This window comes from Oryza sativa, chromosome 11 (genome assembly GCF_034140825.1).
Source record: "Oryza sativa Japonica Group chromosome 11, ASM3414082v1".
NCBI lineage: Eukaryota > Viridiplantae > Streptophyta > Magnoliopsida > Poales > Poaceae > Oryza > Oryza sativa.
In genome coordinates, this window is record NC_089045.1 from 21,348,518 (window position 1) to 21,418,909 (window position 70,392).

At 41.8% G+C, this 70,392-nt stretch overlaps 6 protein-coding genes and 1 pseudogene across 62 annotated transcripts; 3 read left to right on the forward strand and 4 right to left on the reverse strand.

The window, feature by feature from the left end:
• The first annotated feature begins 2,171 nt into the window (after positions 1-2,171).
• Positions 2,172-8,829, forward strand: LOC136354200 (serine/threonine-protein phosphatase 7 long form homolog; annotated as a pseudogene).
• Positions 8,830-11,114: 2,285 nt separating this feature from the next.
• LOC9266548 (uncharacterized) lies at positions 11,115-19,274 on the forward strand. 26 transcript variants are annotated; one of them, XM_066305696.1, is made up of 8 exons: positions 11,115-13,903; positions 16,090-16,169; positions 17,324-17,379; positions 17,609-17,657; positions 18,462-18,511; positions 18,595-18,639; positions 18,728-18,818; positions 18,916-19,274. In XM_066305696.1, the coding sequence occupies exons 1-7, from the start codon at positions 13,681-13,683 to the stop codon at positions 18,732-18,734; spliced, it is 510 nt and encodes a 169-aa protein (XP_066161793.1). In that variant the 5' UTR covers positions 11,115-13,680; the 3' UTR covers positions 18,735-18,818; positions 18,916-19,274. The 26 variants fall into 26 exon arrangements, with proteins under 26 accessions (XP_066161793.1, XP_066161795.1, XP_066161791.1 ...); XM_066305698.1 differs by having other exon boundaries at positions 15,050-16,169; positions 18,595-18,818; XM_066305694.1 differs by having other exon boundaries at positions 18,595-18,818.
• Positions 19,275-20,265: 991 nt separating this feature from the next.
• On the reverse strand, positions 20,266-28,403 carry LOC4350646 (ATP-dependent DNA helicase At3g02060, chloroplastic). Its single transcript, XM_015762534.3, has 15 exons — positions 27,744-28,403; positions 27,235-27,460; positions 26,774-27,019; positions 26,034-26,168; positions 25,533-25,657; positions 25,001-25,140; positions 24,650-24,720; positions 24,054-24,215; positions 23,506-23,592; positions 22,792-22,965; positions 22,044-22,088; positions 21,758-21,928; positions 21,474-21,659; positions 20,811-21,095; positions 20,266-20,716 (listed from the first exon to the last, which is right to left on the reverse strand). Exons 1-14 carry the CDS (start codon positions 28,370-28,372, stop codon positions 20,994-20,996), a joined length of 2,499 nt encoding a protein of 832 aa, XP_015618020.1. The 5' UTR covers positions 28,373-28,403; the 3' UTR covers positions 20,266-20,716; positions 20,811-20,993.
• Positions 28,404-29,152: 749 nt separating this feature from the next.
• LOC9270608 (uncharacterized) lies at positions 29,153-29,940 on the reverse strand. The gene has a single exon (NM_001423412.1). It carries the CDS (start codon positions 29,858-29,860, stop codon positions 29,357-29,359), a length of 504 nt encoding a protein of 167 aa, NP_001410341.1. The 5' UTR covers positions 29,861-29,940; the 3' UTR covers positions 29,153-29,356.
• A 2,295-nt stretch (positions 29,941-32,235) lies between these two features.
• LOC4350648 (retinoblastoma-related protein 2-like) lies at positions 32,236-38,685 on the forward strand. Its single transcript, NM_001423411.1, has 18 exons — positions 32,236-32,460; positions 32,547-32,645; positions 32,723-32,844; positions 32,954-33,050; positions 33,155-33,201; positions 33,397-33,580; positions 33,726-33,792; positions 33,892-34,071; positions 34,172-34,362; positions 34,449-35,316; positions 36,243-36,399; positions 36,511-36,583; positions 36,669-36,842; positions 37,257-37,370; positions 37,487-37,613; positions 37,708-37,820; positions 37,991-38,106; positions 38,224-38,685. The coding sequence occupies exons 1-18, from the start codon at positions 32,407-32,409 to the stop codon at positions 38,375-38,377; spliced, it is 2,937 nt and encodes a 978-aa protein (NP_001410340.1). The 5' UTR covers positions 32,236-32,406; the 3' UTR covers positions 38,378-38,685.
• Positions 38,686-38,920: 235 nt separating this feature from the next.
• On the reverse strand, positions 38,921-41,552 carry LOC4350649 (uncharacterized). Its single transcript, XM_015762061.3, has 2 exons — positions 41,425-41,552; positions 38,921-40,230 (listed from the first exon to the last, which is right to left on the reverse strand). The coding sequence occupies exon 2, from the start codon at positions 39,757-39,759 to the stop codon at positions 39,229-39,231; it is 531 nt and encodes a 176-aa protein (XP_015617547.1). The 5' UTR covers positions 39,760-40,230; positions 41,425-41,552; the 3' UTR covers positions 38,921-39,228.
• A 6,341-nt stretch (positions 41,553-47,893) lies between these two features.
• On the reverse strand, positions 47,894-52,613 carry LOC4350650 (F-box/FBD/LRR-repeat protein At1g13570). 32 transcript variants are annotated; one of them, XM_066305283.1, is made up of 9 exons: positions 52,457-52,613; positions 52,103-52,359; positions 51,884-51,984; positions 51,489-51,801; positions 51,254-51,357; positions 50,837-51,093; positions 50,230-50,722; positions 50,011-50,160; positions 47,894-48,361 (listed from the first exon to the last, which is right to left on the reverse strand). In XM_066305283.1, exons 5-9 carry the CDS (start codon positions 51,335-51,337, stop codon positions 48,035-48,037), a joined length of 1,311 nt encoding a protein of 436 aa, XP_066161380.1. In that variant the 5' UTR covers positions 51,338-51,357; positions 51,489-51,801; positions 51,884-51,984; positions 52,103-52,359; positions 52,457-52,613; the 3' UTR covers positions 47,894-48,034. The 32 variants fall into 32 exon arrangements, with proteins under 32 accessions (XP_066161380.1, XP_066161381.1, XP_066161378.1 ...); XM_066305284.1 differs by having other exon boundaries at positions 51,884-51,976; positions 52,083-52,359; XM_066305281.1 differs by having other exon boundaries at positions 52,103-52,362.
• Between the last annotated feature and the right edge of the window lie 17,779 nt (positions 52,614-70,392).

Here is a 70,392-nt window from a genome sequence, read left to right on the forward strand (position 1 = left end):
AGATCTCTCAGGCCAGTGTATGTTTTTCGCATCAACAGCGATGAACAGTACTTTTTAGGAATTTTGCATATTTGGCTAAAAGAGAAGAATTTATCTAGGCTCTTTGGACAAGCTTTGCTAAGTTTATACTAGGGCATAGTTTCACTAATAGAAGGGTAAATAGGGAAATTTTCTAAATTTCAAATTTTGAAAGAATTTTGCTAGAAACACTAAGATTTAGGTAGGATAATTATTCTAGGGTTTTAGAAGTGAAATAAATTAGAAGGATTCTAGGAGTAATTCTTGAACCAAAATTAAGAATAAAAGGGGGATTTTTAATGAAGATTTTGAATTGCTAAATCAAGATTAACTCAAGTCAAAAGCCAGCATGATGTAGTCAAATTTTAGTTTAAAATTTGAGGATGTTACAGATGTACTATTAAACTAAAATTGCGATTATCTGCAAAAAGTTATGGTAGAGCATGTTATGAGTGTCTACGCGGTGGACTTGATTTTACCAAAGATGATGAAAACGTAAACTCACAACCATTTATGCGTTGGAGGGACTGTTTTGTCTTTTGTGCCGAAGCTATTTATAAATCACAGGCTAGAACTGGTGAAATTAAGGGGCATTACTTGAAAGCGACTGCAGGTGCATGCGAAGAAATGATTAAAAGAGTTGTATTTGCAGGGAAATTAGGGGTTCCTATTGTAATGCATGACTACTTAACCAGGGGATTTACCGCAAATACTAGTTTGGCTCATTATTGCTGCAACAACGGCCTACTTCTTCACATTCACCAAGCAGTGCATCCAGCTATTGATAGATAGAAAAATCATGGTATGCATTTCCGTGTATTAGCTAAAGCATTGCGGGTGTTTGGGGGAGATCATATCCACACTGGTACAGTAATAGGTAAGTTAGAAGGGGAACGCGGAATGACTTTAGGTTTTGTTGATTTATTGCGCGATGATTTTATTGAAAAAGATCGTGTTCGCAATATCTTTTTCACTGACTGGGTATCCATGCCAGGTGTTATACCGGTGGCTTCAAGGGGTGTTCATGTTTAGCATATGCCAGCTCTGACCAAAATCTTTATTCTGTATTGCAATTTGGTGGAGGAACTTTAGGACATCCTTGGGGTTATGCACCTCGTGCAGCAGCTAATCGGGTGGCTTTAGAAGCCTGTGTACAAGCTCGTAACAAAGGGCGCGATCTTGCTCGTGAAGGTAATGAAATTATCCGATCAGCTTGCAAATGGAGTCCTGAACTAGCCGCAGCTTGTGAAGTATGGAAAGCGATCAAATTCGAGTTCGAGCCGGTAGATAAACTAGATAGCTAGACTAAGTAGATAAAATTAGATAGAAAAAAGGTCAAAATAAAAAAGAAACGAAATAGAAAGATCAAAATTAGTTACGAAAATACAGTAATTCTTGTTTTTTCTTCTAATTAATTGCAATTAAACTCGGCTCAATCTGTTTTCAAATTGAGCCGAGTTTAAATAGATTTTGATATGATCATGAGACTTGACAAATTGGGATTCCTCTATTCTATATATTTATAAGATATAAAGGTATAATACAAATTAAATAAATACAAATATAGTATTATCATATGATAATGGAATCAAATACGCAGTATTTACAGAAAAAGTTTTCATTTATTGGGAAAGAATCAATGACATACAATGCATTACAAAATATATGATCATTACACTTCAACCGGGTTATTCTATTCCACTTATAGATAGAGAAAATAACTAAAGGAGAATGAAAGAAAAAAAAAACAGAGTTTGGAAGTTAGACCCTTTTATAATACTCTTTCAAAAAAGATGGCATTTTGAAACTTTTAACAAGCACAATCGTGAGTCAACAAGTGACTCGAAATGCCCGTAAGGAAAGAGAATTTATTTTCAAAATGGTAGAACTAGATGACGAAGTTTTCTATAACCTTGATGAAGAGGTAGTTTTACTTTACGACTCCGATCAAGAGCGAGAAGTCCGACATCGGTACCAGTGCCGCCGGCCTCACTGTGGCATCCCTGCATATATTGAGCTTAGGTCCAGCACCGATGCTAGCACCACCAACCTCGTCCTAGGCGCAATGCATGAGGCGAAGGGAGAACACGGTTGTGTGATGGCTCGATACAAAAGGGGAACAAGGAGGAGGGAGTTTGGGAGTATCGAAGGCAATGGAGGCACCAGGGATGTGGGGTGCTGTGGTGAAGGATGGTGATGAGGGTTTCGTCAATGTGCCACTTGTGGGCTTCAACGTGGTGAGGGGTCCATTGTTGGCGTAAGCAGTGAGGCGGAGCGGCGAGCGGCATTGCCTGCCCGTTTATCGGAAGGGAGGCAACAACTGACTCTGTCATCAGGTCCGACTCCCCTCCTCTCACATGTTCTGCCTACCTCCACAATGTGTGTGTTGCCCCACTAATACCCTACTACCCCTCTACAGTCGCCCACTACTGGAGAAAGGGAGCGAGAAGGAGGTAGAAAGGGATTATGACAATGGCGGCTGACATGGACCTGGAGTCCTGCCTTTATGGCCGATGCATGTGTTGTCCTGCCACTTCCTTGCTGCCTTTCCTCAACCTCGCGCCGCTTTGCTTTCGCCGGGATAGGGATAGAGAGAGGGCCAGAGGGGGTAGGGAAGAAAGGGGTGAGAGAGGATGACGTGTGACCTGGTCATATTTTTGTTAAGAGTAAAATGCATTGGTGATACACGGACTTATCAAGTGGATGCAATTTAGTAAATGAACTTATAAAATACTTATTTTCGTACATGTACTTGTCCGGTGCGTGTGAACCAAAATGACACTACATGGCTAATCTTGATGATTTAGGTGTTGATTAGGATGCTACGTAAACATATACATGAAAAGGTTGCTACTTAGATATACATTGGTTCAATAAAAATAAAGAATGAGACGTAGTGATGGTAAAAAAAAAAACCAAGCAATGATACAAGGGTTAGAAATATATGAAATTCATCATTTTAATGATGAAGGATAAATTAGTGACCAAATTTATAATAGATATAGCATGTCTTATGCATACTCACTACGTATATGCATGTCACCTCCTAATCAAATTACACAAGTTCGTACACTAAAACGAGTACTTTACAAGTTCACGTACTAAATTATACCTACTTAACAAGTTTGCGTACCTTCAATGCAATTTACTTTTTTTTAAAATTTCTATGTTGACTGGGCTACTAAGCGGGCACCACTTCAATGAAAACCACTGTTAATACTGTCGAGGGAGCCATTTTACATGGTTTGAATTGAAATCACATCTATGCCCCTAATTATTTTGGTGGTTAGTGATAATCTGATTATTGAGGACTGATGTTTGTAGTTGAGAATGTATGAAAGAATATTAGTCCGGCATGAGTCGATGTTCGATGCAATATCGTTATATATGGGAGTTTTGATGAAAATGGGCAAAGAACCTATATTGATAAACTGTAGAGAGTGAGAGGAGTCGTTATACCGGTTTTGTAGTTGAGTGTTATCCGACCCATATTTGAGGGATGCAAACTGGACTTTCCTTTGACCGTACATATGCAGTAGAATTTTAGAAATTTTTTCATTTTTAGATTTTTTTTAAATATTTACAGAAATAATCTATCAGCCAAAAAAATTACAAAAATTGACCCTGCCGCCCACCTCCAGGGCGGCAAGCTGACGTGGCAAACGGGGAAGGGACGGGCGGTGACGGAGGGAGGTTTTTTTTGCAGGAAAACCCTTGCCGCCCTCTGTTGGGGCTGTAAGGGGCCCCAATGCAAAAAAGCCAGCCGGGGCCGGCCATTTTGCAAGCGGCCCCTTGCCGCCCTCTGGCCGGGCGGCAGGCCTCGTTGCCTATAAAAGGCCTGCCGCCCAGCCCCCAGCCCTCATTCCACCCCCCACAAATCCAGTAAAAAAAAAAGAAGAAAGGGGAGGAGAAGAGAAGAAGGGGCGAAGCCCTGCCGGATTTAGACGCCGATTACAGGTAATATTCATAGATCCTATATGTGTTTATTGAGTTAAATACTGTGTATTTTTTAAAAACTTTGTTTGAATAAATGCATTATATTTTTAGGGTTTTAGTTGTACTAATCTAGAAGTGCGTATTGTAGATATCGGTAACTACGTAGATCTGCTAGTTTGGAATCAATACTTTACCGTTGCATTGGCATACACAAGAAGATATTACGTTGTAGATGTTTATTGCATGAAAGAGTAATATGATCTAGTTATTTCATTGACAGATATGTCGAACAAACAAATATTTCAAGTTTACCATGGCCCAGAAAACGTCCGTTACGGGCCAACTGGGGTAGATCTATTAGAATTTATTGTATCAAAAAGGGGAATTGATAAACTGGCTGAGAGGAGTGTACCTTCTATAAAAGGATGGTTAATGAGGGGCTTGAGAGTTGATCCACAGACAAGTGACATAACAATCAATGTTATAGTAAGTCGGGCAACTGAGGGTTTTTATTGGGAACTAATGCCAGTTCAAAACTCTCGAGTGTGGAGATGGTATGTGGAAAATGCATTGCAACGCGGGTAGCCTCTAGCTATGGTTCCGTTTGTTCACCCGAAGGATCCAGGTGTGCAGATGAACATGGATGATGGCGAGGGACCAAGTGCTGAAGTAAATGAGACTTCTGTGGAAGAGGTCAACGCACGAGAGGACGGGGGCGTAGTAGCTCCAGTGGGCATTCAACTAGGTGGAGTGGCCGACGAGGGGGAGACTGTCGGTGCCATTGTGGATGAAATGGAGAGGGAGGATTCTGACAACGAGCGTGTAGAGAAAGGTGATTCGTCAGATGATGAGACGGATATTAATCCAGCAGAATGGGCTAGTGAGGATTTTTCTAGTCTGGTCGTCTCTGAAGAGGATAGTGTGAGATGGGAGTACAAAGAAAATGAGGTTATTCAGGGAGCGATTTATACTAGAGCAGAAGATATGAAGGAGGCGGTAAAACATTTTGCAGTGTCACTTCATAGAGAGTTTTGGGTTGCCAAGTTCAACCGGTCGCAATATGAAGTTCGGTGTGCTAAGGAAAAAGATGGTTGTCCCTGGAGAGTGCACGCTTATAAGGGAAAATGGAAAGATTATTGGACAGTGTCAGTCGTTACCAAGCATACATGTTTTCTACCTGGTGTTTAAAAATACCACAGGAACATTACATGTGCATTTGTTGCATCTGAGATGTATGCGCATGTCATCGATAATCTCACATATGAACCAAGGTCAATAATCCAACAAATCGAAGAGACATACAAGTATACTATTAGCTATGCCAAGGCGTATAGGGCCAAACAGAAAATAATAGAGATGAGATTTGCAACTTACGAAGCCTCGTATGACAATTTGCCACGCCTGCTTGGTGTTATCGAAGAAAGAAACCCTGGGAGCTCTTACACAGTGAAGAAATTCCCCTCAATTGAACATCCTAGCAAGAGTGTGCTGCAAAGGGCGTTCTTAGCTCTACATGCATGCAAGATGGCACTCGTGAACTGTCGTCCTGTTCTCTGCATTGATGGGACATTCTTGACTGGAAAGTATCGGGGCTAGATACTAACAGCAATAGGGGTAGATGGGAACAATCAGGTATTGCTCTTGGCATTTGCTTTTGTTGAGAGTAAGAATACCGACAGCTGGTACTGGTTCCTGAAATTGGTTAAAACAAAAGTTGTTGGTATGAGGCCAAATGTGTGCCTGATACATGACAGGCACGCTTGCATTCTGCGAGCGATAGAAGAGTTGCAGTTTTGGAGTATGGAATGAGGATAACCTGGTGAGTGGGAAGATGTACAAAGTAGGTGGTGCATGCGTCATATGGGAGCTAATTTCTTCAAGCAATTCAAGAACAAGGAGCTCATGAACATGTTCAAGAGGCTATGCAATCAAAACCAGGAGAAAAAATTCAATGAGCTTTGGAAGAGATTAGATGAGTTGACAGCCAAATGTAGTGATCAGCGTGCAGCAGCTCCATCGACCGCCGTTGCTGACCCTCCTCAAGCTCTTGGACCTCTCCCAACGGATAGTCCAACATTGGTTAGAAGAACTGGAGTGGAGATTCGGAAATTTTCTCAGTGGATTCTACATGAACCAAAAGAGAAATGGGCCAAGGCGTATGACACAGGTGGTGCTAGATATAGAATAATAACAACAAATTTGGCAGAAGTTTACAACTAGGTGATGCGCGGTGTCCGTGGAGTTCATTTTACATGGGACATGCAGGTATTTTAGGGATCGGTTCCAAGCAGTTCTTCCCTCTATGCCGAACAACAGCATTTTATTCAGAACTTTCATGCAGAAAAAGCTAGAGGAGTTGCGTAAAAAGGCCATGAAACATCGAGCTCTAGTGCAAGGTACCCAACAGCACAAGTTTGAGATACTATGTCAAGATAAGGCAGGCAGGGGTATCTACCGCAAGAGAGTGAAGCAGGAGTGTGTTCTCAAAGCCGACGGCACATGTCATTGCTCTTGTGCAAAGCCGAAGCTGCTCCACAGGCCATGCACCCATGTCATTGCTGCCGCAGCGGAGTGTGGCATACCAGATGCAGTATATGTGTCACGGTACTTCAGTAAGCAAGCAGTATATCATACATGGAGCGGCGAGATTTATGGGTTCGGCATAGCTGGGGAGTTCACAGAGACTAACGATGAAGTACTCAATATTCCTGACCAATCGAAGCTTTGAGGCAAGGCTGGAAGGAGGAAGACTCATCGCATCCGCAACGATATGGATGAGTCGGAGGCTGGCAGGGTGAAGCGTTGCAGCAAATGCGATGAACGTGGGCACACCTACAAGCATTGTCCTAAAGACAAGGAGAAACCAAGTGCGGAGGAGGCAGGACTATCAGGATCAGCAGCAGATGGAGCTCGCCCTACGGGTGAAGGCACTACCTCCACTCGACCACGTCCTAGGCGTCGTCGTGCCACGTCTAGCTATGTGGTGTAGTTCTTCTGTTCTATGTTGGCATGTGGTTTTGCTTGTAATTTGTTTCGAACTTATCGATGTGTTTATGTTTCGTCGTGTAATGTCAGACTTCGGCATGTCATGTCTTTAGGTCTCGTTATGTAACGTCAGACTTAGGCACCCGTGTCTTTAGGTATGCTGATGTAATGTCGGACTTCGGCATGTAATGTTATGTTTTGTTATGTTATATTATCGAACTCTACATATATGTTAAATTGCACGTCATCGTTATGTACCCTTAGTAACGTTTGCTATATTTAAATAGTCTGTACTCTTGTTGTACATAATAATTCTTATGATTTTATTACTTTTTCATAATTTTACAAGTTATCTTTTGTTCTACATTACTAATTTTTGAATTGTTCTAACATGAAACACTATATTTTTCAGAGATGGCACGTCAGGATACACCTGAGTTGTTGGACCCGGCGATAGATCACCGACACCGGTCTCACCTTACTATGGTGCAGGGGGCTCAGCTTGGGACGTTCCGGGCACGGACGTGCGGTGAGCTACATACAGTTCACGACTCCTTTGTCGAGAGGTACGAACAGTGTATTACTATAAATTAGTTGCGCTGTAATAATTTTTATAATGACATATTAATTTGTTATTGCAGATTGCGTGAGGCCGGCCTCCTACCGATGTGTCGGCTGGTGGAGGCTGCCGCCGGCGACGCAGACCCGGCCAGACGCTGGAATGTGGACCGGTCCCTCCTAGCAGCTTTGGTCGACCGATGGAGGCCAGAGGCGCACACTTTTCACTTGCCATGCGGTGAGGTAGCCCCTACCCTACAGGACGTATCGTACTTGTTGAGGCTACCGCTCGCGGGAGACGCTATTGGGCCAGTGACCACGTGTGTGGACTGGAAGGACGATCTGACGGCACGTTTCGCACCAGTACAGCGCGCACCACATCTCCCGCTCCAGCCGTTGGCACACCACCGCAACACCGGACCTACGAGGAGGTGGCTGCTTCAGTTCACCGTGAGTGTTTTTGTACCGAAATGACAAGCGTACTACATATTTAGTCGTAAGGTAAGGTGCCTAACATTTTATCGAACGCTTGCAGGTCGAGCAGCTATAGGCGGAGGCCGACGAGTACTCCTACAGCCGCTGTTTGGAGGCGTGCTTGCTCTAGCTTTTTGGCTGGGTGATGTTCTGTGGCGGTCACGGGCACGCGGTCGACAAGGGACTCGTGCACTACGCCAGGAGCATCGCCGACACCGCGGTAGGCGAGGTGCCTCAGTGGAGCTGGGGTTCCGCGTTGTTGGCGGCTCTGTACCGTGGCCTTTGTGAGGCTTGCACGAAGACGGATCCCAGCGCGACCTTTGGTGGGTGCCCTCTCTTTCTTTCTATCTGGGTAGCTGAGAGGATTGCGATCGGCTGCCCTGAGGTGGACCAACACGCATACGGGGAGTCACTGTACGTGGAGCGACCGGAGGTCGACTACCCTACGATGGGTACTCTGTGGTGCCGTCGTCAGGTACGTTGCATCGATCTTCTCTTATTGTTAAGTTCATTGCTAAGTTCATTGTACATCACATCGATCGTCTCGTATTGCAGCGCTGATGGGCTCACGTCCAGGTTAGGCGGTCGTATCCTGAGTTTGTTATGGAGTTCGACCGCCTTCTGCCGACTAACGTCGTGTGGGAGCCCTACAGTGCCGCGGCTACCCAGGCTCGTGCGCCGTTGGGTCTGTCCACACTCTGCACAAGGGACCAGGCGTACTGGATGACTACGGTTCCGATGGTCTTCGACATCTGCGTTGAGCCTCACGCCCCTTTCCGTGTGATGTGGCAGTTTGGCTTCCGTCAGCTCTTTCCAGTACCGTTTCCGATGACCGTCCCAGCTGCTGTTCACCGGTAAGATCTTTCACTACGCTTTGATTTGTTGCATTAAAATCTACCTGTCCACAATAATTTGCAACATCTGTCGATTCACATAGCTGGGAGGCGCACCGCCGGTGCAGACGCAGGACTAGGCGCAGGCCACTCCGCCGCCAGACACACGTGCTACCCGTGCTGTGCCACCGGATCGTTTCACCTACTCCCAGAACTATGTGCGAGCACAGGCCTGGAGGACCAAGCGTGGTCGCGGCGCGGGGCAGGGCCAGTAGAGCAGACTTCTCTTTGTTTATTTGCTTCACATGCTAGTACTGTATGCTTGTGTAATGAATACGTTGTTGTTATATGTGCACGATACCTTTCGGCGCATGCACGATACCTTTCGGCGCATGCATGACTACTTTTTGCCGCACAGATGCAGCCTCCTTTATTCGCGTGTGATACGAGTATTTGCCCGCCATTTGCCGCATACGACCAATGTAACTTTCGGCGCCAATCAGGCATGTAACTTTCGGCGCCAATCAGGCATACCCACCATGCCCCGCCACGTTCACATGTCAGGGATATCACTCAATTTTTGGTGCCTATATAAGTCGCCTTAACGAGCGAGGCCTCACAATCTTTCAGAATCAGTCACATTCAGTACTCTCTTCCCCACTTGCTTCATTACAAATCCTACCGGCTTTCGTCAATGGCTAGACGCCTGGGCGTTGAGGATCCGAACTGGCGTAGCGATCCTTGTGTATACCTACTACCACCTTGGTGCCAGCGTCCTCTCTGCCTATGTGGTGATCGATGCCAACTAATGGCTTTGATGAATCCTGATATTCGAGGAAGGAGCTTTTTTAGGTGTCCTAACTATGACCGTGAGGTATTTTACTATCTGCATATGCTTATTCATTCCATATGGGCAATCGTTTTATTCTTCGTAACACTACTCTACTCGGCAGACCCGCACTACGGCTTGCGCATACATCGAGTGGGTCGATACAGAAAATCCTGTTCTCGACCTAACCACTTGTTTACAAGAAGGTCGCTGGTATTTCGCATCGAAAGTACTGAGCAATACTTACATAGAAAAGCGGCTTACGAACGACAATGTCGTGAACAACAGTGCGACTGGCGGGTGCTAACTACGGCACTCTCTCCATGGGAAGCCTGTCCAAGATGCAGGTGTGGTGATCGTTGTCAGGTTCTTCGTTCCATAAAGCCTAGAACATTGGGTCGAAGGTTCTTTATTTGTCCAAATATTCTTGACGACGATTTCATGGTAAGAATATTTTGATTACATGAATCCTTATTTTCTCACAACATTTACTAACTTTGCTCGCTTCACATCTATTATTTCCTCCTAGGAACCACCAAGGAGATGTCAATACAGAGAATGGATAGACACCAGAAGGGTTCTAACTCTACCTAGCCATGTTGTGCAACTTGAACTACCAGAGCAATACAGGGTTACTAAAGCGCGGTTTGAGAGAGGAGAGGGATCCTCACGTAGGGGTTAGCTATTATCGGACAACTTGGCAAATTGAAATTTCTACTGTCATGCTTCCTTGTCCCATTACTACATCGTCGTTGTGTTCAACTATTGCACTACCTCCCTGCTAGTTCGAATCTAATATCATCTATGTAACCGCAAAGGAAATAGTTGTATCATGTTCAAATTGTACTACTATTTCTTTATGTTACATAATTCTCCTTGTTTAAGTCCATATAATGTTTCTACAACCGAGACTGCGATAGGCCTATATCAATTATCCGAGTACTAATACGTCGAAAAAGTTACAAAATAATACCTTACTTAACATATGAAATTGCGAAACAACCAACTTCAATACATTTTTATAACAATATTAACAAGTTTTACCAATAAATACTTCTTTAATTATTATTAATATAATATAGAAAAATCATTTGGGGGTACTTTTTGCATCTGGGTCCCTTGCCGCCCTCTAGTGGGGTGGCAAGGGGCCCAAATGCAAAAAGTACAAACCCCAAGCTCTTTATGGGCTGCCGAGGGGCTAAATGCAATTTTGGCCGACGGCGGCAGACGGTGCGGTCGACCCGCCGTCTGCCACGTCAGCTTGCCGCCCCAGAGTGGGCGGCAGGGTCTATTTTTATAATTTTTTTGGCCGATAGATTATTTCTGTAAATATTTTTTAAAAAAATCTAAAAATGAAAAAAAATCTAGAATTTTAGGTCCGATACAAACTGACGAATTTGCAGTCCCGGCCCGGCCCAGCCCAGCCCGCTCTTCGTTTCCTCTCTAGTGACTTTAACAGTTGACACAGGGAGCGGAGGGGCAGCTTGGTCATTCCACGTGGGAAGACTCGCCCGCCTCGCCTCGCCTCGCTCTCGCGCTTCGAATCCCCACGCGACGCGACGCGCCCAACCGCGCCCTCGCCTCGCCGCCATGGACGCCCCCGCGTTACCTCCTCCCCCTCGCCTGGTCGACTATATCTCCAGCCTCCAAGGCCTGGTGCGCCTGGGGGACCTCGCCGATCTCGAGCCGGACAAGTCCGTGGTAGTTGTTGTCTCCGGCTGTTACCCGCTCGAGGACGCACCTATACTGTTCGATGATTTGTCTGCGAGGGAGACCTGGTGCGTGATCGGGATGCCGGAGCTTTGTATCCTCCGGGCGCGTGCCATCAGTCTTTTGCAGCGGCGGGAAGATCTCAGAGCTCTCGTCCGGGACATGGGACATGACTTGCTGGTCTGCGGGACGGAGTCAGGCAAGGTCGAGGGAGTTCTCGCGAGGGCACTGAAGCTTCCAGCAGGCATGGATGCACCGCCCGGGATCAGCCTCGATCTGGTGGGAGACGCTGACGAGGGACGGCGCTTCCTCCGCCGCGACATTGCCCGCGCGCGTCTGCAGCTCGCCGCGCTCGCGGGCCACACCGAGCGGCACATCCTGAGGCGGCTCGGGAGGGAGCTCGCACTGCGGGCGAGCACCGGAGTCGTGGCTCCGCAGGAGCTGTGGCCAGACATCCAGGAGCAGAGGCTTCGCCACGCGCCACCTGACTCCACATCTGATGCGGCGTTGTATGCAGAGGCTGCAGAGGAAGCTGCTTGGGTCGCTCCTGCGGGCACTCCTCCCGACAGCGATGCCTAGGCGACGCCGGTGACAGGACGGTGTCCGCCATCTCTGACTAAACTCCGGCCTTATAACCACTGCGAATTGAGTACATAAACGTTGCGTTCCTTACTTACATTGAGCTGCTTACATCGTTACTCTAGTTAGAAACAGGTAGCCTTTTTTGGTTCAGGTGCACATGACCCAAATGGTGAACTTGTGGATTTGAGCAATTTTTTGTTCACCAAATAGGTCATGTGGTCCTGATATGTTTCCGATGATGATCGATCAGCACTGAAGTTTGTTTTTTGTTCTTGCTATCCCTTTTTGAAAATGATTGAATATGTGCCTTGCCTGGCTTTTGAACTTTTGATAGATAATATGTTGATGCTCTTGGAGCTAGGCTTGAAGGGACAGAAGCACTTGACATCGGAGTTGCATTTTGTGATGATATTGCTATACATATGATTTTTGTTTCTGATGTTCTAGTTTAGTTTCATCATTGCTACAGGTACTGATATTTTTGATATTGCTATATGGGTGTTGCTGAATCAGTCTTAAACTCAAAATAAGCTCTATATGGGGATTTTGTTGCTGAACAGTCATAAGGCATGATGGATAAACAATTTTTTCCTGCTTAGCAGCTTGTGGTACGGCTATCTCATAAGTCCTATCTTAAGCTAGAGAGTTCCTCATTTAGCTGTTGCGTAGATTCTGCTGGTTGATTTTAATTAGCTGTGCTTTGCAAGATACATGCGTATCAGCAGGTTTGAGCTGATCAGCTGAAACAAAAGGCCAGTTTCTTTATGCTCCAATTTGCTCCAGGATATCAACGGCACTAATATTTTTGCACGACATAATTCTCTCGTAAAGTTAAAGAAAGAGTTACATAGGATTTTGATTAGAACTGGCTTTGTTTTGACTTAGATGACAATGAGTTTACTGTTCTGATTTCTAAACCATGATGAGTAGAAATTTTTTTCCCACTGAAGTGCTTGCTATATCTTTACTGCAATGTGTGTTTGCATAACAGATGAGTTAATTATGGTTGTGAAACCTTATTGATTGTGCTCCATTGAGCTTCATCATGATGTGCTACGCGTGTTGCTGAATAAGTCGAAAAGTCGAAAGGAGCTGGGTTAGTGGGTTCTGTTAATAAGACATGATGTGCAGTCATTTTTTGCTGCTTAGCATCGTGTGGTAAATGATATCTTAACTAGAGAGCTTCACATTTCGCTGTTGCGTAGATTCTGGATAATTTAAGAATTCTGTAAAATAAATCGTGGTATCCATAGGTTGTGAAGAAACTTTAATTAGCTATGCTTTGCAAGATACATGAAAAATATCAGTAGGTTTTTCAATGGCTCTGTCACATGTATGGTTCCAAGTTCACTGCAACTGCAAGTGATTTGATCTGTGCAGCTATCAAATGTTTCTTAAGCATGATTTCTCTTTTTTGTTGACTTTGTTTAGCTAGAGAGTTCCTCATTTAGCTGTTGCATAGATTCTGCTGGTTGATTATAAGGTCAGGGTATAAGGCATGATGGATAAAATGAGCTAGGGATTTTGTTGCTGAACAGTCATAAGACATGATGGATAAACATTTTTTGCTGGTTAGCAGCTTGTGATACTGTTATCTCATAAGTCATATCTTAACTAGTGAGTTTCACATTTCGCTGTTGTGTAGATTCTGGATAGACTAAGATTCTGTTAAATAAATCTGGGTATTTATTGGTTGTGAAGCAACTTTTACGTTTTGTACGATACATTAGTAGGTTTTTAGCTGAAACAAAAGGCATGTTTATTTATGCTCCAATACGGCGTCCAGTCCCCCGCCGCCACCGCCTCCGTCGAACCGTCGCTGGCACAGGGAGGACTCCGCGGCGGACTCCGAGAACGCCGCTGCCTTCTCCCTCCCTCGTGCAGTTCTTGCCGTCCCCACCGATTCGCCACCGCGACGCAGTCCACTCCGCTGGTCACGATCTCCGTTGCCGTCGCGATGCAAGTCTCCCCTCTAAAGGTACACATGATCCACTCCAGCGCCACTCCTCAATCAGTCGCCCTGCTGCCAAAAACATTTAGCTGCTATTCAGTTTCACAACAGAAAATGTTCACCTCTTTATTAATACATTTAGTTGTTTTTTGGGATCAAACTAAAAAATTACTCCGTGGCATGAGGCATCTCGAGGCTTCAATAGTTTACTTACCATGTGTTTTGACAAGCAATGGAGGTTTTTCGTCTAGCAAACCTTGAAAATTTGGGTTTCAAGGTGGGTAGAATTATGCATAAGCTTTCTGGCCAGTGTTACATATGATGGTGGAAACTCAACAAATTCTGGTGCGCTGAAGAAAGAACTATACTGTACAACATCCGTTGAGGATGACCAAATTATTGAGAAACTAATTACTTTTGTTTCTGTCATTTAAAGCTACCTGAAAGAAACAGAACATTACGCTTCATACACTGCAAGAAATCATGTAGTACATGGAGCAGATGTTCTTGGGTAATATATGTGTTCATGGCTTTCAGGGTAAAGTATTTTTTTTCTAAAATTAACTACACTGCTGTGCTGCACATACATCAATTACTGAAATGGGATTGAACATCTTAAATTTTTATGTGTTACATGTAAACATGCCATTACATAATCTGGTGGCTGCCACTGCCCTTTAGCTACAACATATATTTGGACCATTCATACATTTTATTTCTGAAAGTGGTCCAGGTCCTCAAGGTTGTCTAAAGATATCGAAACTAATTCGCAGACTAATTCAAAGCCAATATTATTTTCTTAAGATCATAGATTTAGACTGCATATATGTGAATTGACGGCAACCATTGAATAAATATGGTCAAATATCTCATGAACCCGCCCTTTTTCAGAAGGCAAAATTTGCTACAGGACACTCAAAAAACGTGTAATTAGCTGTGAGACACCACAAAAACGTGTATTTGCTATAGGACACCACAAAAACTGGTAATTAGCTGTTGGACACCCGCGAGATTATTTTATTATATCCGAAGAAATTGGAGAGAGAAACAACTGTGTAAGTACGGTTCTACCCTTCGATTTTTTTTCTTTTTGTTTTTCTCAATCCTTCTCTACTCCTTTTTATTTTTCTTTCTCTTCTTCCTCCCGTCATCTACTTCTCTGCCTCTTTCCAGGGAACCGAGAGGAGGTAGAGAATGGCGCCGGTGCTCCGGTGGCTGGGAGACGACGACGCCGGCGGCGGAGTATGTTCCCGAGTGCGGCGCAACAAGGGAGGGTGGTAGTAGGTCGAGGGAGTGAGGGAAATGGCCGGAACGGCGAGTGCAAGGCCGTTAACCGGGAGGAGAGAGAGGTTGGGGGATGGTTCAAAGTGGTGGAAAAGTGAAAGGGGAAATGGATGAAATGGGTTCTCCTCGGCGAGGCAAGGCTAATGGTGAGAGGTTATGGCCAGCGGGGCTCTGAGGAATGAGATCGACCGGTGGCTGGCTTGACACGGCATGAGGAGAGAGAGAGAGAGAGCTTGGTTTTGTGTGGAGAAAAGTGGAGCTCTATCCATGGATTGGTCGATGACGGCGGCGCTCACACGTGGTGGCCGTGGTATGGTTGGGCGGCGGAGGAGGAACGGCACGGCAAGGCATCGACGCTTTGGACTGCGGCGACGGCGGCTCAAACCACGGCGACGATAGTGGCCGCCTCCTGCTCGCGCTCCACGCCGCCGGCCTCGCGTTCCCTCCCCGACCGCGTCCGCCTCCGCGCCGTCGGCCGCTCTTGGCGCGCGGTCGCCAACCTCGCCGTCGACAACCTCGGCGGCGTCTGCTCCCTGCTTTTTTTTTGTGTGTGTGATTTCAGGTGGAGGAAGATGGAGCCAGGGGCAATCTTGCCATTTCGAAAAAATTCTTGCCTCTTTTGATCCGGATATTATAAAATATTGTCTCCGGTGTCCTATAGCCAATTACATAATTTTTGTAGTGTTCATTAGCCGTGTCTCGTTTTTACAGTGTCTCACGGCTAATTACATGTTTTTTAAGTGTCCTGTAGCAAATTTTGCCCTTTCAGAATCCCTTTTTGTGAAAAATTGAAACCAGCTCATTATGGTAGTGCCCGAGTTGTGAAGATACTGATGAAAACATTCAAACTGAATTTGGTTGTTGCATTTAGGATGTCATCGGTATTTTCTTTTCAATCTCTCTCGCTGATTTGGTTTCATTTCATTTAGGTAGATATTGTGCTAAATTTATTCCAAATCAAAATTATCCCTTCCCCATCAGGATTGTCATGCTATCTGCTCTCTCCAAGGTGAGTATTGGAAACCTTCTCTTGTGACAATTTCATTCAGTTATGTATTTCATTCAGCTGATGAATTATCCTTTGATCATGGCCATTATAATGAAATATAAACTGAATTGCACTATCTGCATGATATAACTTCTACAATTGGATTATGTTTTTCTGAATTTGGCTTATATTGTATATGAATTTCATATACTTGGACAACCGTGTTTCTGGTTTTCTTTTTTTTTTTTGGGGGGGGGCATGCTTCTGAAATTTACCATCAGGGAAAAAAATTCTGACATATACTCCCTCCGTTTCACAATGTAAGACTTTCTAGCATTGCCCACATACATATAGATGTTAATGAATCTAAACACGCACATATGTTTAGATTCATTAACATCTAAATGAATATAGGAAATGCTAGAAAGTCTTACATTGTGAAACGGAGGAAGTAGTATACTAAGATTTTCCACAAAAATACTTACGTATTTGCAGCCTTTTAGCACATGAGTTTGGATGCTTGTTATTGCCTGACATAATGATAGCTTGCAATATTAAATCAGAATACAAACAGTGAGTATAAAAACAAGAAGACTTTTGTATAAATGGAACCGTTTGTGTTATTAGAGTGAGGTTTACATTTGGTCAATATTATATTCCCGTTTATAGGGGTGGGCAGAAAAAGACCGAACCGAAAAGACCGAGACCGAGAAATTCGGTCATCAATTCGGTCCTAGGTAGTGAAAGACCGAATTTTGTTCGGTCAATTCGGTTAGTCTCCTCGGTTAACCGAAAAGACCGAATTATAAAAAAACGTCTAAATGCAACCTACAATCCACTATGTTTAATAGGATTGAACTCTAATTTTCACATCCCTACTTCTTCTAGGCATGCAACCTAACAAGAGTCTTTACTCATAAGTGCTTACGAAATTTTTTTGTGATTTTTGTGTTGAAAATTTCCATTATTTCTTTGCATATATGAAAATATTGTTGAATTTCGGTTAGGACCGAGACCGAATTTGTCGGTCCTAACATTTTTGCGCTGAAATTCGGTCTTCACTTTTCAAAGACCGAAAAGACTGAAAGACCGAGACCGAGACCAAAATTTTCGGTTAGACCAAATGCCCACCCCTACCCGTTTATGCTCATGAAATTCATCTTATTGCTGTTCAGTGCAGCCCAATCCAACTATCGACGCAGGCCAATATCAACAAGGTCCTTACATGCAAGTAATATGCGCTCACATCCCTGCAAGTTTATTCTGTTCATTTATACTCAAATTATGTAATAATCGAGTCCATATGCCTATGAGAAATATAATTTCCTTACTGAAATTGATGACTGGGTGTACAAAACATGACTCACATTTTGGGATTTGAACATATATTTCCTATATATATTAAGAAATTGTGTATTCTTACTTAGGGATTTGATCTGTTGGTTTGTTTAACATTGCAGTACTCCCTTATTGATTCCTTCCTCGCTTCTGAACAAAAAGGACTCAGAGGTGATACATTGAGTGCGGCAAATTTGGTTCTCTATGTGTCTATTCATTTTCTAAGTAAGCTGTAAGTACTACCAGCATTACTATGTAGTCATGCTACGCATCATCTGCACTACTGACCTCTAGGTGCTTGTTCAGGTGTTTGCATATTGTTTTATAATGCCAACTGAACCTATCTGAAATCGGTTCCTCTAGGTGCTTGTATGCCCGTGCGTTCATTGCACTATTGTGCAGTTTGCTACCAAATCAATCTCAGATTTTTCTAGCGAGCCCGGTTAATGAATTTGTCTATGATCAAGTGTAGCTTTAATTTGTCAGATATGGTGACCTTTAATTTGGATTTATTTATGATATTTCCTTGACAACCTTTATAAAGTTTATCTACTTTCTTTTTATCTATCTGCAAAGTTAAACAGATGGTTCCTTAATTTGTAGTGAATTCGGTTCCCCATCTCTGGTCCTATGGTCCAGAGATTGACATTTCTCTGTTTTATGAGGAATTCAAAAAATGTTTTTGCTAAATGCATACTAGAACAGTACAACCATATAAAGGGGGATCTGTGGTCGGCCTGGTGAGTGTGTACCTCGCGGCCAGGTACTATCGCTATCTACAATTGCACATACGTGTATTATCCGGATTTTTTTTCTTCTCCAAAACCAACACAATGCCCTTAGATATTAGTTCTCCAGATCCAACAAATTTGTGCTGCTCTTGTATAGCTGGATTTGGGACTTCATTTGATTTGGGGTTGATATGCGGTTATGTTTTTTAAATTTGAGTGGGAATTTTTGTTTTGGTTTAATCAGAGGATGGAGGATAATATGATGTACCCAATCAAGGACCAAGAAACCATGCTGTGAGTTGGCCAATCTCTGTTCTCCTGCAATTACATTTTCCTTTTTGCAGTAGATCTTGCTTCCAATTGATTTTGCAGGGCAGTACCAATGGACATGAACAGGCAGCAGCAGGATACAGTTTGCTCCAAGGAAATTTTGCAGCACCAAATCAGTATTATACTGGCTAGCATCTCTTGTTTATTTGCATTCTGATGTTTTTTTTTATCCTGTGGGACAGATTGATCTGGGCTACGATCGAATGCCACAATATATGTCAGGCATGTAACACAGGGGAGTGCAGAAATCCTGTTATTTTCACTCAATCTGGTAATCTGCTCTAATTCTTTTGCTATTCTTTGCCTTGGCCATGTACTGGATTGAAATTGAAGATATTTATTTGAGCATATATATTATTTTTGTTCAGGGTTACAGGATTGAAATTCAAGTATACAAGATTGCATATAACTGAAGGATTGGAGTGGTCAATGTCTAGCATTCAAGCGTGCAAGACCTACTGAGCTGTGTCACCATTGCATTGCATCTGATCTAAGTTGGCGCTCTTGGTTTAAATTGTTGAGTGGTGTCAATGCTAAACTTTTATGCCGAATAAGAGTTAAGAATCTTTTACCAACTTTTTACGCTGGGGCACTTCTTGGATGCCCTAATCTTATATTCGTTTAGTGCCTTGAATGAAAACTAGAGCAATGCTAGGCTTAGTTTGTTGCGTGATGTAGTAGATGGAGATGTGTTTATAGCACGGAAATAATAAAATCATTTTCCATATGTTCTCTATTAAGGAAATATTAATTCTACTATTTATATATTTTGCCTATATTTATATTCCTGAATATATAATTTATAATTTAAGGGCAATGGTAAGTTATATATGATATATGTATCTCTATACCACCCATCAGTCATCATGTATACTTAGATACACATATTTGATCCGCATTACTAACCATTACCGTAGCGTTAGCACGGGCAAATTACTTGTTAAATAAGACAAGTCTATGTTGATCCAACTAGTGGAAATCAAACATGCAAACCTTTGCACTCCTCTCATCCTGGAACACTAACCGTACTTATTTTCCTGATGCAACTAATTGCAATTATAAGTTATATATAACCCACGAATTACATTGCTACCGGCACGATGGCTGAATATTGTTGCAAGTTTGCAACCACAGAGCAAAGATCCCCAAGCAAACAAATCCAAATCCGACGAACTACTCGAGCACGATATGAAAGCCTTTTGGCTGTCCAAGCGGGGTTACGGAGGACGGCGAGCGGCGCTGGGCGGAGGAAAAGGGAGAGAGATAGTTGCAGTGGCGTCGCCGGCGGTGGGTCGGGAGGAAGAGAAAGGCGAGGCCGGTGTTGGGGGGGCGGGGGGGGGGTGACGAAACGGGTTTGGCACCGGCACTGTGCGGGTTGATTTTGTTTTGAATATTAATGACTTTAGGATCCATACTTATTATAAATTATCTAGTTCTAAAATAAATGTTTGAAATTCATTTTTAATAGTTAATTTATAGTTAATTCATTCGTTTGCATCTTCGAATAGTTTTTTCGCGAACGCATCTTCCAATAGTTATTACAAATTCACTTAGCAAATAAATAAATAAATAAATAAACAGACTACACAGATGAATAATATAAGTAGTTAGCAGACGATATATGCCCTTCCCTCTACTTCTCTCTTCCACATTGAATCTTACATGGTGTTCACAAGAGGTCAGTACAGTTCGCAATTTTACCATGCAAATTTGTACAGTTTAACAAAAACAAGACTTCATCTTCATTCTTATAAATGCATATCCAGTTTATCTGCATTATGGTACAGGAATCCCACTTTGTTGCACTAAACTAAACTATCATCATCATCTGGTTGGACAAAAAAACATGTCGAACAAAATATGTCAATTCACTGGCTAACACTTTCTTTATCAAACACCATGATTTATGGTAATTAAATGGGTCAGTGCATGACATCACATATATACATGCAGTCGAAAAAAATATATGGAGACTTTGGGGGTTCTGTTAAAAATCCTGTAAGATATTTGAAGGCAACTTATTATGTCAGGAAGAATTTTAACCGAGTTTTTCAAGGCTTCCAGTTTGTTTGAACTGTCATGCTGAGTCCAAGTTGATGGATTTACTATCAATCAGCCATTGCTATCTAACATAATTTTCACTAGCTCTTCATTCCACCAACTATCTTCCTGCAAAAGCCGGGATGAGATTTCAGATATGAAAAGAGTCATTAAAAAGGTAAAAACAAGATTATCATGAAGTACTGAAGTACTCAAATGTTACCAGTTCGTGTATAGGTTAGTCCATCAATGCCAACACCTTGCTGTTCGTATAACAAGAACAGCCATAACAATCAAGAACTATCCGTTGCTGACTATCAAGATAGCCGAGACTGCCTTCTCACAAATTGTATCATGTTCTCACGTATAAGCTGCGGGCAAAACCTTCATTTTTCACAAACAAGTTCTAGTACTTCACAAGTGCTGGTATTACAGCATAGCAGTCTGCTAAGCAATGAAAAAGCCAATTCAGGAGTAGAGTGTCCGGCAGATTGACAAGTAGTTCACCCTACAAAAATGTAAATTTTTGAAAATAAAATTAATATTCACAGTATGTCCGAAGTTGAACTTTTAATGACAGAAAGCTGAAACCCCAATTCGCTTTCCAATATTCATGCTTGTATATCCTAAAAATAACATGTCCAATGTGATCTTTGTGATGCATTTCAACAATGAAAAACAGTACTACATGTAGTAATAAGGATGTTAGTTATTATCGGTGGATAAAAAAGGACGTGATGGTAGACAAATCTATAGTTAGCTTCAAGATCACTAATTAAGCAGCAAATTGCTTTGCCATCTAATCAGGCTTTTGGAAAATATTTGCAAAATATCTTTTAACAATTTTGTTTTCACCAGGAAACTATGGGGATACTCTGATATTTACCTTAATTTCCTTTCCAGTGAATGATAAGGAATTTCGATGAGTCTCCAAAGACATTGCTTCTCTCATGAGCCGAAATACCTTCTTGTTCATGTTTGTTTTCATGATGATCATTTTGCCAGATGAATATATCCTACTGATACCAAGATCTGCTGCCATCCGTCTTACATAGAGCTTTTTCAATAGCAACTGCAAGGAGGAGAAAGGAAGACATAACGAAGTAATCAAACTTCACCATCACCAACTATGGTCACATTGGCATGATGAAAATCTCAGAAACAGCAAACCTCCATATCACGAGGCTCCTTTCCATATTGTCGACGAAGATCTTCTGTGAATTGTATTAAGGTCCATAGGTCTTTCTCTGCAGCTTTTGCAGCTTCGTTAAGCAATTCCACCGGATTTTCAAGGTAACTTATGTATTCAGAGGAGAGACGTGAAGAAATGTTTATATCCAGCTGTCCAAAGACACAAAGTTTGTGAATGAAATCAAAAGGGCAGGTTACCCAGATGAAATTATTCGTCATTGCATGAAAAAGCTACAGCAGCAAAGACAATAAATTTTGTGCCCACCTGAACATCTTTGTAAGGGACGGGAATAAGACAAAACTGATCAACCTAAAAAGATAGAAAATAGTCTTGTCAGAATGATCACAGTAAATAATTAATAACGCCATGCAACAATTCAGAAGGTTATTTGGCTCATTAAAGGATGTACAAAATTAAAAACAGAAGAACTGTATGATTGTACCAAATAGTTGGAATATTGAAATAGTAGTATGTGGACCAAATGGGTAAGGACTACCTGAAATTGCCTATAAAATATCTTCGCATGAAACAAAGATGATAACAATATGCATGCCATGAATGAGAAGCATTCTCAAATAAAACAAATGAGGCAGTAAAAAAACTGGGTCTAGAAGGGGATTACATAACAATAATCACTACTTCAAGTGGCAAACAAGAAAAAATTGTTCAAAACAGAGTTCTTTTCTTTACCAAGAACTAGCCATCTTAAAGGCAGCAACAAAGTAGTGAATAGATGAATACTCCCTCCGTCCCATAATATAGCAACCTAGGACCGGATGTGACACTTCATAGTACAACGAATTTAGACAGGAAGCATGTCCGGATTCGTTGTACTATGAAGTGTCTTGTCCGGTACTAGGTTGCTATATTATAGGATGGAGGGAGTAAAAGATATGTATGATACAAAATAAAGGATATAAGAATAACAGGTGCAGAACCAAAAAAAGGAAGTGAATAGTTGAATAAAAGAAAAATAATATCATGAGCAGATATGCGTGATTGATGTGTATACCTTTGACAAGCTATCAAAAAGCATATCAAAGAATAGATCAATGCCAACATTTGCAACATCTCCAGATTGTTGCTCACCAAACAAGCTTCCGAACCCCCTGATACCCATATCCTTCTCTGCAACATGGAAACCTTGACCAAGATCTGAATGCTCCTCAATAGCTCCAAGTCTATCCTGCAGATGGAGATATTGAACTACAGATGAAGAATGACACAACACAATACAGATTCTGAACTCATTTAACAAAAGATATTTCAAGGGATAATTGCCTTATTGTCATACAAAAGACCCCTTATTTTTTCTGTAAGATGCCCTATAGAAATGTATCAGAAAATCAAACATCAGGTGCTGTGGAAGTAGTAAAAGCTACAATTTAGTTCACTTCATTTTGCCATGGCATAAGGCTAGTCATACAAGTGGTGGTCAGGACTGAGGGCTCAGGAAGCATCAATACACTGAAACCTAGTAAGCATAACATACATTCCAAAGTGCCAATAATAGAAATACTGCTTATTAGGTGCCACCAAGACTGGTTAACTGATCTTATGTACAACAAACTATCATTAAAGGAAATTTAGGTTATATTTCTGACTGGGCTTCCATATTTAGTATTATTGCAAATATGCTTTCAGTAACAGTCATCAGATGATTTGGATGCTGTGACAAGAAAATGAATATAAATAATAAAATTAGGGGCACTATGGTAGAGCTAACCGTTGCAATCTTTGAGAGCAAAGACTTATCAGTGTAGAAGAGGTATGCGAAACCTTCTGTGCCGGATCTTCCTACTCTACCTCGCAACTGTGAAGGAAAAACAAAGGGGTGAACTTGTAAAATTAGGAAGATGCATTAGAAACAACACGGATAACTAGGGCACATATTACTTTTAAGTACGATAACAGTCTCACAGAAGGCTAAACAGAGGCACAGGACAGCTCATACTTTTTCAGTTCTTCGTAGCTTATTTTGTATTTATAAATGAGAAAACTCCAGTAAGATGCTCAAAAACTATTTGCCAATGGGCATAGTTCAACAATCAATCAAATTTATGTGCTCACATATTATCAAATATAAATGCTAAATAACTATGCCATAATGAGGTGCTTCTAGTTTGTTTGCTGGACAGGTGTTTTGCTGTACCCCTTCTTGGATTGTTGTTGTTGTTTTATCACTCTCTTATCAATGAAATAAGAGCCTTTTGCCTTTGTTTAAAACAAAATGCCATAAAGGAAAAGGAAAGCATATCAGAAAAACAAAGCCACCTGATATAGCTGTGCAAGCCCAAATAGTTCAGCATACTGAACTACCATCGTGTTGGCATTTGGAATATCTATTCCACTTTCAATGATGTGTGTGCAGACCAGAATTTTGACTTCTCCACAAGCAAATTTTTCCATAGCAAGTTGTATGTTCTTTGAAACTTTCTGCGGGAAAAAGAATTGGCAAGAAATTTGATTATGACAAAAGCACCATTCGACTATGCAAATAGAACATAAATCTTGATTGTTAACCTAACATTATTCCATATATAATAACTAGCAACTTAAGATATAGACTTGACTGAAATTGAAGGTTGTAAGCTTTACAGAAAATAAATAGTCATTGACAATCAAAATCAAAACGAACTATCGAAGAACAAGGTCATCGACAAGGCCCATATAGAGTTTCCTGTTAAATTAGTTTGAACACTAATCAGCCATGCAAGGAAATCCTAACAATGATAAGAGAGTTTCATTGGTAGAAATCCACATGTTGGACTTTGGCTTTAACACAATCAAGGGTATACAAATAAAAATAGCCTACAATAAATAATAGTGAAATAGCATACTAAACACATCTGAAAGTTTAGTCAATAAACCTTTCCATGAGCAACAGCCATTGGAACATCTGGAAGAGAATCCTTGAGAAATTGCAGCACATCATCTATTGCTGTCGCATGATGAAATAAATTATTAAACATAAATGCAGATTTGCAATCTAAATTATTGAATGACTTTGCATGATATTGCAGCTTCTATATGGACAGTATAGATTGTTAGTGAACGCATCCAGCAATAGGCTAATTGTTAGAACAATCTGCAATCGCAAGTCCAACTTGCTGAGTACTAAACTGAGATTGGGAATATTGAGAAAAAAATTGTTTTCAGGTTCATGCATCACAAGTATATGCTGTGAACAATAAGTCATCTGAAGATAACAAAGTTTCCACCTTTTATTCGAGGAACAACATAGAAAACTTGACCACCACGTGCCAACTCAAACTTAATAGCTGATAGAGCCCTTTCTTTGCTAAATCCTGACACGTAGGTCCTTACAGCAACTCTTTCTGGAGGCGGCGTAGACATTAAACTGAAATCATAATACATATGCTTGTGTCATGGAAAAAAATGAAAACAATTCCGAGATTAAATGCATCCAAGGTATTGGAGTTATGAAGAATGAATTAAATATAGAGTCAGCAGAATAGCGCTATGATCACATTAAATGCACGAATTATCTCAAGAAAACAGTAGTAACTATTGCAAATGTAATAAAATGGCTCAAGTGAATCCCCTAAAAAAACTCTAGTGATTACTCGTAACCATTGTCCACAAATTATCTCAAGAAAACAGTGGTAATAAATTAGCAATATCTCGTAATAAATTGTGGACAATGGTTACGAGTAATAAATTAGCAATATCTCGTCCAATATCTCGTCCAACAGAAAACAGAAGAAAAAAATAGTATTGTTGCCATCTTACCTGGCATCACGGAAACCTGTCAACGCGAGATACAAAGTACGTGGAATGGGTGTTGCAGACAGTGTGAGAACATCAATAGAAGCCTTGTATGATGCAATCTTCTCCTTTTGTTGGACACCAAACTTCTGTTGAAACATAGAGTTTGTGAATATATATAAAATAAAATAAAATGCATGGCTGATTTTGGTTGCGAGATATTTAGTCAAAATTTATGGAACACTAGAGTTAAGTTTTCAGATAACCATTCCTGACCTTTAGAAAAATAACAAAAAGTAAACATAAAACAATCTAGTATTTTTTTTGTCGAATATAATCTACAACAAAAAGGCTTTCCCTTGCTATATATATTTCTTGTAGAAAACCTTAATATGATTAACTTGTTCTTTTCATTTCTGGAAAATACTACCCATATTACCATCATTGATGTTATCAATAACAGAAAACTATACCCAAAAAAATCAAACAGAGTAAACATTTATATTTACAAATTACAAAGAGAACCTGTTCTTCATCCACCACTAGGAGACCAAGATTGTTATATGCCATACGTTCTGTAAGAACAGCATGAGTTCCAACAATAATATGCAAATCACCATTCCTTATCTTTGTTATTAGCTCATCTTTTTCTTCTTTGGTCTGTAAAGCAGAAATGTACCCCAAGTCATGCAGAAGATAAGAGACGCAAATTCCATCACTTTAACAGACAAAATTTAAAGAAATACTAATGCCTTCCTATCTGAGAACCTACATGCCCACATATGAGCACTATCACTACAAAAATTGCTGACCAGTAAGTACAAGAATCCCTTATTGAATGTCAGAAGAAAAGGTTCGGGAAAGACAAAAGGGACTTCCTTAAAAATATATATTTGAACAGTACTTAATAACATTCAGTGAAACATCAAAAGGTAGAAAACAGGGTATTATTACCGATTGTTGTACAATCGGTAATATATATACCTTTTTTTTCTAACAACAACAAAAGGCACATCAACTTTTTTTCCTAATATGGGATAAGATCATAAGAGCAGCACACTTTCTAGGGTCAGGACTAATACAGTAATACCTTGTAGTTAAGCAATTAATGAATATAAAATGATTTCACAGTAACACAAAAATATTACTACTAACACAATAATGCTTGGTTGTTAATCAATTGAGGCATACAAAAAATATTGCTTGGAAATGAAAAACACAATGAATTGCCTGGTGGGGTAACTTTGAGTTGTGCCATGCTATACCTGAGCACCACTAAACATGGCAACCTTAATATCAGGATAATTGGAGAAACGCTCAGACATTACATCATAATGTTGCTTGGCTAGTATTACAGTTGGAGCAAGAACCATAGCTTGAAATCCAGCAGATATAACAATGAATATAGCACGCATTGCAACTTCAGTTTTACCAAACCCAACATCTCCACAAATCAATCTGTCCATTGGGGTTTCCCTTTCAGTCAGATCTTTGTCAACATCTATAAAAGCCTGTCATTAACACGAACTGCATTAAATCCATTGATGTTGATTCAATCCTATGTATTAGTAAAGTAGTGCATGGATTACTTAATCAACTAGACTCATCAGTTTGCCAATAAGTCTTGCACAAGGAAAGAATAGCAGCAGCTTCTCTTTCTAAAAAACGACATCAGAATTTCCAGGTGAACAAAAGAAAGAACAACAGTATTTGATTAAGAGCCGACCTGGTTTTGGTCTGGAGTGGGCTCATAGGGAAATTCAGCAGTAAACTGATCCATTCCCACAGGCTTCGGGTAAGGAGGCCTTTTCTGCCTCATCCTTTGTAAATACAACTCCATCAAATTGACTACCATTTTCTGAACAGCAAGCTTCCCTTTCAGTCTTCTCTTCTCCCACGTGGAAGGATCGTTCAGTTTGCTCAAATTCCGTGGTCTCTGCTTCTCGTGAGGTCTGCAGGAAACATCAATCTGGATAAATGGTCAACGTGAATTTTTACTTTCCACCAGAATTGAAGGGACAGGCCCACAATAAAACATTTATACCAAACATCAAGTCCGGAAATAGCAATTTTTACAATGTTTATATAAGTAGTAATGAATTTTTCTTGTTCCTTAAATGGAGGCTGGAACGTGCAGAAAACATGAAAGTTCTTGCAGCCATTCAGAGCAGGAATCAATTTTGGCAAAATGCAATTATTATGTCAAAATTCGCATAGCTAGCTACTCAGGCATACAGGTTGTATCTGTAGAGCATGCGGGCGGCCTGGTCGACGGCGAGCTTGGCCATGGCGTCGGCGTACTGTATGAAGACGTAGTCGAGACCGTCCTCGGCGCTGATGCAGACGAACTTGCCGACGCCGACCTTCTTGTGCACGACGTACTCCCCGGCCTCCAGCTCCCGCGGGTCCACCCGGTGACCCAACGAGCTCCCCGCCGCCACCACCCCCTTCCTCCTCCCCCCTCCCCCTTCGTCTCCGTCCCCGTCGCTCTCCCCCTCCTGAGACGCCGCCCCGTCCCCGTCCCCGCGCAGCTGACGTAGCCCCATCCGCTGCTGCTCCCGGATCATGCGCAGGTACGCCTCCGCCTGCGCCGGGTCCACGGACAAGGCCGCCGACGACGACGCGTCCCGCCGCCGCACGAGCGCGCGGAGGCGGTGGTTGAGCTGCGCGATGTCGTCGGGTGCCACGGACGCCGCGGCCGCGGTGGTGGCGGCGGCCGCGGCCGCGGCCACGACGAGGCGCGCGCGGCGGGGCGGGAGGAGGCGGAGCCGCAGCCGCCGTACCACCAGGACCGGCGGGCGGAGGAGGAGTGGGTTCGGGCTAGCGCTGCGGGGTGGGATGGGCGCGGCCGCCGCGGCGGCCATGGATGCGGTTGCGGAGGCCGGGGGGGTTAGCGGGAAGAGAGAGGTGGAGAGGGTGGAAGGGGGAGGGGTTTAAGCCGGCGGGCGAGTGGATAATTTTGGTGGTGGCTTTGCGTGGACCGGGTGCACGGTCGGAGAGGAGATATTTTGCTCCCGGGCCTTGGACCGTTGGGTGGACACGGCAAGCTTGCTGACATGTGGACCCCACTCTTTCCTCATGGGCCAGGCGCATTAACGATTGGGCCGGCCTTGTTGGGCTAGCAAACAGAGGTAGACTACCGGATTGGGCCCAAATTACGAAGCGGATTCTTAAAAAAAAACAAGGGCTTTAATGCCATTTCTAACCTTACCATTTTTGTTATCAAAATTGTGTAAAAACGCCAAAATTTTGGCTACATTGCCAAAATTTGGCAACAAAGTGAATTTTGGTAGCATATATGTTGCCAACAAAGTGAACACATCCAAAATAGCTATATTGCCAAAATTTAGCAACATTGCCAATCTTACCAAAATTTTAGCAATACCAAAATTTGGTAAGGTTTATTTTTACATCAAAGTGAAAAGGCTCCAAATTTCTTCCGTTGATTTTCAGTGAAAGGATTCCCTACAGAAATTCTGAAATTATTTTTTGAGATGCTAACTTGGTAGTTATTTTTGGAAGTAAAGTAAGGCCTTTGATGCCATTTTCCACCTTACCAAACTTTGATAAAATTGTAAAAAAGTGACTCCATTTAGTTTCCTACCAAATTTAAGTAACTATACCAAAATTTTAAAATGCTAAAATTTGATAATTTTTTTTTTCATCAAAGCTGGATTGACATATGTACAAGCAGTTCCCCAACACACACATCGACTTCATAAAAGTACAGCCGGTTTGAAAGACTAAAACAAAGCAACCAGTAATTAAGCAAATAAAACTAATTAAAGCAAGGAGAACCCAGATTAACCCACTACTAATTAACTGCAATTATATCACACGCTTCAGCTTCAAGCAGCGGCGGCGGGCTTGGTCTTCTTCCCCAACACCTCGAGGATCCCCTCCCTGCCCTGCTCGATGCCGGGGGGCTCGACGCCGGCGTCCTTGAGGGTGACGGCCTTCCTGGCCGGGTACTCGGCGACGGGGTCGGCGGCGACGCCGGCGCGGAGCGAGGCGTCGTCCTGCACGTGCGCCACCTTGCGGAACAGCGACCCGCCGACGAACCGCTCCGCCTCGTCGAGCGCCATGTCCGGCGCCGCCACCTCGGGCACCGTCTCCCGCTTCTTCTTGTCGAGCCGCACGTTGGGCGCGTGCGCCAGCTGCTGCCTCGCCGTCGCCAGGCCCAGCGACACCGACACCGCGATCATCCCCATCGCCACGTACACCGGCACGTAGTCCCCCGCCGGCTTCTTCGCCGCCGTCGCCGCTGCGGCGGAGAGTGAGCGGGAGCGGCCGGGGACGGACACCGCCGCGGCGGCGGCGCGGAGGAGGGAGGAGACTCGCGAAGCCATCATGGTGGGAGCTAGGCAGCTAGCAAGTGATCGAGCTAGTCGTTTGGAGCGGAGAGAGTTGAGCGGTTTGCCTTGCCTGAGATGGAGAGGGAGAGGAGGTGGCCGGAGACGGCGGCGATTTATTGGGGGTGCGGCAGCGAAGCGTCTGGAAGGGGCGGGAGCGAGGTGGCGCCGGCGAGACACGTGGCGACAGGAGGGCGCGCCACGGCGTCGCCTGGAAGCGGCTAGAAAGGGGACAGGCCATTCGGTTACTTTATACTTTGCGTGTACGACATACGTGTACGTCTGACCGTATGCATACAAGCGTATATACGGCCGTATATATTTTCAGAATGTATATAGAAAATTTACCATGATCGAGTACAACATTTTCCCTGTGTTTTTTTTTGAAAAAATTATTGTCACGTTTATGACTTATTCAGATTGATGTCATTTTAAACCATACCATTTTTTTTAAAGTTGCCAATTATGTGCACTGTTTAGTTTCTTACCAAATTTTGATAAAATACTTAAAAAATTTCTATCGTGCTTAGATGAAATACTTAGATGAAACATACTATATTTGCTACTACTCGGAAGACTTATTCGTACTTTCGTGGTGGTGGTGACATATGTTTAGAGTTTAGACACTTCATTAGTTGCGGGATATATTTATTCCTCCGTGGAGATGCATATTTTTTCCTTTCGATTAAAAAATATATATACTTCTTCATTCTATAATATAAGACGCACATGTGTTTTAGGATTGAACTTTTAAATTATTTAACAAAAAAAATACTATAATATAAATTGAATTTTATTTGCTAAAAGTTACATTATTGAATTGATATTTGAATTTATTTTTATATAATTATAATTTCTTTGTTATAAAACTTATAACATACGAGAAATTATAAGCTTAATATTAGTTTTGAAGATCATTTCAAGTTTGACCATATCTTATATTATGTTTCAATTTTAATTTTTAAAATATTTATCATTATTATTTTATTATATTGGGATTAGATGTTACGTGACTGAATCTTATCTTATATAGTGAAAGCAGCAAGCCTTCTTATACGAGGATGTGCTATATCATCAAAAATATGTTAGCCGTCTGATAAAGAGCTTGGATAAATAATGGTCTTTGGATCGAAGAGAGCATGTATTAAAAAAAATCATAAATGGGCTAAATATATGGAATTTTTTTTGGAGGTTTCTGGCATCTCCTACTAAACATATGATACATACAAAAAGAAAGGAAATAAAGAGAAGAAAGATGATGCTTCTAGTGATTCCTCTTATAAACATATACTCCATCAGTTTTACAATGTAAGACTTTCTAGCATTGCTCACATTTATTTAGATGTTAATGAATCTAAACATATATATGTGCCTAGATTCATTAACCTCTATATGAATGTGGGCAATGCTAGAAAGTCTTATAACCTGAAACGGAGGTATTAGTAGCTATATTTATAGTTGGCTAGAACAATAGATACTTCATAAACAAATTAACTTTTTATCAAAACCTTATTAAGAGCTAAGGTAAACTAATAGACCATATACAATAAACAGGATCAAAAGTCGCGCAAAACGCGATTATGTGGTTAGTTTTTAGTGAATTTTGTCACCCCTTGAGTGGGAATTCAATGGTTCTCTTTACTCCTTCCTATTGATTATTAATAAAAGAGTAAATTTTAGATAACCCCAAATATACAAAACTAATGGGTTTTGGCACGTGATACATAACCCCTAGCTATTATAACTATAAAGTTTCACAAACCACATTATTAATTATTTTATCTAATTTATAAGTTATTTATTCATCATATAAATATTATATCTAATCGTGTATATAAAGCTTTTTAAAATTTCAAAACAAGAGTATATCAATTTAGTTAACGGTGTGAATTAGTAAAACTTCAACCACAATGGTTGTGATTATGTTTCTCGTGCCAAATCTGTTCGCTCATATCATAATAGATATGAAATTTACTCATTTTATTATAAGGTTTTCGTGGTTTTGAACTCCTGATGTACTAATGGGTTCCACCGTATATAAGATCCAATGGCGTTGATATTCGTGATCAAGATCTGACGGTGATGGATGCATTGTAAGTTTGTAACTACACAAAATTTATTTCCAGGTGGCGTCTCCTCATTGGCCAGCTTATGGCGCGCAACGGGGAAGAAACCGACTTCCTTTCCCGCGCTTTTAGCCGTTGCCCCCCAATCCCACCGCTACTTTAACGGAGGGGGAATTAATCAATAGCGCTCAAATTTACATCTCACCCCCTAAAAAAACATATAATAACACCGAAAGCATCAAACGATCTGCACAGCGCAACGGACAACGGCAGTTTTCCCTAAAACCCCCTCCAGACAAATAAATTCGCACTCCTGCCCTTCTTCCTTCTCTCTCTTCCTCCACCTCCTCCTCGATCCCCAAATCCCCCAAACCCTAGCTCGCCGGAGCAGTGGAGGGCCTCGCCGCCGTGCTGCCTCTTGGCCCCTCCGTGTGATGCCACTGAGTGCGCGTGGGTGGGTGTGCGTGTTGTAGCTCTTTCATGGCGTCGCAGCCTCCCGCCGCCGTGGAGGCTCGTCTCGCGGATCTCTGCAAGGTGAGGTGGTGGTTAGATCTTTGGTTGGCCGCTGGTGGGAATCGTCGAGCGTTTGAGGTCTCATGGTTCGATGGGTTTTGGTGCAGGAGCTGGGAGTGGACGAGGGCGTCGCCGGCGAGGCCGCGGCGGTGCTGGAGGAGGGGAAGGGCGCGCTCCTCGCGTCGCCGTCGTTCGGGAGCAAATCGGTGAGGGCTGCTCTGTCTTTTGCGGCGAATTTGAGGCTATCTTTTGTCCCCCCCCCCTAAAGTTTGGATTCTTGCAGCCCGAGGATGCTGAGAAGCTGTGCTTCGCGTTCGTGCTGTACTGCGTCTCCAAGCTGAAGGAGACCAAGGCGGGTTCCTCCGGCGTTAGGCTCTGGGAGATCTTGAAGGGTTGCAAGCTCAAGTGGGTCATGCTATGTTATAATGGTTTTTGAACTGTAGTCTAGCAAGTTTTAGGGCCTTGTTGACACTGGATTGTTTTTTTTTTTTTTTTACCTTTGTTTGGTGTGCAGGTATGATGATTTCTTCAAGGAATCACAGCGGCTTGCTTCAAGGATCGACCAGGTTTTGGGAAGCCGTTATGGGTCAGATTGGGAAGCTCGGCTAGAGGTGGGTTCACGCCAAGCCCCCGCATTGAACAGATTCACATTTTTCTTTTTCAGATGTGCATAACCTGTTTGTTTTCTTCATTGTTGTTTCAATTGTGATTCCAGCTGAAGCAATTGGAGAATTTAGTAAATCTATTGGCAGATGCAAGCCGGTAAGCAACATATGTGCCTTGTACCTGATTGCAGTTTTATAACAGAACCGTTCTTTTGCATGGGGATTTGAAGCTCACGAGTTTATTAGAATTTTGCCACAAATTACAACTGATACATAGGTTCATATTGTTGAGATTTGTTTGTTTGCTTTATATGGTAGTGCAAAATTTACCCACAATTTCACAATATCCTAGGTTCTATTGCAAAGCATTTAATGAGCTATTCTTGAGCCCAAGTACTGATCAGGAGCCTGGATCAACTACAAATATTCCTGATTATATCCGTTTTGGGTGGCTGCTCTTCTTAATTCTTCGCTCAAAATCACCCGAACTGTTTAAGGACCTGGTATCCTGCATCCATGGACTAGTTGCCATATTGGTGAGTTTGCTTTTCTCTTTATTCCGTTTCATTATTTTTATCCTTTAGCTATGCAATCTTGTACTTGTGGTTAACTGGCTACTTCAACCACCACTAGCCCTTGTGCTTTCTGGAGCTAACTTGTCAAAAAAATGATTCATTACAGGCCATACTTTTAATTCACGTACCTGCTAAATTTAGGAGCTTCACAATTGAAGGTTCTTCTCACTTAAGTAATATTTCTCAACTTTATTCCAAATTATTTCTTTAACTGTCTTACTTTATTTGGCATCTGCACAGATTATAATTACAGTCCTTTTGTTTAATTTCAGTCAAACAAACTGAGAAAGGCGTGGATCTTCTTCCATCGTTATGTCACAACTATCATACCTCTGAAGACCGCTTGAAAGAAATGATGGGAAAATCTTACAAAGTGATAGAGGTCTTTTTTAGCAGGAAAGCAATAAATGCTTCAGAGTTCAAAACAGTGAATTTGGATAAAATAGATACAGGCATGACCTCAAACACCCGTGTTCTCTCTCATGTGTTCCTGCATGCATGCTCTGTCTTACATTCAATTATCTAAGTCTTGTTTCATTGTTATGGTGGTAGATGGCCTGATGTATTTCAAAGATCTTGTCGATGATGAGATTTTTCAGTCAAATTTGGAAAAACTGGAGAAGCTAAGTAGTACCACCGGCTGCCAAGGGGAGCTTGATTTGGAAATGTTTTTGACCAGCAATGACTATGTACTCAATGCTGAAAACTCTTCTGGTAGTTCCGCTAATTTTGGCTGCTCAAAGGTATCTGTGATGATTCATAATCTTTTTAGTTAACTACACATTGTTTTCTTTTTTTACATTACAGATTCCCTTTTCTCTTTTTGCAGCGTGTGTTTGAAACACTAGCCTCTCCTACAAAGACAATAAAGAATATGTTGGCTGCCCCTAGTTCCCCTTCATCACCTGCCAATGGGGGCTCAATCAAGATTGTGCAGATGACACCAGTTACTTCTGCCATGACAACTGCTAAGTGGCTACGTGATGTGATATCTTCATTGCCCGATAAACCTTCCTCTAAGCTTGAAGAGTTCCTTTCGTCCTGCGATACGGATTTGACAAGTGATGTAGTAAAAAGGGTCAGCATAATTTTGGAAGCTATTTTTCCAACCAAGTCTATAGATCGGGGTACTTCCATAGGCCTCAATTGTGCAAACGCATTTGATATTCCATGGGCAGAAGCAAGAAAAATGGAGGCTTCCAAGTTGTATTATAGGGTGCTGGAGGCAATCTGCAGAGCAGAGTCACAGAACAATAATGTAAATAATTTAACCCCATTGTTGTCAAATGAACGTTTTCATCGATGCTTGATTGCATGTTCAGCTGAGCTAGTATTGGCAACACATAAGACAGTCATCATGATGTTTCCTGCTGTCCTGGAGAGTACTGGTTTAACTGCATTTGATTTGAGCAAAATAATTGAGAACTTTGTGAGACATGAAGAAACCCTTCCAAGAGAATTGAAAAGGCATTTAAATTCATTAGAAGAACAGCTATTGGAAAGCATGTCATGGGAGAAAGGTTCATCGTTATATAATTCACTGGTTGTTGCCAGGCCATCACTTTCTACAGAAATAAACAGCCTTGGTCTTTTGGCTGAACCAATGCCATCTCTTGATGGCATAGTAGCACGGCAGAGTATTCACCCTGATGGCTTGCCACCTACTCCCTCAAAAAGATGGCCTTCTGCTGGCCCAGGTGCTTTCTCAATCATTCTTAAATTTAATGTTTTTGTAATCAACTACTCTCATTTCCAAAACTACTGTTCTTATTGGGAAGGTACTTGGTATGGATAGATTTGATCACCTTCTGGTAAGCTGGTTGAACGTTGCTTTGAACATTATATTATCAAATATCAACTGATTGCACATCTTGTCTTAGGCTAGGTAGCAGATGTTTTATCAGTTTGGTTGCACAGTGCATTGCTATTACATTTTCTCTTATCAATCGGATTGCAAAATATTTTCTGTTACTTACCTTAACATTGGTTAGGTGTAGACTTTTAGTCCTACTTGTATATTGGTAATCATAATTGTCATCACCACCATTTTTGTCACCACAAGGTTTCATGAGTTCATAGTAACTATTAGTATCATGTCCATTAGTTTTAGGTTAGTGTAATAGTATGTGCAATTCTGCATTGTAGCCTATATATAGGTGGCAGAAAGGACTGTGATGAAAAGGTATTGCCACTAAAAATTTTAAAAGTCCCTATAATGTAACAAAAAGTGCCATTTACCAAGGAAACCTCTGGCTCCTCTAGACTTATGAGCTGAACTGTACAGTCTAGCTTAGTATGGACTTTGGTCCTTGAACATAGTCATGCATCTATTACTCTTGAACTGGGGATACCACGAGCTCAGTTTTGCAGCAGCATGTATCCTATTTTGTTTCATATCAACTGTTGTCGGTTTGCATTGAAAGTAGAATTGACGCCTTATTGTCATGCACAAGGAATGCTTGAGGCAGTATGGAGCATTTAAGTGTTTATTTATGGACTAACAAATTTGATAACCATATGAAATATGATCACACATTATTTAAACAGGAAGTTCATAAATTAAAACTTCTTTAATTGCTTGTTGCATTGTTCGGTTATTCATTTCTCAAATGGTTTTTTGTAGATGGCAACTGTTATCCTCAATCACCAAAGAGATTATGCACCGAATCTAGGAACTCATTGGTAGAGCGCAATTCGCAGACACCACCCCCAAAGCAAAGCCAAACAGGGTTAAGTATTTTGAAAGCAAAATACCATCCTCTCCAGGCAACATTCGCAAGGTGTGATCACCTACTTCAGTTTGTGAAGAGTTTGAGCATATACTATTTTTTTGCTAACCAGAGATTGATGATTTCTGAAGAAATTGTTTTACTATCTCATATCTTTTGCAGCCCCACTGTCAGTAATCCTGTTAGTGGGAATGAAAAATGTGCTGTAGTAGGGGTCCAGATCTTCTTTTCCAAAGTATGGTCCATCTTGTAATTAAATTTATGGTTTTTCATTGTTTCTATGTTTATCGAATATTTAGTTCTGGCCTAAAACTTTGCAGATCTTGAAGTTGGCTGCTATTAGAATAAGAAACCTATGTGAAAGGCTACGACATGAAGAGCTGACTGTGAGCGTCTATAATATCTTTAAGCAGATTCTTGACCAACAGACAGCTTTATTTTTCAACAGACACGTTGACCAAATCATTCTTTGCTGCCTCTATGGTGTTGCCAAGGTACTACATCACATCTCCTTGAGTTTTGATTGGAACTGAACTTCTGTGTTGATTGAGGGATATGCCTACTTTTTCTGGCCCTAGGTCCTGTAGTTTCTCATAATTACGAAATGGTATGAAATATAAAATAAGAGCCAGACTTTATTTCAGGCATTTTAATCATTGTTGTCTCAAGATAAATATATTTGTTTATCTCAATAATATTTTTACTGTTCACTAATAAATCAATTAATTAAACTCATGTTTCTATAATTAACCTGCCCTCTGAAACAATCTGAGGACACCTACTAAAAGGTTATTTAGTTTTGTGAAAAGTCTGTTCGAATTTATGGAAGTTTGTTTGTATTACATATATTGAGCCTCTTATTTTTTTTTCTTCCTTTTTATTTGTGTTGACCATGCTTTTTCTGCCAGGTTTCTCAATTATCATTGACGTTCAAGGAGATCGTCAACAATTATAAGAGGGAGCCACAATGTAAACCAGAAGTTTTCAGAAGTATCTTTGTTGGGAGTACAAATCGCAATGGTGTATGTATCTTTTAATTCCAGTATCTGCCATTTTTCTTTCTTCTGATAGTTCTTCCCCTAGCTTCTTATTTTTACTTTGTTTTTCTTTTCTTTTGAAAATTCTTTGATATTAACAGGGATTTGGATCACGTCATGTTGATATCATTGTTTTTTATAATCAAGTATTTGTTCCCACGGTCAAACCTTTGCTGGTGGCTCTAATGCCTTCTAGTACTCGTCCTGAAGACAAGAGGAACACTAATAGTATATCCTCCATTCTGTTTTCTCAGTTTAAACCTGCTAATTCTCCACTTAATTCCTCTTATAATTGACTTATGTCTATTACCTGCTTTCTTAGGCCAAATTCCTGGATCACCCAAGTCATCTCCTTTCTCAAATTTACCAGATATGTCCCCGAAGAAAGTCTCATCTTCTCATAATGTGTATGTCTCTCCTCTACGACAAACTAAGGTGTGCACTTCTCTTCTCATTTCTATACTTTGATCGTTTTAGTTTGTCAATTTTCTCTTTACTCAGTTATAGTTAAATTCTTGAGCGGACTATATTTCATGCCGATGTGTCTTTTTTGGTTGGGCCTGTGCATGATCTTTTTAACGCATGATTCTCTGTATCAATTACAGATGGATGCATTGCTTTCACCAAGTTCACGGAGTTTCTACGCGTGCATCGGTGAAAGCACTCAAGCTTTTCAGAGCCCATCCAAGGATCTGGCTGCTATAAATAGCCGCCTAAATTAGTATGTCAACTTCCTCTGAAATACATAGTCTCTCTCTCTCTCTCACACACACACACACACACAAGAAGTGAAGCTCACAACACTCAGAATTCACTCTGTTTCTTGCCAAATATGCAGCCCTACCAGGAGAATCAACACACGAATAAACTTCGACATGGTGAGTGACTCGGTGGTGGCTGGTAGTCTGGGCCAACCCAATGGTGGTTCTGCCTCTTCGGATCCTGCTGCTGCATTTAGCCCCCTCTCAAAGAAGAGCAAAACGGACTCTTGATCCAAATAAATGGGTCCATCCATCTGTATAGAGCTCATAATCCCACAGATTGTTTCTTTGGTTCTTCTGAATAAGTGGGTGAAGCAAAGTGCTTCTCGACTGTAAATGTTGTGCTAGTGTTGTAATAGGCTGTAGCAGTGTAAAAGGCGGCTGATTGTCTAGAATTAACTAATGGGGTGTATCATTTCATTCCCCAGCCGATTCATTAGGAGCGAAGGCTATGTAAAATGCTACTTCTTTTTCAGTGTGTAAATAAATTCTGCTAATATCCCTTCATTCAGCTTTGGCAATTAGGCAAGTGTTTGCACAGTGTTGTTCTCAGATGGATGGTAAGCAACAAAAGAAGCCCTTAGGGTCACTTATACATGTAACGTGATGATTGATATCAACCTCATTGTCAATTGTTGTACAAGTAATGAGAAATAGTGCCACCTGCGTATGACCATGCATTGTCTGTATGAGGACTGGTGAGAATGTTCTGCGCACTGAACATTATTAATTTTCGGTCTAACCACTAAAAAGCATCTTCTATTGCCACATAAATTTTGGAAGGGCATCCATCGTAATCATTCTGCAAGTATAGAACTATGTAATAGCAATTGAGGTTTCAGTTCTGGGAGATCTCCTATAACAGCTATGGTTTGATCCTTAGAAATCAGCAGGAAATGTACATCGTCTTTCTCACTTCTTGTGTGGCCTATACGGAACGACTCAGTCCAAGTCTTGTAGAATGTATCAGAGAGGTGAGACGAGCATTATTAGCCCGTGTCACTCCATGTCTTGTAGAATCTGACTCAGTCCATGTCTTGTAGAATGTATCAGAGATGTGAGACGAACATTATTAGCCCGTGTCACTCCATGTCTAGTAGAATCTGGTCTCCGATGACTCCAGCGGATGATAGACGATCATTAGCCCATGGGAGCCACTGCTCCTCAACATGCTGCTTCAAAGCAGCCAGGTCAGCTCGGAGATTGATGAGTTCACCATGAATTCTCTCCCTCCCAGCAATGGCAGGGACAAGAAGAGGTGATTCAAAGTCCTTGGGAAGCTCCATACCTTCAGGAAGCTTCAATACCCTGGCCAAAGCTGCTTTGAAGTCCCCAGATAACAACGGTACATCATCAGTGACCGCTCCTCCCAATAAAAGATCATCTCCAATATCTGATGCAAGTGTAGTGAGCTTATCGCGAGCTCCTACCAACTCGTCCCTAGCTTCAGCCAGCTCTGCAAGCCCCGCAAGCTGTGTGTCATCAACTATCCAGCCCTCTTGATTCACGTACTCCTCCAGGTACTGATAAAGTTCCCGCGCATCATTCAGTGGTTCACACCCTGACACTGTGACAACAACAGGAGGCGGTAAAGGCAAGCTGCCTGGTGGCATCAGAAGTTCAGCATGAATACGACCTGCACCTGGACCATCTGGGGCCACTGTCGTTGAGTTGAGATCAAAAGGCAGCACCCCATCCTGGGGAAGATGAAACGCACTAGCCACTGCCGATACTACCCGTGAGTCGATGGGTGGCCGCACCCAATCATCCACTTCGACGAGAACAGTTGAACCCGCAGGTAGATCTGGGACTCGTTGAGCAATGACAAACAAAACTGGGGAGCATCAGCACTTGTAAGGTTTCCCTGGGCGATAGCTCGAAGTCGGGGAATGTCCTCTGCCTTAATCAAGTCGTGAGCACCGTGATCCAGACGATCCTCAACAAATTCCAGTAGCCTGTGAATATTGGCTGACTGCTCACAAGGTACTCTAATAATCATGGTAGGAAGTGTAGGTGACATTTCCGCAACTGCACGAACGTCAGCAAGGCCATTAATGTGGTGAGGCGCCATTGGCGCACACAATCTGCAGATCAAATTAAATTCAGTTAGCTCTCATAATCTAGGAGAATTAAACACACTGTTACTACAGAATGGCATTGTATGCAATCAATGAACATGTAATGCATGTAAACTGAGCAGAGTGCCACAGAGTTATGCCAGGGCTACAATGTCACAATGATAAATGATTCGTTCAAGGCACTATCTAAGTAGTTAAAGGCAGCAAATCAATAGTACTCTTCAAGTAGGAATCCAAGGATGGTGAGAAGTATCAAGTACCTAGCAGGCCACTTTCTGGGAGGATCAAGTGATAGATTTCAGCACATTATTCAGAGGATTTGGAGAAAAATATAAACCAAGGAGCCAGGAATCCTAATTCAAGAGCTATCTTGAATGTCCATCAAGCACCAAATGTTGGGGCTAGTAAGCAATGGGAAAAAAACAAATAGATATGGACCAGCAACTAGTTACTACATAACTAATTAGACACAATACAATACATCAGAGCTAGCTCAACACATTTTATTAACTTGCTTGGTGCACGGAAAAACAGGGATGACGTATATATTCATGGTGTGCAGCCTATGAACCCATTGCAGTTAGTAAATTGTGCAATCTTGACACTAATTTCTTTCCAATAAAACAAAGTGGACCTAGAGATATCATGCAGGCATACTCTGGTGGATCCTTCTAGAACATGTTCCCTGGTGTGTTTAACATTATTGTTGATAGTACAAACTGTAGTAACATCGACCAAGAGTACATAAGAGTTGTATTATGCAGTCAGTTCGGCAATTGGCTGCCAACTAAATGGGAGGAACTATGAACAACTAATAAACATCTGAAAATGTTTGTACGAGATGTGAAGGATCAAAGCACCAATGTCATCAGGGTTGGCAAAAAAAAAATCCAGAGGGGAGGGTCCTCGCGCAGTTCATGAATCTCATGGCCGTGCTTGCGCCACCATCCCCTGATCCCCTGGCCCCTGGCCGGTGGCGTCCCCACCGACGCGGCGTCGCCAGCTAGCCATGAGCGGATGAGCCATCCACAAATCTGAAGCTATCTATCCTCACCGCGTGCTGCCCGCCCACCCGCCAATCCGAACCCAAACATAATGGGGGAAAATTCGAACCAAACCCTACTCACATACCGGAGAAAAAAAAGCCTCGATCGAGCCCGCGCACCCACCAAATTGAACCGAAACAGGGTGGAATCTGACCTCAGGGACGCCCCGGAGAGGGCTCCGGCGGCGGCGGCGGCGGTCCGGAGGCGGAGGGAGCACCGATCGCCCTCGAATGGCAAGGGCAAGGAGCAGACGAGAGGGGGTGGGCAACTCTGGCGAGCGATGAATGGAGGCGCGCCGTCTCCCGCCCCTATTTCGTTTGGATGTGGATGCGGTGGAGTTTTTTTTTTTTTTAAAGCTTTTTGACATCTGTTTCGGCGGGCTTCGCCAAATTGATGATGGGCGTCTTCGTGTGCTTTCTCAAAATAACCCTCGCGTCTCTCCTTTAGATATGCATTCAAATTAGAATTTGGTTGAGGAGTTGATGGATTTTGGGTTCTTTTTGAAACTTTATGACATCCTATTTTTAAATGCCACTAGAGAGAATTTGTCTTGCTCTTGTGCCCTTTTTCAGCCTTGCGCGTGCCACATCACTGTTACAACGTGGAATCAGTGGGGAGAAGATAAGATTTCCCCTAGCCCAAGAACAAGAGGAAGAAGCTCCCCGATGTACTTGTTGTCAGGGTTATGGATACCACATACCTAATAGTAGTTGACTAAATCTCGGCAGGACCTACCACATACCATGTTCTATACGGAAACAACCTACGGATATAGGAAGAGTTCCGGATAAGGAAAGACAACCAGAGTTCTACATGGAAACGACAAGGACTACTCGGATTGTATCCATATTGTTTTCCTAGTTCTACTTAGACAAGGGGACACCTATAGGTATAAATACAAGGCCCCCCTAGGAGGAGAGGGGATACGGACAATCAACACCAACCATAATCTACGGAACAACAGAAGCCACAACATACAAGCCAACATACGCCAATACAAGACGCCGGATATTGACTTCAGGGATAGGCACGGCTAGTCCCCTACGGTGTCTCCGGATACTGTTAGGAGAGACGAAAGCGCTATCTCTGATCTTGCCGGGCACGGATTCGAGGAGGAAAACTACCCTGTTGTCGACTACGAGTCAGACCTTCAGACCGCCATGTCGACAATAGTTAGATAGGCTACCCCAAATATTGTATTGGTGTGATTATGGTGAATAAGAGCAACAATGGCTTCAGCCAACAGGATGTAGGGTTATTACCTGACAATTCAGGGGCCCGAACCTGTATAAAAATCCTCGTCTCTGTCTCTTTTACCTCAGTCTCGCGTATATCCTAGTACCAACGATCCCTATACGATGCAAATACCAGAATCGCGACATCAAACGTCGACACTCGTGTTGTGCACCGCCACCTCCCTAGCGCCGGGCATCAGATGGTGAGGCCGGGAAAGCAACTGCAGTGACATCAAGGGGCATGACGTTGCCGTCAATGTTGAGGGAGCGTGGAGAAGAGCCTAGGGGAGGAGGACATCACCGCTAACTAGTCGATGGCAAGAGGTTGGTGATGTCCAACTCGCCTAGAGTTGAAGCTACCCACTTAGTGCTCGGAGAACAACAACAGGAGCCATGTAGCGAGGCGCCAACGACGAGCTCCGTCCCTAAATTTGGAGTTCCCTGTTGTGGTGCTCGAAGGATTGCGCTAGCCATGGAGCGAGGCACCCATGTCCCTAGATCGAGAGCTCCTCTCTAGGTGCTCGAAGGATGGCGGCAACGGCCAATGACCGAGGCACCAGCGACAGGCTCTGTCCTTGGAACTGAGTCTCCCTGTTGCGGTGCTTGGAGGACGAGGATGATGGCCATGGAGCGAGGCACCAACGACGGGCTCCATCCCTGGATTTGGAGCTCCTCGTTGTGGTGCTTGAAGGACTACAGCTGTGACCGTGGAGCGAGGCATCGTCGATGGGCCCTATCTCTAGATCTGAAGCTCCTCGCTAGGTGCTTGAAGGATGGCGGCAACGACTAAGGACCGAGGCACCAGCGACGTGTGTGCTCCATCGATGGAACTAGACCTCCCCATTGCGGTACTTGAAGGAGGACGACGATGGCCATGGTGCGAGGCACCAACAACGAACTCCATCCTATGGCATCTACCCTCCATCTTAGGACCACTCCTAGAATGAGAAATTCGAATAGGAAAAGAAAAGGTTGGGGACTGCATTAACTTGGGATATGTTCAGTTAATCACCATTTTTGTGGTGTGAAATTATTTCCCCTTAATCTCCTTCAAACCGAACAAGGCTTATGGGGTAATCATATATTTTCTTCCTATATACTCCCTCCATTCCAAATTGATCTACATATTTCAAAGGTACATCAAGACCCAGAAAAGCTAATAACTCTCTCATGCTATATTTACTCTAGCAACAAACTCAATACATGCACCATCCCCACTATTTCCTAGCCAATAGCAAATCAAGATATTGCATGTGGGTTATAAATGCTTGTGTGCATGGATGCATGCATCAATGTCCATTTACTCCAATACACAAATAACAAATAGACCTAATGAATGAACACAAATATGTAAGATCATTTAGAAATAACCTCAAAAAAACTATATGTAGATCAATTTGGAATGGAGGGAGTAATTGGTACCCACTACCTATCATTATTGCTATAAAGCAGCTACAGGAATAAGCCACGTCATCGAGGGAATGCAGCCGTTAGATATCATCCAAGAGATAATTCCAGCCGTGTAATATGGTTCCATCGGCCGTCAATCCCAGGCGTGCGCTCACTTATTGCGTGGTTGGGCCAAGCCATGGCCCATTTCTTTTCTCCCGTTGGCCCATCATTAGGCACAAAGATGCAAGGCGACCACTACATTGATTTCTTTGTTTTTTCGCAAGCGGAGGAGGCGCCGTGACAAATGTTTCAGATTCTGAAACGGAGGAAGGCACATGAAGAGATGAGAAGTATTGAGAACTGGTATGCCTTTTATTCCCCCACACACCACGATGCTTTCTTCCAGTAATGGCAACCGGACCACCGATCCGAGTCCCTGGTCATCGACTCTACGTATGTGGGCACATGGAGAAATTCATGTATATTATTTTGCTCTAATCAGGTTTTGGTTCTGGTCTGAGTTATGCAGATTCGAATTGGACTGCCCGCCGATGGGTGAGATAACTCTAAAATCGTACGCACATAATATGCTTGATAGAATGCATAACTCATAATTGGACGTACGGAATAAGTTGGACAAAAACATCTTCACTTTTTATAATAGTAGAGATATATATTCGAAGTTCATAAAAACATAAACCAATTAAGTACTTGTTGACGAAAAAATCGAACACACCGGCCTGGGAGATCTGCTTAACTCCTGTGCAGGTCCAAAGATTGGTTGGATGCGGGTATGCCAGTCAGTTTGATCCTGCAACTGACAAGATATGCAAATAATAGACAAAACAGCCGATGGAGTAGTTCCAGCCGATAGCTGATGCCGATACCAGCCGATAATGATAGGGTTTTGAGCAATCGGCTATACGTCCAATGTAGATTCTAACACTTTAGTAAATAATGATATATAGGCAATCGACTACTGATAATAAAATATAACAATAATATAGTCCAGTATAAACCAATCGGCTAACATTGATATGATAGAATAAGCACTGATCTGGAGGTTAAAGCATACATCGGCTAAAGGTCCGCTGCCATGAAATCCACAAGATTAGATTAAACAGTAAAACCTTTGTTGTCATCGGCTAAATCCAACTTATATGTATATGCAATTCTTATGAGCCGATGCAACGTCTAGATAACTCACCGGCTGAAACCCCGATGAAACCCTTATTGGCAATCAAGAAGCAGACTAGAGATTATGGTTCTAAGCACGACTTAGTAGATCAAACTTAACTGATGCAGCACTAAGTATGAAAAGAAGCATAATATCTAGACAATCAAGCCGTTGATTGAGTTTTCAGGGTGGTAGATGTCTAAGCTAATCTAATCTAGCAACGCGATTTAGCCGATACCGGCAGAAACCCTAAAACAAGAAGCAGCCGATAGAGCTAAATTGATATGCTAAGACTAGATTAACATAGACATATGATAAATAGGTAGGCAAATATATCATCTAAACCAGAGCAATCCAAGAGGTCGAATGTACTGATGCAGCCTTGAACGACGCCGACATAAACGATACAATTGCCTGGGCTGACAGAACATTGGACTTACCCCTTAGCCGGAGATCGAACACCGATGCAGCCCCACGTCAGGTGCCAAGTCCTGCCGGACGATAAAATAAAGTAGAAAAGGTAAAAGGTGGCGATGCGCCGAATTGTATTGATCGTGAAGATAGTTTACAATGATCCCGGGTGTACATATTTATACCCATGGTAGATACTAGTCCTTGTAGGATAAGAAAGAAACTTTCCTAAAGATAAAAGGAAAACATAAAGTCTTTATAGGACACTGAACACACTTTTCTAAAAATAAAAAGGAAACTAACAAACTATTCATAATTAATAGATACAACTGCCTTCTTCGGACTTGATCCGTACATGGCAATCATCATGAAGCACGTCAACTCAATCAGACAATGATTCCAATATCACCTTGCCGGAATCGGCTACATCGGCTTACCTTGTTCGATTCGGTAACTGCCGATGCACACTATAGCCGATGCGGTTCTGAAGCCGATTCATACTCTGTTTCTGTTATCGATTTCCTCCCAAATCCGCTTCAGCTTTAACTCCAAATCCAATGCAAATTTACCAAATTTGGTCGTTAACAGTACTGTGATGTGAAAAAATATTAAAGATCGTAGAAAAATTAATCCCTCCGAGTTAATAATACTTGTCGTTTTGGACAAGGGCACGGTCTTCAAAATGTAACTTTGACAACTATTTTTTATTACAAAATATATATAAATTTCAACAAATATATGATTTTATTGAAGTACTTTTTAAGACTAATCTACACATGTGGTTTTCATATTTTTAAGATAAATATTTTAGAAATTATTTGTAGTCAAAGATTTTAAAGTTTGACTTTATCCTTATCCAAAACGACTAATATTATCAGCCCGGGGGGACTAATACACTTTATAGTTATATTTTCTATGAAGATAATATGTTTTCTTACACACAGGGTTATTTTCCTATTGATAAAAATTGAATAGCCAGCTCTTTATATTTAAAAACATAGCATTTTATTCTTTCTTTTATATTATTTTAAAATTTGTATTTATTATTGAATATATAGTCATATCCCCGTATGCATGCATGTTTCTGAAAATACAACGTATCGTGTATCCGTGTAAAATATCAGCTGCGACATTTCGAATATTTAATCGCATATATAGACGTTGAATGCAACATGGCATATACAGCAAATTTCTCATTGATAGGAATTTGTCGAATACATCATTAGATATAAAGCAGGGGGGAAAAATAACAAAAGCAATTGCGATGCAAACACGAGGCAGGAGACCCAACCTCGCCTGGGCTGGTCCTATATAACCTTCCTTGTTGGGCCCGGCCCATCGAATAGTAGCAGACAGGCGGGCCTCTCTTCCAGCTCACGCAGCATTCGATCGATCCGTTTTCTGCCACTTTCCCTCGCTCCCATGGCCGCTGCGCCGTCGCCGCCGCCGCCGCCGGCCTTTCTTCCGCCCCACCCCCGTATCGTAAACTACATCTCCACTCGCCAGGGGGCATTCGAGCTAGCAGCTCAGGCGGCGGCACATCCGGGGACTTCCGTGATCGTCGTGGTGACCGGATCCAATCCACTCCAGGACGCACGCAAACTGTTTGATGGATTGGTTGCCCGGCGAGACGCACTGGGATGGTGTGTTCTCGGGCTCGACAAGTTTTCACAGCTGTTGGAGAGATACGACGTGCTCTGCGACGACAGGAACAAGTTGAGGGAGCTGGTGGGCAGCATCTACGCCGACATGCTCATCGGCGGCTCGTCGGCTCCGGAGGTGGCGCTGGAGAGCCACGACGCCGCCGACGACGTACAAGGCAGGGTGCGTCGGCTACTGAGCATCGCGGATGGGGCGGACGCGGCAACACTTCGCCTGACGCTGCTCGACGACGCCGACGAGGCTCGCCGTCTCTGCCGCGCTGGGTTCCTCCAAGGGCGCCGCGACCTCGCCGCCCTCAAGCAGCTAGTCGAGGACTTCTGGATCCCATCCATCAACCGCCAGCTTGAAGGTCCAGCGTTCGTCGACGGCGTCCACCTGCCGGAGGAGCTCGTGGACGACCTTCTCAACCAGCGTCGGCTTCACCCACCTTCCCAGGAGGAGGCAGAAGATTAATACTCCGTTTTTTAATAGATGACGCCGTTGACTTTTTCTCACACGTTTAATCATTCGTCTTATTTAAAAATTTTATGCAAATATATAAGATATAAATCACACTTAAAGTACTATGAGTGATAAAACAACTCATAACAAAATAAATTATAATTACGTAAATTTTTTGAATAAGACGAATGGTCAAACATGTGAGAAAAAGTCAACGGCGTCATCTATTAAAAAAATGGAGGTAGTACATCTCATTGCCCATTGCCATTGATCTACTATATACTTGCACTTTTACTGCACTCATGTGTCATTTAATTACCTGATCACATCATAGATTGAGAGACCAAAACATCTTACAATTTATACAGCTGTCGTTGCAATTTTAATTTCTACTGTAGCAGTCCTAGCACTGCAACTCGCACCACGTGCAACTTGTTTGTGCTACATTAGGAATATGATAATCTAACACGGCGAGGAATCGCATTGCTAACATATTTGGAGATAGTGTGTTCATATCCTTTCGAGCATTTCGCATCCAAGTCACCACCAAAAGTGATTCGGCAAACAGATCTGTCAAGCCGATGATCAAGAATCAGGAGTTCTAGTGCTGGTGAGTTCTCCACGAAATACAGAGCAAGCTCAAGGCTTGAACGGCCTGCTGAAAATCCAGTCATTTTGACCAACTTGAGGTTTTTATGTGGACAATGTTTCTCCAGACTTCTCAACTCTGCTTCCTTTTCCATGTAACAAAATGGCTCCTCTATATCTTCCAGCTACATAAAGTTTCAACAAAGATGAATTGCTTAGGAAAATTATGAGTCTCAAACCAGACACCAAAGTTTAAAAGTATGTGCTCATAAACCAAGTTGGACTTGAAATTTGAACATTAGCACATTCAGAATACACAAATGGCCTAAAAAAGCTACAGCAGTCCACAATTTCATACTGCTATGAACTGAAAAGTTGTGTAGCACGGCTGTGGTTTTGGTATCACATTGCAACAATTGTACATTGTTCGAATTCTTAATTTCTTACTCCTTCCCATTTCAAAATGTAAGAATTTCCAGGATTCAGATTATGTACCACAATATACCACCCATTCCAAAATACAAGAGTTTCCAGGATTCAAATTCTGTACCACAATATAAGCATTGCTGTGCTGATTCCCATGGTTCCAATGATTCCAAAGTCAATTGGATGCTTAGAAAGGGAATCTAAGCAATTTAAAATTCAAAAATTGACCACTGAGGTGACTAAAAGGAATCTTTTGACTTAACCTTACTATTTGCTAATAAACAACCTAAGAAATGCTTATATTTTGGAACGGAAGGAGTATTACTCAATTAATCAGACATGACCTATCCACTGTTTCAGCTTCTACTATAAGTATTACATGAAGATCACACAGGGCTCGAAATAATGACACCACAAACGTTTCTGTACACACAACCACAAGGGTTAAGGAGAATAAATCCCACTATTCCCCCAAACGATTGTTGGTCCACTTATTCCCTTAAACATTTGGGAAGGAAAAGATGTTGGAGAGGAAGCCATATGATTCATGCCCCATATTCGTGTCCAATTTCTTGTGACTCTTTCATAGTTAACATGAAGGGATAAAAGGCCTTGCAAGCTACTGAGCGTCTCAGGCTCTGAGCCTCAGGCTCCCATGGTTCACTTCCAATTTGGTTCTTGCTTCCTGAAGCAGCTCTGGAATCTTTTCTTGTTCCTGGAAACCATGCTGCCGGTCGATCACTCTTGACTAGTTCTGTAACAACCGGCGGTGATTATAGGGTTGGAGGCAGCCAGATTCGTTATACAACACATCACAGCAGGTCTGGGGTTTAGGGTTTAGCAATGGGTGAAGGAGCATGGTGATAACGGTGAGAGGCTGTGGCCATGGCAGCTAAGGTGGAGAGAATATGATGTGTTAGGATCTGTCATCTGGGGGCAAATTTATGTCGATTTCAACTGAAGGGGTTGGCAGAGGTGACAAGAAAGGAAACATGATAAAAAATTTTATGGCAGAAGGACAAAGGTGAACATAAGATTTTTTTTTTTTTTTTGGGGGGGGGGGGGGTTGGGGGGCATAAGTGGATCAACATACCAACATCATATAGCTTAACATTAGATATTATCTAGACAAATGTAAGTTATAGAGTGATGTTCTAAAAAATGCCTATAATATGGCATATACAACGAAGAGTGTCAACACTGGAATTTACACTTAATGTGCATTCCACTGATGGCATCATTTACTTTTCAAAAATTTTGTTTAAAACTGCAATATAACAGAACAGTTCAACAGTTATCAAGTTAAGGGCCTCGAGGCTGCTTATCCCATTTCTTGGAGAACCAGTTATTTAATTTTAGTACTGTCTAAAGTTCATGCTGCTAAATGTGCTAGAGAGAAGTAACTTACATGAAAAACGAGAGCTTCTAGGACTGGAGCAGCATCAACAAACTTAGCAAGAAATAGAAGATCATATTTCGTCGATATATCCTGCAATTTTAACTCCAATTGCTTCAGGCAATGGAATCTATTGCTTGGAGGTCTCCTGGATATAATCATCTGCATAGGAAATGTAGTCAAGATAAAGAACGTAAAGTATCTCAAATAAGTGATATTGTTTTCACTAACCTCAGTACAGCCACTCAGGAACAATGACTCGAGGTCTGGCATGAGTGGTGCAAGATCAGTAAAAGCATACTCAATAACATCTGATGACAGAACTAACTCAATGTGTGCCCCCTTCAACACTAATGCTTCACTCAGTACTATTTTTAGGTGACAGATATTGTAAGTATTAATCGCAACAAGATTTTGAGCATGGATCTCCAAAATCTTCAGCCACAAGCAGGGAACGATATCAATGTAGACAAGCTTAGCTAGTACATCAGTGATCTTCAAGTATTCCAGCATTGGACATTGCCTTAGCTTCAACTGTTGTAGAGCAGGGGTATAACTCAACAAGCTCTCTAAATCTTCTGTGGTTATACATACAAGGGCCAAATCAAGAGTCTTCAAGCTTCTTAGGCCACTAAAAGTTGGTAAAGGCCTCAAATTCATAAAGCAAAGCTTAAGATGCTCTATAGAGGTTGGTTCTGGAGCAGCAACATTAGAGGATGGAAAGCTGTATTTGACATCACGAGGATGAGCATACCATCGTGGACTTAGGTCAATAGTCAGTTCATTTGCACCAGATCGGACTGCAAAGTAAATCCAACGGTCAATATAGTGTGCGTACTTGTGATTGTTGAGGTTGCGCTTCAAGGTGAATGAGTTAATCCCTGTTCCAGCGTGGTGCCTTATGATGGTGTTAACACACCTGACAAATTTAGCCCTCCTCCCTTGTTTGTGCACCCGTTTATTCAAACCCAACGCCTTCGAGGTGAACTCTAAATTAGGATAGAGCCTCCAAGATTGTAGCCACTTTTGCGACACCATGCTGACACGCGCAGCATTAGTCAGCGAAAGCAACCGGATTATCAAGAACACCACATCCTATACATCAAGAAGAAGTCAGTTGAATATATATATATATATATATATATACAGAACTCCATACTCACATTCATAAAAAGAAAAACAGCACAGTCAGTATAAGTGGACCTATATAACGTACATAGAATGGAAATTGACACTAGATTCTACTAGTATTTACCTCAGGAATGTCATCAAACTGTAATATGGCTCTTTTGTTCTTGGGGACCAGTTTCCCATGACATGGATTCATTCGCTTAGCCATTAGACCAAAAAAACACTGATCTGCAGTCAACTGGAAGTTAATAAACTGTAAATTGTAATAGGCCATTATTAGCGTTGGATGGGTGCTACTGATGTCAGAACAGAAAGAAAACAAGAGAGAGAAAAGATGGGAGCTTTAAACATCTACTCACCACAGTATTGCAGCAGCAGCACGCAATGCTGACGAAATTTGTGGATTTGAGTCTCCCAAGTATTCGATCGATCCCCTCTAGATACAAACAGAAGCAGCGCAAGCAGTGGCGAAGCCAGGATAAAAATTCACCTATGGCGAACTTACTACGGACTAAGTACTAGTCTAGTACTCTAGTTTGTATAAGAAAACATACATATATAATAAAATAATGGACTGAATTTCATTATCATCTCTTGCTTCTATATTTTCATTTCCATCTCCTCCTGATATATTAGCAGTGCTACTGCTAAAAAATCTCTTTATACTGACAACTAACAAACATAAAAATTTAAAATAAGAGATACGTTAAAGTGAATAAATAACAGTACCAACAAGGGTAGATTAAATTCTCACCTTTTATTTTTTTCCCAATCTGGGTAGCTTCTGAAATTGGGCGCAGTCGGCGTCGGCGATTATTAGATGGTTCTTCCTCTTCCATGGCGCAATCTGGGTAACTACAGATATTACGAGCTAGTTTAACATTACTACTCGTAACAACTGATTGTCTGATTCAACAGGATATAGTTGCTAATGTGCGAGAGATGGAACCAACTGGTGTCTCGGAGTGATTACTGTGGCGGCGTCCAGCGTGGCAACGGCGTCCGGCGGTGTCCTGGACCTGGAGTCGGAGATCGGGCGGCACGCGGCAGGAGACGAGTCAACTGTCGACGAGAGGAGGCGAACAGCCGATGCGATGAGGCGATCAGCCGGTGGGCAGGTATGGCGGCCGCCATACCTCGCCATACTGGTGGCTTCGCTACTGAGCGCAAGATCCCCAAACAACCGGGCCGATCGATGCCAAAGCTAGGAGTGGCCTTGGTTTTTTTTCCCTTCTTGTATAAATAAGCAATCCAAATCAATACCGAATCGGAACCAGAGAGGACGGAGGGGTGAAAAAAAGGCGATAACTTTGAGACGGACTCTTACCACGAAACTGATTTCACCGCATGGGCATGACGAGAAGGAGTTGGCGCCAGATGTTCTACGTGGGGGGTGGAGCGGAGTGATGATACAGAGGGAGGCGAAATGATATGCGACGCCGGCCGCGGCCGGAAGGCGAGTACACGGCGGCGCCGGAACGGACGAGAGAGAGGAAGGGGGGGAGGGGTTTGTAGATTTGGGTTAACGAGAGAGAGAGGGGGTCCGTCTTTTTTTTTTGCCGAATCCTTTTTTCTGTTTTTTTTTTGCTTCCGGTTTTATTTTCTTTTTATTTCGTTGTTTTATTTTGGTCCGTCTTTTTTTTTGGTGTTTTTATCCGGTTTCTTTTTATTTCGTTGTTTTATTTTGGTCCGTCTTTTTTTTTGCCGGTTTGTTTTTTCTTTGCTGTTTTTATCCGGTTTCTTTTTTTCCGTTGTTTTTTTTGCCCGATTCGATTTTTTTTGCTAGGTTCCTTTTTCGCTTTTTTCATCCGGTCTTTTATCTCATCCGATCTGTTGTACGTTGCCGTCGTCGGACCAAACCCTATAGTGGCCGCCACTTCGATCCGTCTCCATATGCGTTTTCTCCTCCAATTGATCGTTTCCCCATGCGTTTTCTCCTTCAATTAATTGCGAAAATCGATTCTCCACCTCTCTCATCATTTTTCTCACATTTCCCCTCTCAATTCGGCTTACAGTTCGCCAATTATGCCCGACCGGCCTTTTTATCCCATTTTGTGAATTCTTTCCGATTTCGGGAAAACAGAAAGAGGAGATCGAGTGGATCAAAATTCAAAAGAAAAGGAAGGAAATAATGGGTTGTAGGCCCAAAAAAGGAATAATTTTCATTTACTTTTTCAATTATAATGAATAGCGATCCTAATGTTTCTTCATTGCTAGCGGTTGTACTACTCAAAAAACGTTTTTGCCCCGATGCAATGCACGAGTATTTTTTTCTAGTATATCTATATATCTATATATCTGTATACCTATATGCCTAATAAAAAAATACGCAAGGTTTCCGGTTTTTTTTCCGTCTCTTTTTTCGCCTTTTTTTTATGTCCCATTAGTTCTTTTCCATGTGAAACAGTTTTTTTCAGGCTCACTTTTTTTATCCGGCTTTTTTCATCGTCATTTTTTTCTGCTCTCAATCCGATCCTATCGTCTTTTCTTATTGCTCTTTAGTCCGATCCGCACATGGGCAAAGCCCCTCCAGCCGCCGCCACGATGTTCATTCATCCGTACGTTTCCTCATTCAATTTACTGCGAAAATCGATTTTCTAACCTTGTTATATTCCTCTTTCCATTTGGTTTTAATTCGTTGGATTTAATCCCGACCGATTGATTTTGAAAAAAACCTTGTTATATTCCTCATGATTTCCTCTTTCCATTTGGTTTTAATTCATTGGATTTAATACCGACCGGTTGATTTTGAAAAAAACAGAAAAAGGAGATCGAGTAGATCAAAAGCCCTCAACCAATTTCGGGGAGATCGAGAAAGATTCAGCTGGATTTGCTCCTCGGCGTCATGCGTGGCATCTTCTAGAGGTTGAAGATGCAGTCGGTTATGCAAGCTAGATTTGTTTATGGGCCGGACCAAGGAGAGACAAACCGAGCGAAGGGATGTATCGAACTGGGATAGGGCTGAAAAATAAGGAAGTTTTTCTCAGGCTTCCTTTTTTTTATCCGGTTTTCTTCATTGCCGTTTTTTCTGCTCTCAATCCGATCCGATCGCCTTTTCTTATTGCTCTCAGTCCGATCCGCTCCACACGGGCAAAGCCTCTCCAGCCGCCGCCACGATGTTGATTCGTCTGTACGTTTCCTCTTTCAATTGATTGCGAAAATCTATTTTCTAACCTTGTTATATTCCTCATGATTTCCTCTTTCCATTCATTTTTAATTCGTTGTATTCAATCCCGACCGGTTGATTTTGAAAAAAATAGAAAAAGGAGATCGAATAGATCAAAAGCCCTCAACCAATTTTAGGAGATCGAGAAAGATTCAGCTGGATTTGATGCCGAGGATCGGCTCCGGCATCATTGTAGGATCGAGGATTCAGCTGGATTTGATGCCGAGGATCGGCTCCAGCATCATTGTAGGATCAAGGAGGCCGACTAGAGGGGGGTGAATAGGCGGTTTTAAAACTTAATGGCACTTCAACAAAACTAACCTAAGTTGCTAGGCAAGGTGAGGTACAAGGTTAACTAAGCAACTAAGTTAAGTTTTGCAAACCTAAGTGATATGGGCTCAAATATGTCTCTATGAATGTAAATTTGCTCAAATGTAAATGCAACAAATAAATGAGACAAGAGACAAGGAATTTTTCACCGAGGTTCAGAAACTCGCCGGTTTCCTAATCCCCGTTGAGGCGAGTCCAACTCCACCGCTCAACCATGAAGCCACCGCACGCCCCCTTCATCAAGGGGTGGGCAAGGTGGGAGCCAGCCCACGGAGAGGACTACCCAAGCCTCGATCACTAGGGTAGTTATTCCTTCACTTCGAAGGTGGTGAACTCCAAATCACTCACAAACGGCGTCGGGCCTCCTCCACAATCTCCTCGGAGAGATCACCGGGAAACACCTCCACAAGCCATCTAGGAGGTGGCAACCTCCAAGAGTAACAAGTCTAGGATGCTTGCCGAGGATGATCAAGTACCACACTAGCTATAACAATGAAGCAATGCACTTGGATTGGCTTAACTCACTCTCTAACACCTCACTAGATAAACTAAGTGCCCAAGGGTGTGAGAACACTTTCAAGGGTTCAAGATAATGCAATGGAGTGCCAAAACCTTACCCTTGCTGCTAGAGAGTGGGTATATATACCCCCAACCACCAAAACTAGCCATTGGGATTGAAATCCCCAACTCTTTGCTCTGCCGGTCAGACCACTATAGTGTGGCTGGTCAGATCGGACTACTTTGTAACGGCTAGGCAATCATTGAGCCCACTCAACCTGGCCGGTCTGACCGCAGTGTAGTGGCCGGTCAGACCGTCCACGGCTCGACCAGACCACCAGGGGCTCGGTCTGACTGGTTGCAGCTCTAGCGGCTTTGGATCGCCAAGACGAGACCTCCTTCAAAATTAGGATGAGCGGTCAGACCGCCATGGGATGGGAGGTCAGACCGGACAACATACTTCTGTCAGACCGCAGGTCACTTTTCAGCTCAACCGGCTGTTAGTAAAACGGCGATATCTCTTGACTCGGGTCTCGGAATTTGACGTTCTTAGACTCTATGGAAATCTTATTCAAAGGGCTATCCAACCCATGAACAATTCATCCAAGAAACACAACTTAATTCAGGGAGAAATGGCTCATCTCCAAAGGATATCCACCGGACATACCCACAAGATGTCACTCACTCCTATTGGACATACCCACTTCTCTCTTTGTTTGGGACATGAGAAAACTCATCATACTTAGCTAGACAAGACCACCAAATGCACCTACATGCATATGAACTAATATGGCACAAGATCATCGACGTGCTCGCTTCATAGACCCCTCTTGATAATACGGCGCCTATCTAGCAAATCCGGTCTACACCAAACACCAAGACCGGGGAAAGACTACGAAAACATTCTTATTTCAATTATACCTTTATCTTGTGCCATCCAACTTGGGGTCAATGCTTGAGCCAAGATCAACACTCATGACCATTCGCTTGAACCATGTTTATGCCGAGGTCTTGACCATCCTTTGTTAAGGCTTTCTTCTCATCACAATCTTGACTTCATTCTTGTCGACATGGCGATGTCCTTGGCTTGGTGACCATCAACCCATGGTGTCATCCATTAGCCTCATCACAATTAGACCTATTCCTTTGCACATCTCAAAGGGGAACATTAGTACCAACAAATCGGTTGTCATCCTCCACTTGGTGACTAACCGGTTGCATATGAAAGATATGGATATGTTTGTTGAGTATTCATTAACATCGCAAAGTGTCATATACTCGTATGCAAGCTCAAATGCAAAGATCCAATATAAATAATAGGTGAACAACGTGGATCTAAAACATGCACAATAAATGTATAGGATTTGCTCCCCCTAAATATATGCATACAAATAAATATACAAGAGAGACAAGTGTATGCATAAGTTATGAAGAACTAATAGGGTTTATCCTATACACATGGAGAAGGCATGTAGCAATGATAAAGATAAACAAAAAACACATACCTTCATGATCTCCATGTTCTCAATGTAAAGGAGACTAAATAAGATAAGACTCAAGTAAACATTAGTCTCACACTTATATAACAATAACATGGAAATCATATATATGAACCTATCAAAAAGGATGAGATAAGAAGTGATACATATCGCTTTATCTCCACGAATTTCATCCTTGTCATGATTAAGGTCCATCACCAAAGAATGCATATCTACCACATCTTATTATCGGGAAATAACCTTGTTGAAAACTTATGTAAAAGAGAGATTAATCCCATAAATATCGGTTTATCATCTATCACCAAAGCAACAATTACACAAATTATTTAATTCAAGATCTTTCAATCTTTTCTCTCTTTTGTGATAGATAATAATCCGATATAAACAATATGGAGAGATGAGATGAAAGATGATTTCAAATCAAGATAGAAATCTTAAATAAACAAAATATAGAGTAACCTCCCCCTCAAGATGTGCATACATATGGATATAAAGGAACACATATGCACATAATCAATCAAGATCAATGAGGGAGCTCACACTATATTTTGGATCCACAGGAGAGACAAAGTTAGAATATGTGAAGTTTAATACATACCTCTCATCATTTTTACTTTCATATCCAAATGAGATTAGTCAAACAAAAGCTCATAAAAATGTTAGTATCATATTGTCGGTGACATGGGGCCGGGGGTATCGTGACTAGAGGCTTGGGTAGCCGCGGTCACCCACGTGGCCTGACCCCCTCGGGGGGGTCGGGCCCGAGGGTGACGTGGCCACCCCTCCCTCTGTCTCCCCGAGGGGTCGGGCCGCTCCCGTTTCGGCCCCGAGGGCTGGGGCGCCCCGACCCCCTGTGGTTTTGGCGCCACGTGTGTGGGTTAGGTGAGCACAGCGGGCTCACCTAACCGCATTTATAGCAGGTTGGACGAGCGCGCCACGCCGCATTTAATGCGGCACAGCGCACGCTTATCCGGTCCGTGACCGGTCGCGGTGTGTGACCGGTCACAGACCGGTCAGATCGCGGGTTAGGTGGCAACAGGCGGCCTGTCACACGCCTCGCCTCGTCCCATCGGAATGATGAGAGCTTCCTGGCTCTCGTCCCTAGCCGGAGCCGGCGTGCTAACTCCTGGAGTTGGTATGTCAGTCCCGGTCAGATCCATTCCAGGCTTCAGCGCAAGTATGGCAAGGAAGTCACTGGCCATTAAATGAAGGTTGAAGTGGGCGTCCCCGGGAAAAGCGGGCGAGCGGGGCAGGAGGCGTGTGCTCTGCTTGTCAGATGTCACTTCCGGCTGTAGACTAGCCCTCATTGTAAAAAGCATGTATCCCTCCTTAGGCAGCAGGAGGCCAATGTGGTGACCCCGGACCAGATAAAAAGGAGGCCCAGGTCTAGAGAAAGGGGGGGGGGAAAGAAGAGTTGGGACGCTAGCGATTGGGTTCTAGAGCCTGAACTCTCTCTCGCTCTCGGGCGCTCTGTATTCCTTCACTCACAGATCCATCAGAACACAGGAGTAGGGTGTTACGCTTCTCAGCGGCCCGAACCTGTCTACGTCGCCCGTGTCTTGTGCATTTCCTCTCTCGCTGACGTTCCTCAGATCGAGGGCGAAGAACCTCACTTAGCGCCCCCGGCCGAACCGGCAAAGGGGGGCCTGCGCGGTCTCCCGGTGAGGAGCCCCACGCTCCGTCACATATAATTAGATTTGTCATTAATCACCAAAACCAAATTAAGGCACTTGAACTTACAATCATGCGTGGCATCTTCCGGAGGTTGAAGATGCAGTCGGTTATGCGAGCTAGATATGTTTATGTGCTGGACCAAGGAGAGATAAGCCGAGCGGCCAAAAAAACCAACGAAGGACTTTCATTAACTTCTTCGATTATAATGTATAGTGATCCCAATGTTTTAATTTATTGCTCGGTTTCTAATAGTTGTTGTATCACTGAAAAAACACCTTTACCCATTGCAACGCACGGGCATTTTTACGCAAGGCATCCGAATTTATTTTCATCCGTCTAAATTTTTTTCCACTATTTCTTTTTTATTTTCTTTTTTCGCCCTTTTTCTCTTTTTTTCGCCTTTTTTTTCTCGGGTTTATTCTTGTCCGCTTTCTTTCCATGGGCTGGCACAGCTGCTGGGCCTGAGCGGACACGGGATTAGCGGCCCAAGAGGTAGGAGAGGAAGTGTGGCGGCTGCTGGGCCCGAGCGAACAGATGGATGACGGCTCAAGAGAGAGGAGAGGAAGCGGGACGGCTCGGGGGTGAAGAAGGAAGAATGGGCTAGATTTGATCCCAGATTTAGGCCCTGTTTGTTTCAGCTTATAATTATTATAATCTAGATTATTAAGCCAGATTATTATAAGCTGAATTATAATAAGCTGACATAGAATAAGCTGTGAGTTATTTGTTTGTCTGGATTATTGGAGGCATGGATTATTGGGTTTGAAAGGATAAAGTCTATAATGCTCTCAGCTATCTGTTCGGTTGATGGCATAGGTGGGTAATTTTTCTCAAGTATGTAGGGATAGTGGGTCTTTAGCCACTCAATAATCTGAAAAAAGCTCCTCTATAGCAGCTTATTAGATTATAATAATCTGGCTTATAGATTATAATAATATGCTATAATAATCTACTTGTTTGTTTCAGCTTACTCCTAATAAGCTAGATTATAATAATCCTAAGCTGAATCAAATAGGGCCTTAGAAGAGGGTTTTTAAGTTAGTTTTAATTTTAAATTAATTATTAAAATTAGCAATTGAGCTTTAAAAAATTAAAAAAATTATAGAGAATGTGGTTAATCATGAAAATTTTAATAAAAATTAAATTCAAGTACATAAGGCTTGTAGGTATTCCCTCCGTTTTTTAATAGATGACGCCGTTGACTTTTTCTCATACGTTTTACCATTCGTCTTATTCAAAAATTTTATTCAAATGTATAAGATATAAATCACACTTAAAGTACTATGAGTGATAAAACAACTCATAACAAAATAAATTATAATTACATAAATTTTTTGAATAAGACGGATGATCAAACATATCAGAAAAAGTCAACGGCGTCATCTATTAAAAAACGGAGGTAGTATTATTTTGGTCCGTCGTTTTATCTATTGTCGTCATTTTTCCTTTTTTACGTTGAGGTATTTTTTTTATCGGTGTCAGTCTTCTCATTATGCGCGAGAAATCCCCTTCCGGACGCGCGAGTCCCCCCCCCCGGCCCCCTCTCTTGGCACTCTCTTCGATTGTCCTCTTTTTATTTAAAAAAAAATAAATAAACAATCTAAATTCATAATCACAAAAAGATAAAAGATCTAATCTGACTATATATATATACATAGGTTTCCGGTAGTATTTTTAGTTCGCTTCCGCTTGCGTTAAAATATTTTCCATGTGCGTCGAAAAAAAATTATGTATATCGTTGCTCAGAAATCCATGCACATGTTATCGCATGGGTCATTTGGGGATGACTAGGGATCGGTCGCCCGATCCAAATCTTTAAAAATCGGCATGACGTCAACGCCGATTTACGTGTAAAACAAATTCAAACTGATTTTTCTCTTAAATTATTTATCCAAATCATGATCCGATTGCACCATTAAATTCGTTGCAATTAAATCTTCTAAATAAGACCACACATGGATATATTCTGATGAAATATTTTTTAGCTTATTATTGATTTTTTTTAATGTTGCACGATGTTCCACCAGGTATATCGGAATTGTTTCAATAAGTAGATCGAAAATGTTTCACTCGTTTAAATCGGGTGTTGTTTCACCTTATATAAAAACAATGTTTCAGCAAATAGCGAAAGAATGTTTTAGTTCACTGCAACATTTGATCCATACATAGTGAAACATTGTGAGTATACTAAACGAAACATTTTTTAATGGAACAAAAAAATAAAACGAATTCCCTTAATAAAGGGTTTCCAAAATATGTGGGTTTTTTGTTGCAATAGAGTATCTCAGATCACTGTAACTTTAGATCTATAAATAGTGAAACATCATGAGTACACTAGGTGAAACATTTTTGGTTGAACAAAAAATAAAACGAATTCCCTTAATAGCGGGTTTCCAAAATACGTGGGTTTTTATGTTGTAACAGCGCGTTCCATAATATCAAAATCCAATGCAACATTTGATCCGTACATAGTAAAACATTATGAGTAGACTAGCTGAAACATTGTAAAACTACTGGTTGAAACATCAAAAGAGACCATATGCAACATTAAAAAAAATCAATAAAAAACTAAAATATTTTTTTTATCAAAATATAATCATGTGTGGTCTTGTTGTAAAGATTTAATTGTAACGAATTTAGTGATGCAATCAGATCGTACATTAGCTAAATAGTTTATGAGAAAAAATCTTTTGAAGAAATGAGAGATGAAAGCACGTAGGGAAAGATTCTTTGCATGCAAATGGCAGACCATGCAGCGTCTGATTTTTCTTCCCTCCCATCGGACGCCCGACAACTAGCATTCTCCGGGTCATTACCGCAGAAAGATTGAGAAATTAACCCAATCCTACCCTATTGTACTATTGTACTGCTTCCTTGCCAGCTTGAACTGAATCGAAACTATAATTCCACGAGCGTAATTTCTACTCCCTCCGTCCCAAAAAGACTCAATTCCTAAGTTTCCGTATCCAACGTTTAATTATCCGTTTTATATGAAATTTTTTTATAATTAGTATTTTTATCGTTGTTAAATGATAAAACATGAATAATACTTTATACGTGATTTATCTTTTTAATTTTTTTTATAATTTTTTTAAATAAGATGAACGGTTAAAGGTCGTAACTATCGATCTGAGACACGTCCCCATGATCGTCCATCCGTGCGCTCGTGCGTACGAGATTGGAAGTGCTTTTGTTTTTTTATTATCTATACCTTTTTTTTATAAGAATTACACAGTACAACGCAGACATTGACAACATACGTGCACTCACCCCTATAAATGCACGCACGCAAACCGTACCCCTAGCATCTTCGAAGACTGGGCCGGCAAGTCCTTGAGAGACAACGCACGCACACTCACCCCTATGAACGCACGCACGCAAACACTACCCCTAGCATCTTCGAAAAGACTGGGCCGGCAAATCCTTGAGAGTTTGACGAAGTCATCATAGGCACCTCGCTATCGAGGGGTACGTCGCCCACCACTGAAAGCACAACGCCGTTAAATCCTGGAAAATTCGCTCCCATTGGGAGTCGAACCCAGGACCTCAAGTGCTAATAAGGCTCTTGTAACCACTAGGCTACATGCCATTTCGCTTTTATTATCTATATCTAATAAAAAATACCTAAGACTTTCGGTTTAATTTCGGTAAATCTGTTTTTTTTTGTTTTTTTTCCGATTAGTTTTTCTCTTACGTGGAAGTTTTTTTTTTGGGCTTTCGGTTTTTTTTTCTGACTGAAAAAATACCCGTGCGTTGCAACGGGTAAAAATATTTTTGGATCGTTATATATTTTACTCTTTGGTTTTGGACCAAAAGCTCATTTCATTCCTTGTCAAGTGGAGTTGTATGTCCTGCTCGCATAGCTGACTGTCCTCTTCAATCTTCAAAGACAATGTTGTGTCCGTACATGCCAAAACCGATACCCGTCAAATCCGGTCCAATCTTTTACGATCTTTCAAAATTGGTTGAGGGTTTTTGATACACTTTTTTTTATAACAGGCATTCATAATACCCGGCTTTTAAACAAAGCCAAAGATAACAGAGGTCTTACACAACAGAACGAGAAAAAAAATCCGACTTAAAAGAACAAGTTAACACTGGAGCATAGGATCACTGCAGAGGCCCATCAATCAGATAAAAAACACACCCACGAAACACCCTAAAACAAGACACCTAACATGCTAAACCAAAACCCAACCCCTTAGCCAAGATCCAGATCATCCGGCAACCTCCCTAGCGGGCGTAGTTGTTTTTGATACACTTGATCTCCTCTATCCGTTTTTATTAAAATCGAAGTGATAAAACTCGGGATAAAAACGGTGATTTTTTAAATAGAGATTAAATTCAGTGGATTAGAGCAGAGTTAAAAGGGAAAATCGTAGAAAAAATGATGAGGGGTAGCGGGGAATTGATTTTTGGCAATCAATTGGAGGAGGGAACGCATGGGAAGGCAGATCGACCTAGTGTTTAGCCGGGCGATAAAAAAACATGGTACATAAAAAAACAAATCCTTACCGCGTGCGAGAAAATACAACTAAAAAACAGCAGCAAACATATGAAAAAACCCGGTAAAAAGACCTAAAAAAAGTAAAAAACAGCATAGGGTAAAAAGCGAAAAAAAGGTGAAGAGAAAAAACCAGATGGAAAAAAAAGCGAAAAAAAAACAAACGGAAAAAACTGTGAAAAAAAAGAAAAAGAGTGAAAAGGACGGAAAGAAAGAAAAAAAATATACGGATAAAAAAAGAAAAAGGAATCGGACAGAAAGAAGGAAAAGAAACGGGCGGAGAAAAAAAAAGGAAAACGGACTGGAAAAAAGGAAAAAAGGGTGAAAAATAAAAAAAGACGGACGAAATTTTTTACGGAAATAGATCCAATCCCCAGCATCGTCACGACATAGATATGCCTCGCCGTGTATTTCTACTCTAATTGATTGAAAAAAGCAATTCCCTGTTCATCCTTCATTTATTGCTCAGCTTCTAATGCTATTCCCAATCCAATAACTAGGATGGTGTCTATAGCATTAAATAAGCTGCCAACTAAAATGAAAAATGATGTGGTAAGTGAATAAATGAGGAAAGAGAAGAAACCATATCTTGCATGAGACATAGTTTCTACACAATATCGAAGACATCACATGAGATAAGTAGTATTAAATTTAAGTATTGAGTAGTGGTGTATGCATTGGAAGAGTAGCATCTTTAGTACTATTTTCTCGATGACGTGAAGTTTATAGAAACTATGTCTAGTGTCTTGGGCTGGGAATGGCCTAATAGCTGTTTTATCAATGAGAAAATATTTTTACCCGTTGCAACGTACGTGTATTTTTTCTAGTTTCATAAAAAGTACAGAAACTACATAAAACTAAGGCAATAATTATAAAACTGCATATTTAGTGGAAACTAAAAAAACTATATATTTAATTAAAGCATATTGTAGAGTTTAAATCTCTATCAATATTATTATTAGGGAGAATTGGTCATTCGACTCTATTCTGAAGTCTAATTAACAATCTGACCCTACGTTTTCAAATTTGCTTATTAGATCCTGTTTTTCAAAATTGGAGTTGCCATTAGACCCTGTTTCTATTATACCATTCTGGTTTCATTTAAGAAAAGAAAAAAAATGTGTTCTAATAGACCAAAATACCCCTGATTACACACATTAACCCTATCCCCAAATTTATCACTTCCCATTCCTTTTCCTCTCCCTCTCCCCTCTCTCCCTCTCTCTCCAGAGGAGCTCTCCTCGCCGTGCAGAAGCAGGCACGCGACGGAGGAACAGTGGCGGCGGGGCCCGGGTGGCGGAGCTTGGACTGCGGTGGTGTTGATGTAAAAAACACGAGGCCGGAGAGATCTGCTTAACTCTAGTGCAGGTCCAAAAATCTTGCCTTTTAGGTTCGTGAGCGTGCCAATTGATTTGATCCTGCAATCAACAAGAAATAAAGACAAAGAAATCGTGGTTAAATCCATAAATGATAGCCGATCGGCTAGTTGACGATGACATATTATTTATCTCTGAGCCGATGTCATATGTGAATCGATCGGCAACCATGAATAAATAAGAAAAGACTAAATCTACTCGATCGGCTGTAGATATTAACAATATATAATCCTTATGTCGATATAAACTTAAATCAAGTAATTGGGATAGATCGGTCGTCATACCGAGACAGTATAAATCACTTAGATCGAAGTATATACTAACAATGAGATTATAGATGTTCATAGCATAGCCGATCCAATAGATCTAGCATGTATCGGCTAATAATCCGATATCACTCTATACTAAGATATTAAAACAAGTAAAATATATCAAACAAAAGCCTAATATACTTTATTGTAATAAGATCTTAATATAAAGGGAAGATCTAGCATATCTGAAAGTGTAAATTAGGCCTAGAGGGGGGAGGGTGAATAGGCTAATTCAAAAATTCAATTAAAAGCGGAAGCACTAATTTTCGGATATTTCTGAAATTTTTGGATATATCCGAAAATTTTCGGAGTCAGCACAAACAGCAAAGTAAATCCTAGATCTAGTTGCCTACAACAAGAATATGCTAGCACAAACAGCAACTAGACCTGTAGCGGCTCAAACAAGCAAAGCTAGTGGAGAGGGAGGAAGTAAAGTCACCAAAGATGAAGCTCACGAGGTTGTTCCCGAAGTTCGAATCCTTGAGGGGATTCTACTCTCCGTTGAGGAGCTCACTAAGAGTCGGGTCTTAGCTAACCCTTTCCTCAAGAGGTTGCACTAAGCACTCCTCCTTCCACTAAGGGTATCTCTTCCCTTTTGGAGGTGAGATCCGACCTTCACAAACTTCTCCCGGCCAACCATAAGTAGATCGGTGGCTCGGGAGCGACACCTAGCCGCCTAGGAGTCCTCAACCTCCAAGAGTAACAAATGAAGCAAAGAACTCCCGGAGATGATGAAAGTGCTCACAAATCTTCACGAAGTCAACAACAAGCACTCCCACAAACTCGAATCCACAACTCTCACACACACACCAAATCCAAATCGAACACGGGTGAGAGGGAAAACAAGAAAACAAGGCTCAAAAGTGCTAGAGAAAGAGCAAGCCAAGGGCACAAATGATTGGAATGGAACCAGCAGCCCTCACAAGTGAGGGGAGGGGGCTATTTATAGCCACAGCCCAGATTCTGTCCGTTATGCACAATAATTCAGATTTTCGGATATTCCGAAAGATTTTCGGACATGTCCGAAAATTCCAGCTCAGCACCAACAACAAAGTTAACGAAGGATTTTTCGGACATTCCGAAAACTTTTCGGACAAGTCCGAAAATTTCTAGTACCAACAACATCGTTCTGGATGTTCTCGGAAAAGTCCAAAAATAACTTTCGGACAAGTCCAAAAATATACAGAAGCGAAATTGACTCTACTGATGATTTTCGGAAAATCCAAAAATCAGATTCGGACAAGTCCGAAAATATACAAAACCACTTTTGCTTTCGCAGTCTTTTTCGGAAAGTCCGAAAATCACTTTCGGACATATCCGAAAATTTCCAGAAGCGAAAATCTGGTTCTGTGTGTTTTCGGAAAGTCCGAAAATGAGTTTCGGAAAACTCCGAAAAAATCCAGAACACACCAAACTGAGGAGAAACACTTTTTAAAAATAGATTTTGAGCACTTTGATCACTCCTCGTATGTCAATGCATCATCCCTCTTAATAGTGCGGCTTTCCTATTAACTCAAGGAAACGAAAACGTACAAAATACCATTTGCTCATTTGCCGCATTACATCACATCAACGTATTCGGCGGGATATGTATTACGCTAACTCATTGAGGACAAAACAACCTTCACATTTGCTTAAATAAAAATGTTAGTCCTCTCTAATCGCATTGTAATTAATCACCAAAATCATTAGGGGCCTAGATGCACTTTCAATATCAATCAAATACATGAAATATAAAGCTAAATCAGGTAAGATCGGTTGAAACCCCGATACTACCCTAATCGGCAACCAAAAGCAGGCTAGAGATTGAGATTCTAAGACAACTTATAAGATCAAACTCAACTGATGCAGCTATAAGTATGAAAAGAAGGACAATATCTAGACAATCAAGCCGTTGGATATTTCATAGAGCGGTAGATATCCTATATAATCTAAGTCAACAATAGTATTTAACCTGATCGGCTGCCTTTTAGCAACAGATGTTAGCCGATTTGAGGGTTAGATAACAATATTGCCTGAGATTATATAGAATATCTGATAACTCAACGAACTACATAAACAAGATTAGAGTATCATAAAGATGGAAGCACTAATCCCGAAAACGCAAGCCGCCATAACAAGTTTTACCTCTAGTTGAAGATCGAAACCGATGCAGCTCAATCCGAAAGCAAGAACTCGTCGAAACAAAACCAAAGTAAAAGGGTGGCGATGCGTCGAGATTGTATTGAACGTGTGTTGTTGTATTACATGGGGCTCGGGGTCTATTTATACCTGAGATTACAAAATATGTCCGTGTCGGACACGACTCTTATTTCTAACAAACTTTTAAGATACCATAAGTCTTTGCGGCAGACTTTTGCCCAAACATATCTTTAAGGAAATTACATGAAATATCATAATTAATAGATACAATTGCCTTCTCAGGACTCTATCCGTGCATGGCAATCCATATGAAGCACATTAACTCAACCCGACAACATGCATTACGTCATATTGTCGGTATCGGCTCAATCGGCCAACCTAGTCCGACTCGAACTCTGCTGATCCTGATCATAGCCGATTCGGACTTTAGCCGATTCTCGCTATGTTTCCGTAACGATCTCCATCTTGAATTCCGCTTCGATTCTATCTTCATCTCCGATACTTGGATTACCAAATTTGGTTGTTAACAGGCGGGCGAATCAGACGAGGAGGGGCGGCAGAGGCCCGACGATGACAAGGACGAGCAGTGGTGGCGAGGCCCAGGCAGCGAAGCTCTGGCTACGGTGGTGGATCCGGCAGTGCTTAGGCATCTGGGCTACGGATCCGACATTGTCAAGGTGTGCCGGTTGCGGATCCGGTGGCAACGGGACAACGACAGTGGCACGGCGGTAGCAGCTCAGGCTGTAATTTTGCGCCGGCGGCGCCGAGGTGTATAGGCGGTGGATCTGGTAGCGGCGGGTTGGCGGCGGCAGGGCCAGGGCAGCAGAGTTGCGTTGGCAGTGGATGTAGAGGTGACTGGGCATGCGGGCTGCAAATCCGGCGGTGCTGAGGTGTACGGGTGGCGGGTCAGTGATGGTGGCACAACATTGGCGGAAATCAGCGGTCTGCGACGATGCATGACGTGGCGAGGATGATGGAGTCTAAAATTTTATTGAAGTTTATTCATATTTTTATCAAATCTATGTTAAATTTGTCAAACATCTATCAAATTGAAGTCCATTTTGTCAAACTGAAGTCAAATTTGAAAAATTTAATATAACAAATATAGGTCAAATTTGACCAAAGTCTGAGTCAAACTTGTCACAAATCGGTGAAACTTACACTAAGTGCACAAATCATTCTCATTATTGCCACCATACAAAACTATGCTAAACTAACTAAATGCTTTGGTAAAATAGGGTCAAAAGAGCAAGGGCAGAAGAGAAATTTTATGCTCCTTTTAAGACCGTTACATGCCTTTGATAGAATAGGGTCCTACCGTATCTTCAGTTTTGAAATGAAGGGTCAAATGAGCAAACTTGATATAAGATGGTTAAATTGGTAGTTAGCTTTCAAAAGAGGGTCAGATATGTAATTGCCCCTTATTATTATGTTGGAACTATTAGGCGTTGTAGTTTTGTACTTAAATTGATGCAAAACTTGTAGTTATTAAATTTGCTAATCAATCTTTATTTTTGGGATATTATATTTTAAATCTCTAGTTCTATGAAAATTTCCATGCTAAATTTGTAGTTTTGTAATACAAGATTATAAATATGAAGTTTTACGATAATTTGGTTGTAGTTTTCTGAAATTTACTTGAAAATATATCATTACTATTTACCTATTTAAATTAGTGTACAGTATGGTATGAATCCAATTTTCATATTATTGTAGTGGTACCATTTCAGTTATACGAATAATGGTAGTATTCTTTAAAACTGTCAAATTTATAATGATATGATCTAACTAACCCTTTAAGGTATATCATTTTAGTTCATATATTTTTTTTAACAGGGTAACTATAATTTATAGCTACTCCCTCCGGGCTGATAATACATGTCGTTTTGGACAAGGCTGAAGTCAAACTTTAGAATCTTTGATTATGAATCATTTTTAAAATATTTGTCTTTCAAATATGGTGACTACATGTATAGATTAGTCTTAAAAGTACTTTAATAAGATCATATATTTGCTAACAATTTTATACATATTATAATGAAACATAATGGTCAAAATTGTTTTTTTTGGAGACCGTGTCCTTATCCAAAACGACAAGTATTATCAACCGGAAGGAGTATAAGCGATGTCACTTTTTATATTATACCAGTAAATATTTTCTTTTAGCCCCTGTCCTTTTTCTTCCTCTTCCTTCTCTTTTTTCCTCTATGACCAAATTGCAATGTATTCTACCAATCATATCCGGAGGAGCCCAGACCATCTATTCCCTTCCGGTGTAAATCTGTAATTGCCGCGGCGGTGACCAGTAGCAGGATGCGCATTTCGGTTGGCCATGATGGCAGGGTTAATTAGACACATGCCATTATAAATTCGAAGGTTTGGAAAAATGCCATTACTATTCGATAAATTGTAAAATTGCCATTACAAATCGCATAAAACTAGAAACATGCCACGTTCTACGCCTGATCCGCGATTGTACTCGGTTTTGTGCATACCGTATTTATGTATGGACCATAATGCCCTTATGTATGACTATGTAGGGACCGAGTGGAATCAGTTTGACCGCGGTGCATGGCGCATTCCCAGTGAACCATAAACCTAGCCCTAGGCTTCTCCGGCGGCGGCGGGATTTGGAGGCGGCGTCGGCGGCGGCAAACTTTGGCGGCAATGGCGGGGAGAGGCAGAAGAGCATAAGGAAGAGAAGTCGAGGATGCAGGGTTTGGTTGAGCCAAACCTTAGACAGATGCAATCCATATATATATCAGCAGCTGAATGATTCTAAGAATGAGTGTGAGCAGCTAAAGAAGATGTTGAAAGAAGAGAAGTGTAGTCATAGTAGACAACTTTATGTGATGTTATTCTTGTTGGTCATAATTATGTATTTCTATATATGTTCTGTAAATTTTGTAGCCACATTTGGTGCAAGTAGGTAAATCAGTGCCATTTTGTGTAATGTTAATCATTGTCTATGAATTATGTGGATTCAATTTCGGTGCGTTAATTATGTGGATTTAATTTCCCACTCTAGGTGCTCTGTTCAGGATATGTCTGGCAGCTCAAGGTACAAGCTGATATTGTGTATTTGCAGCAAGAGCTGACTCTTGCACTAAAGCTGACTCCATAGACGCCGTCGCCGCTGCCGAGCCGAAGACGTCGCCGCCGTAGACGCAGCCGCCGCAGCCCGTGCCATCGCCGTAGACGTTGTCGTCGCCGCGGCCGCCGTAGACGACGTCGCCGTCGTCGCTGGTAGGGTTAGGTCTAAATCGAACTAGAAAGGGGATAAAATGTGTGCTGCTCCTGCTGACCCGACTCCAGTGGCGGACGCAGGATTAAAATAAAGATGGGACGAAGATGCTCGTCTCAATAAGAACAACTAAACATAAAAAATACCATATTTATGTTGTAATCATATGAACATATAGTATAATTAATAAATTAAGGCAAACAAAAAAAATGATATTAAAATAAAGTAATAATTTTTGCGCCATACATAATTCATTATACATAAAAAGATATATATTAAAATCGTAGACGGGTGACAAAGTCAGTGACATATAATGGATTCTCTAAAAAGATACTAGTAAACATATTAATTTGCAAATATGAGTCAATGTTTGATAGATATCTTTTAAAAAATAAATATATGAGAAGATATCGCATTACCAAAATAAGATGATTATTATTTTGTGTAGAAGGGAGAGAGAGAAACATTAGACACCTAACTATAGTAGGGGACGGGGGTGAGCAGTGTCGAGGAATTGAC

Excerpts from the sequence above, each read along its gene's own strand:
- LOC4350649 (XM_015762061.3), bottom strand. The coding sequence starts at position 39,759 with ATGCCACCAGGCAGCTTGCCTTTACCGCCTCCTGTTGTTGTCACAGTG.
- LOC9266548 (XM_066305673.1), top strand. The coding sequence starts at position 11,224 with ATGGACGCCCCCGCGTTACCTCCTCCCCCTCGCCTGGTCGACTATATC.
- LOC9270608 (NM_001423412.1), bottom strand. The coding sequence starts at position 29,860 with ATGATGGCTTCGCGAGTCTCCTCCCTCCTCCGCGCCGCCGCCGCGGCG.
- LOC4350646 (XM_015762534.3), bottom strand. The coding sequence starts at position 28,372 with ATGGCCGCCGCGGCGGCCGCGCCCATCCCACCCCGCAGCGCTAGCCCG. Across the intron at positions 27,461-27,743 it reads ATGCTCTACAGATACAACCT|ACCTCACGAGAAGCAGAGAC; the intron begins GTATGCCTGAGT and ends TGTTTCCTGCAG. Across the intron at positions 27,020-27,234 it reads CCACTCCAGACCAAAACCAG|GCTTTTATAGATGTTGACAA; the intron begins GTCGGCTCTTAA and ends TGTTAATGACAG.
- LOC4350650 (XM_066305278.1), bottom strand. The coding sequence starts at position 51,337 with ATGGCTAAGCGAATGAATCCATGTCATGGGAAACTGGTCCCCAAGAAC. Across the intron at positions 51,094-51,253 it reads AGTTTGATGACATTCCTGAG|GATGTGGTGTTCTTGATAAT; the intron begins GTAAATACTAGT and ends CTTGATGTATAG. Across the intron at positions 50,161-50,229 it reads TCCTGAGTGGCTGTACTGAG|ATGATTATATCCAGGAGACC; the intron begins GTTAGTGAAAAC and ends TTTCCTATGCAG.
- LOC4350648 (NM_001423411.1), top strand. The coding sequence starts at position 32,407 with ATGGCGTCGCAGCCTCCCGCCGCCGTGGAGGCTCGTCTCGCGGATCTC. Across the intron at positions 37,371-37,486 it reads GGAGTACAAATCGCAATGGT|GGATTTGGATCACGTCATGT; the intron begins GTATGTATCTTT and ends TGATATTAACAG. Across the intron at positions 37,614-37,707 it reads AGACAAGAGGAACACTAATA|GCCAAATTCCTGGATCACCC; the intron begins GTATATCCTCCA and ends CTGCTTTCTTAG.